This window comes from Apus apus, chromosome 1 (assembly GCF_020740795.1).
Source record: "Apus apus isolate bApuApu2 chromosome 1, bApuApu2.pri.cur, whole genome shotgun sequence".
NCBI classification, from domain to species: Eukaryota; Metazoa; Chordata; class Aves; order Apodiformes; family Apodidae; genus Apus; species Apus apus.
The window spans coordinates 12,708,346-12,780,434 of NC_067282.1; positions in this window are offsets into that span (position 1 = coordinate 12,708,346).

Here is a 72,089-nt window from a genome sequence, read left to right on the forward strand (position 1 = left end):
AATGCATGAATAAGATCTGGAAAAAACCCACAACAAACAAACCACAAAAATCCACTGATAAGTCATGATGCTATTATAAGAACTGGCAACTATGCAGAGAAGAAAACTTTCACACTTCAGTTAAGACTGCCAGCTGACAAATATATGAACCATTCTTTATGAATTTTCCCTGCAATGCCTAGAAATTGTCTTGCAGATGACTTCAAAATTCTGGTCTGTGGGTTGTTTTTTTTTAAAAAAAACACAACTTTTTCTTCTTTTTTTTTTTTTTTTTTTTTTTATACTACCTAAAAGTCTGCTGCTTTTCTGCCTTTCAAGACTGATAGATCTCTGGTATATAATATATTATTCTGGACTCACTGAATGTGAGAAAACAAATTGCTGAAGCCACAGACTCTGATTTGAAGACACATGGAAAGCTGATAATAAATAAGTGGAAAATTTGGATGTCCAGGGCTAAAGACAAGAAACCTTAAGAAACAGAAAAGGAACTGGATCAAGATAGAACAACTGGATCCCATTTTATTAAGAAAAATAGGTGGGACTATATCTAGGACTAAAGCTAAAGCAACCTGCACATGAAGGGAATGCTATGAAGCTGTGGATGTAATGCTGTGATAGCAGCCAGAATGCATCTTCTAGCTTATGGCACTTCAGCAAACCATAGGTGGAAAGTAACATAAGAACTGCCATAAAAAGTAGACTTTCCTTTTTCCCCAGACTGATAGCAGGATTATTTTATTTAATGACAATTAAACACATTTCCCAGGATCAGTAAAATTACAATTGCAATTGTCACAAGAGTTGGAAAAGGCTCATTTTGACTTGGCAGACTATTCTCCAATGAAGAAATGGCACTGTTTCCACTCCAGTTAAGTAAAGCTTTCCTCTTCCCATTTTCACACATTCTTATTTCTACTTTTAAGCTTACTTTGAGAAGAAATTCTTCATGTTTTCTTCATAGTGCTGTCCATCAAACATTGACATATTTTCTTTACATAATTTACTGCCTAAATTTATAGTTATCTATCTTAGACTAGGAAGTCAACAATGCAGACTTTTCCGGGATTTAATGGACTTAGGAATTACTAAAACAGAGACAGTAGAAAGGAAGGATTAAGACTGAATCAAAAAAACAATTCAAAATTACTTACCTAGAGCATGATATCTCAAAATAATGAAAGAGCTTCAAAGCACACTAAAAGAAACAAGCAGAGCTCAAGGGAAAACCTTACTCTCAAAAAATACTGTCTAAACCTTGTATTTTAAATTATTTGTCAGATAAATATTGTAAACTATAAAAGAAAAAAAACCTTTAATTTATAGTCTCTAAGATTCAATTAATGATATTAAGGCAAAATGAGACTAGTCTGCGACTTTAAGAGCCATATCTGTGTCACCAGACTTGATGCATCCCTGAACAGCAATATTACTCTCCAAAAATCAGACAACTCCTCAATATCAAATAGTCAGAATTTTATAGGATTAGATGAATGCTACAGATAATGAACTGTTACTAAAAAGACTGTTACAGTCAGGACTGTGAGAACACATAGAAAACTAATAGTACATGTCTGTGCATTATGAGGGTCTTATTTTAATAGAGAAATCTCAGGAAAAGCCTGGGTTGTTAATTTATTCATCCGTATCTCCAGATATAATACAGCTCTATAAACCAAAAAGGTTGGGATCAGTATATAATATCTTATTTAGTATCTGTTTTGAAAATTACATATTTTTCGTTTCACTTGTTTTTCTCTCTGTCTCTCTTGTTTTTGTCTTTTCTGTTCTCTATCAGCCAGAAAACTGTAATTTGAGTAATATTGGACAGGCAACTTAAGGCAGCTTCTCCTCAGAACATTAACACAGAACAAGCCATGTCCTCATCAGAAACATGAGCTAAATTCAGTTCTTGAGACTTAACAGAGTGTGTTATGAAAGAGAGGAAGAAAGAGCTGGGAATTTGGTTAAGGGGTTCTTGAGGGATCTGGGAAAGTCAATGGCAGTTTCAAAAGCTGGAAGGATGAGGGCCAGCTGGGAGAAAGTGGCTTGGGAGGAGTAAGGAAAAGCATGGGAGAAGGCTATTGGAAGCTGATGGTGGTGGATAAAGCTATGGATTTTCTGACTGATAAAAATATTTTAGTGCTTTGATTTTTTGTCCTTATTTTTCAATTATATGCGTTTTTAGAATAATTAATTAAGATACTTGGGCCATGATTCAGCAACATGCTTAGAGCCATGAATTAGCTAAAGTCTTAGTCATATGAAGAACCTTAAAAATAGAATCCTAGAATCATAGAATGTTTTTAGCTGGAAAGAAATATAAAGATCATCTAGTTTCAACAACCCTGCCATGGACAGGGACACCTCCCACTGTCAGGTTGCTCTGAGCCCCATCAAACCTGGTCCTGAACACTTCCAGAGAGGGGCTATCCATGACTTCTCTGGGCAACCTGTCCTAGTGTCCTGACACCATTTAAATAAAGATTTTTTCTTTATATCTAATCTAAATCTACTCTCTTCCAGTTTAAAACCTTTACTCTTTTTGCTATCACTACCTGCTCTTATAAAAAGTCTCTCTCCAGGTTTCTTGTATGCCTCCCTCAGGTACTGAAAGGCTGTTATAAGGTCTCCCTGGAGCCTTCTCTTCTTCAGGCAGCACAACCCCAACTCTTTCAACTTGTCTTCATAGGACAGGTGGTCCAGACCTCTAAACACCTTTGTGGCCTTCCTCTTGACTTGCTCCAACACCTCCATGTCCTTCTTTTGATGGAAGCCCCAGAAGTGGACACAGTACTCCAGGTGTGTTCCCACAAGAGAGGGGTAGATGGAGAGATCTGTGTCTCACCTTCCCTCACTAATGGTCCCAAGACCTTGAAGGCTCTTGATGGCTTTTGAGCTACGCATTGGAGCTTCATCACATCCCACATGGAATATCAGTAATGGGTAGTAGTCTGAATGCCATACCAGGCTAGGATGCTACCTACTGATCACCTTAACCAGGGCCCCAAGGAGGCAACAGACTTCCAAAAGAAGATCTGTCCAGCATATTGGACTCTCTGTTCCCCTCAGAAGAGAATCATCTTCAAGCATGTGGGAATATTTGCAAGCTTATATTCTTTCATTCTCACATCTAGTGATAGATCATAATTTACGTGCTGTAAACAGAACTATTAATGTATATTTTCATCCTAGAGAGAAACCTACATTCTTTAGCTAGACATGCAGGCCAATTTTATTAGTTCTATTAGGAAGTGTGGTTAAGTCTGATTGAGACAACTGTCTCTAAATATTTCTAGTGCCTTGCAGCATTAGAGGTGAAAAGAATATGCATTCTCCTGTCTCTTTTGTTCTCAGAAAAAAGGACCGTCTTCTTGTGTTTTTTGGGAGTGTGAAAAGCTAGAGGCCGTATCTCAAAATATTGGCCTTGTCCTGCCAAATGTGGAATGGCTCCCTGCTTATTTTCAGGTCACATTATTTAGGGGAGAGAATGCTCCACATTGAACAGAATCTGTTCAGAATTGTAAAACTACTGGCCTGTATAATCACATTATTGTTATCACTATTACGTTTTAACAGGTTCTAAAACCTTCATTATTTTACCATACATCTACATGAAGCCACTTATCTGATTCAGCTGCTTTCTTGGTACTAAATCAGCAACTGAAAAATCACTCTTGTGTCTCTGCTTCCAAAGGTGCTGCTTTAATACAGCACAGAGGCAGGTGCTCGGCTCAGCAAAGACAGGAAGAATCAAAACTGGCATCTGCACCCAAATAAGTGTGTTACATTAACATACACATATGTGGCAAATGAAGATGGGAGAAAGAGCATTCAGATATTGAAGAAAGATGGTTAAATAGGTCATAGTTTAAATATACTCATCTAAGTGAATCTAAGTGAGGGAATAACTCTGAAAGTTTCAGCTAACAATAAGAGGATGCACAGATGCAGTAGACAACTGTTCCACAGAAATAACTTGCCATCTTGATAAAAACAAAAAAAAAGAGCCCATAAATAAAACATTTACATATCTTTATTGGAAAAATGCTAGATTTGAATTAAAAATTTCTAGGGAAGAAAATAATGAATACACTGCATATAAAAAAGAATTCTGAAAAAAAAAAATGTTGCTGTTTTTATAGTTGTTGTGGTGTGGTGTATTTTTTTCCAAAAAACTAGACTTCGTTAAACATATAGAAAATATCAGACCCCAAAACCTATGTCTCTAATTCCCAAAGAAAAATGTTCTATAGTTCTAGCTATATTTTAACAGTTTTCAGAAGTGAGTAATATGTATGATTTTGCCATTTACAAAAACACTGCAGGAACACATTGGTAGCATATAAACAACTTAATTATGTTACAGTGAAAGTCTTAAGGCCTATTATAAGTGATTGGCCAGGGAAATGTCTAGAATAAACACACTTTGATTAGGCTCTTAAATTCCAGTTCTGAAGAAAATTGTAGTCTCCTAATCTTATTTGAAATCTGTGAATTTATCATTGGATGAGATTACCAACAGGGAACATTGTTTGGAAAATGGAAGAGCTAGAGGAAGGCTTCACGTAACTTTTCTTTCCACACTACTTCATGTTTAATCTTGTATTACTTGCAATTGACTGCTAAAATTTAAAAATGAAAACAGTCCAAAGAGATTATATATATGGTTCAAGAATAAGCACATATTTGCATATACAAGGAGAGGGAGCAAGAAAACAGTTAAGATTTATACTCAGACTGCAAAATTAACTATAACTGTTAAGATTTATATTCACAGACCTGTACAGTAAGCCTGTATAGTCAATGATACTGTTCAAATTCTGTAAAGTTGAAGACTGTTCATAAGTCTTCTCAGGATCATGAAAAACTCTTGCACTTATGTACAAGTTTCTGAACAAAAATGTGATTGTGGTTTTGATCATCCCAGTTCTATACATCTTCAGATATTGGAGAATCATAACACATGTACATTGAAAGGTTCCTCCAGAGGTCATGTAGTCCAACCACTGGCTCAAAGCAAGTCTGCCTGAAGAAGGCTGCTCCTAGCCTGCCTAACTGCTAGGGAGGAGGTTCTTGTGAAATCTCTGTCAGTGATAGAATCATAGGATCATACAATTGTAGATAGACTATACTCAAAACAAAAATATTTTTTCCATATAACAAATTGGAGTTTCAAGGTTTGCAACTTGGGTCCATTGCCTCCCTTTCTGTCACTGAATCTGGCTCTCTTTTCTTTGTACCTTTTCATTAGGGACTTGAAGATAGGAGCAACCTCCCTCCTTTCCTTTTCTTCCTAAGTCTGAAGAAAATAAATTATCTTAGCTTCTTCTTATGTTTCATATGCTTCTGATCATCTTGGTAGCCCTTTGTACTGGACTTGCTGGTCATTATCTTGATGAGAAAAGTGAAGTTTTGTTTTTTTTACTTTGATATTAATGAGGCCAGATCAGTGAGATACAAACCGGGTAAGTGTATAAGGCAGGTGTGAAATTGGCTATACCTTAAGGTTCAAAATGCAGCCAGTAGCAGTACCAAGTCCTACTTGCAAATGGTGAGTCATGGAATTCCTCAGGGATTGTAGAAAGAGCAAACATATGCCAGCAATACATAAACTAGGAATACATCTCTGTTTAATTCTAGAACCTTGCTACATCAAAAGTAGACACAGAGTTGCAGATGGGGATACAGACTTCTGCTGGTCAGAGGTGGAAATTGTAGTCTTAAGTAGGCCAGAACTGGTAGAAAAATTTTGTGTCTCAGAAGCACAGATGAAGATCCAACTTTCACAGAAGTTGAGACGTACCCCTAAATATCCCTGACCAAGTGATGGCATTTTCTCTTTGTAAGAAATAGAGGTTAGTGTGCATCAGACATAAGACCAGTTTCAACAATTTCACCTTTTCAACAGAAGCCTGTTACAGTAAATATGGAGACAGACCTCAAAGATCATGTTTGTCTCAAAGGTAGAGGAGGAAAATCCCTGTGCAGAATAGGAAAATGGATGACATGAAAAATAATGATTTTTTTCTTGTAGTTATCACTTATTTACATTCTCATGTAAATAATAGACAAAGAGTCTTGTACAAATCAGAAGCTGAGTTGCCACCATTGTGCTTTACCCATATAAAATACATCAAGGGAATGGATAGAAAACTAAACACTTCAGGTCCATGATGGAATCTCAGGAATCAAACAAGTGCAGTGCACTCTGTCAGTGACACAGATGTATCTTTTTGCATGCATAGGATTTCATGTGGTGATGCATTTATTCAAAGGTTGCAGCAAGCCTGCATATCACAGAATTGATTATGTACCTTTCCATATGTTAGAAAGGAAGAATTGAGTTGGGGATAAACCTTAAAGTCAGATGGGAATACAGTTACCATCCATAGGGACTATGGATCCATTTGATCTAAGTGAAGAGGAAAATATTCTGGATACATCAGATATAAAAAAATAACATAAAAAAATAGATAAAGCTATTGCTACAGGCTATGGTCTTGTTTAAGACTAGCTGTTAGTATATTTGTTGCTATCTGTGAGCAGGTGGACTAGTATGTACCTGCATAGGTACCATGTTATGCAGGCCAAGGTATCACAAATGCATATTCAATATACAAATATCTTCTATGTTTTTAAAAGCCCCAAGTACATAGAGAGGTCCATAGTTCCCAAGAGTTTTCAAAAACTGAGATCAAGCTTCATTAAGTATAAGATTTTTAGGTAGCTCTGTAAACTTAGAAAATGTGCTTAGATAGCTACTTCCCTCAGTGTGGATTTGGAGTACTTCTCATGACAGTAATTTCCATGAAACCTGTGCCAGCAACAGAAAGTTACACTTGTGTGTCTCTCAGCATACCACAGTATTACAATAAGTAAATTAATTACAATAAGTAAGAAATGGCCAGGACTTAAAAATGGTCTTTGCCTGTGTCAGGGATAGACACTGAGACTATGTGTGCAGTAACAGAAACATAGTACTTTGCATAAGACTGCCTTGGTCAGAGCTGCTTTCCTCTGTACATCAGAGATGGCCATTAGCTCCTGATATTTGTAGAGCTGGTGCCGTGGTTTTCTGCAGCTGATTGTGGGTGTATCTGTGCATGCACTAACAAGAAACAATGGACTATCAATTTGTATGTTGAAGAACAATGTTTACTTCAAGATGGGGATGACTCCAGGTCTCCATCAAATTTAGAAATTTGTTTCCAGAACACAGGAACAGATTCCTCAGAGAATTTGTGGAGTCTCCGTCTCCTCTGAATCCAGGATACCCTGAGCAAACTTCTCTAGCTGACTCTATTTTGCATAAGAGTGATGCAATAATCAGTCTCCAGAGATCTCTTTTAACATAATTCATTCTGCAATTCTGTGATTCTGTATGGCTGCTTTGGATATATATCTCTCTGATATAGATTTGATTATCCTCCATCCACAGGGGATCGTTGTCTGATACTTCAGTCATTAGTGTTATTGAAAGGCATGGAGCTCTTATACCTATTTGTCATGGATCTACACAGAAATGGATTTCACAGAGTAATGCAGAAATTAGGGGCTGAGGAAGAAAACAGTATCAGTGTATGGTTGTCCCAAATGGGGTGAGATAGCAGACAAGATGTATATGCACAGAATAAGATTTATTGTGAACAGCACCATGGTCTTAACTGTTTTTAAACTAAAAAGGCACAAGCACGGATTCTGGGGAAATAGGGATACTAGAACAGAATTTTGAAGCAATAATGCAAAAGGTATTTTAATAATAAAATGTACCACTAAAAGTCTAATCAATTGATAAGGGTTGACCGTTTAAATGCTAGAAACTTATTAACAAGTCTTACACTAGGTCTAGACCATTGATTACTTATTTTAAAGGATCCTAAAATCTTACAATATAAATCTTAACTATGAAAGATTCATAATGTCAAGCTAATTAACAAAGACAATAAGAGAGTTGATATCTCTCACCTCCACAAGGCCACAGCTGGGTGGCACGTTGTCCTGGTCCCCAATTCTCGAGAAAAATACTCTCCTTGACAGGCATCCCTGCTGCAGAGGAGAAGGTGTCACGGTCCACTCCTTGGTGGATGTGTGATGGTTCATTTCAGCTGTGATCCCAAAGTGCAAAAATGAAAGGGCAACAAGCCCTGGGAGTTAAGTTGTCAACACACGGTGACTTTATTGGTCTTGCCCATAAAGCAGCATGAGATAGAAAGGAAGCAAAATAGAAAAGATGAGGTAAAAAGAGGCAGGGGGGAAGAGGATAATAGCTACCACCACGGGTCCAAAGGCACCCCTGTGATCCCGAATCCAGAAGGTCTTCTGCTGCTTGTTCTTTAATCGTCGTGATCTCTCGGTGGGGAAAATCTTCCAAGTTTAGTTACTAAGGAATCATCTTTTATTCTGGGTAGCACAACTTGCTCCTCCTTGGACCCACCTCCACTCCACCTCTGTCTCGTCGAAATGTGCCAATCTCCATCTGTCTGGAATGAAGTTTCCCCACATGCCCAGAGAGGAGCATCTGAGGCATGGCCAGCATTGGTTGTGGGTAGCTTCTTATCAGGAGGTCTGGTTTTGTATTATAATAACATTATAATGAGGAAAGTTCAACTGAGGCTTCAATGGTTTTGGCACAGCAAGCACAATCCATCTTCCTCGACAGCAGTTCTTGCCTTGCTGCTCCAGTAGAATAGACCCACAGCAGGTACCGGCACTGTTCGTACCTCAGTCCATTCTCCATGGCCAGTTCAGCAAGCCACTGCAAACTCATGTTGAGATGCTAATCCAGATTTTGGGGTCTAGTCACTGATGACAATGTTGAGACAATACCAATCTTCTGATGGACTCCTACAGAAGGTCCAGCACACCTCCTGAAAAAGTGTTCAGGAGTCTCCCTCATCAAAGATGGGACCAAGCTTTTACAGAATAAAGTAAATGACTGTTGTCATTTAACTGTTTAGCCCTACCTCCAAAATCTCTCATCGGAGAATAAAAAGAAAACAATGGAAAAACCTGAGAAGGCACTTTTCTCACCAAGCAAACTCTTCTATTTATCAGTTTTTTCTTACTTTATCTCTGTTCTGGGCCTAGTTGTGGTTTAGGTAGGTTCCACGTTCTTCAGCACAGGAGAGCAGCTGGTGTTATTAACATCAACTTGGCCCTCTGTTTGTCCTTGTTGTTACCAGCTCAAAGCTTGCTAGGCCCTTTCCTGTCCCATGGGAATCTTTCCACTCCAGGCCTGGGCCTGTAAAATTGAGATACAAAAAATACTTGAATCATAGAAGGAAACTGAGGCAGGCATATTGAGAGATGGAGTGTCCTGCTACAATGGTGGTGCCACAGAATTTATTAAGCCAACAACAGTGCTCTTCCTGTTTAGAGATTTATATAAAAATATGCTTGTACAAGGGCCACTGCACCACTGGCTTTGCCCAAAGTAACACTGATATTGCAGGTATTTGATGCTATGCTAAAATGCTGCACAGGTAAGGACCTAGTACGGCAATCTAAATGCTTTAATTATAGGGAAAAAGCCCTGATAATTTTACTAGTCATCATAAAAAATTATTGTATAAAATGCAATATGAGCACTTGACAGGTGATTTCCTGTGTACTTTGATGCAGGAGGAGTTCTGACTACAGAAAAATAGGACAAGTTCTGATTAAAAACCTCAGTTGTTATATTCTTGTGTGGACAGTTGTCATGGAGTTGTGCTTGTCAGAGCGAAAGGTGGAGTGCTAATCAGACCAAAGGAAAAACATTGATGTGAAATTATTATGATTGCTTGATACAAAAATAGAACCTACATAAGACCACAAAACTGAAGATAATGGAAAATTAATAGTTTAAGAATACATTGTTCCCTCCAGATCTACAAATGACTGCTGAACAAGCAGAACTTCTTTAATTTTCTACCTTCCTGGAATAAGCTATATCAGTGCCATACAGACCCTGGGTCTAATTTATTATAGCTGTACAACTGAAGACACTAGGTGTTACCTAATAGTACTAAAAAATAAGACATATGTATTCAGAAATACATAGAATTAACTGAACAAAAGGCATTGCTAATAACTTAAGCCTGATTACATTATTAGGATACTCATTGAGGAACTAGCAAATTAAAATAACCAGGCAGAAAAATTCATTATATAGTATATAGGGAGAAGATTCAATATATAAAAATAGTAATTTATAATTTTTCTAATTGCAGGTTTTGTCGTTTTGTTTTGTTTTAATTTTAGCTCTTGGACTGTTAGAGATCAGGGGATGCAGTTTACCATCTATAGGGAATGTGGAAACATCTGATATTATCAAAGCAGGAAAAAAACTCCAAATGAAAATATCAAATACAGATACCTAAGAAACTGCATGGAAAATTCAGTCCTAAATCAAGGTCCATGTCTATACCAGGACTTTCAGAGAGTGACTTTTAATCAGCCAATATTGATATAAACTGGGAAACAATGAGCAAGAGTAGACAACTCTGTGGAACTCATTGATGACTATAGGAAACAGAAGCCTTGAGAAGGAAAATATATTATCAACAATTACTGACCAACATTGATAGATCATTCTTGAGCTGCTATTACTAAATATCTAGTGGTATTCTATCAATTTCTTCTGCTTTGAACTGTTATCACCTTACTCCATGCCTTAACTATCTGTTCTAGTTTTCTTTTTTGTTAACTAGGGATTCAAAAGAATGGCTCTTAACATTCCAGTTATGAAGGGCTTGCCAGCAGTTGTTTCTGTAAAAAGCCACATTGAAATTACAAGGATAACTTTAAAAGTCATTATGTTACCAGTGCGTGCAACCGGAAAGCATTCTAATATAATAAGAGCATTTATTTAAAACAGCAAGACAAAGCATGATGCTGATAATTAATAAACATTTTTGATGTCTAACAAAGATGTGTATGAAAGGCATCCGTGTGACATCAAGAACTGCTCAAAATATTTAATAGGGATATAGGAATCTTATGTTGCAATATTTTTCAAATCAAACACAACCAGAGTGTGTGAATGGCCACAGAGGCTTACTAACATCTTGATTAGAAGCATTGTACAAACCCAAGTAATCCATCCTCATCAGCAAAGAAAAGGATCACAAACAGTTGCTTGAGCAGAAGGATTAAAGCTGTAAAAAGATGTTTCATCGTGTTGGGATGAAGGACAATTTGAAGTGCTGGAAAAAAAACATTAATCAAGTCTGTTTACTATGGTAGCAATTAATTCAGTATTTTCCCAAAATCAAGACAAATCACTAGTAACTTGCTGTAGAAACCAGGAATTACAAATTTTTATCTTGTCATTAAGAAGAAGAGTCAGTAAATAAGAAGTCCAAGTAAGGGATGAACAAGGTTTATTCACCTTTATGGCCACCTTAGAGCCATTTGCCCTGGACCATGTCCAGACAGCTTTTAAATACCTCCAAGTACGGAGAACCCACAGCCTCCCTAGTACACCTGTTCCAGTGCTCAGACACCCTCACAATAAAAAAAAAGTGTTTCCTGATGTTGAGAGGGAGCTTCCTGTGTTTCTGTTTGTGCCCATTGCCTCTGGTCCTGTCAATGGGCAACACTGAAACAAGCCTGGCTCTTACTTCTTTCCGTTCTCCCTTCAGGTATTTATAAACATTTTATAAGATCTCTCCGAGCCTTCTCTTTTCTAGTGCTAAGCAGCACCAGTTGTCAGCCTTTCCTTACAGGCCAAAAGTCTTTGTGGCCACTGGTTAAACTCCAGTATGTCCATTTCCATTGATCCTTACAGATCCCTTCCAACTTGAGACATTCTATGATTTTCTCTTTGTCTTGCAGTTGTCTGGGGAACCCAGAAGTAGACATAGTGCTCCAAGGATGGCCTCACCAGGGCTGAGTAGAGGGGAAGGATCACCTCCCTCAACTTCCTGGCAATACTTTGGCTAGCCCAGCCCAGGATACCATTGGTTTACTTTGTGGCACATGCTGGCTCATGTTCAACTTGGTGTCCACGAGGACCCCTAGATCCCTTTCTGCCAAGCTGCTTTCCAGCAATGTGGCCCCCAGCAATTCCCCTTGTGTAACTTCACAATGTTCCTGGCAGGCTATTTCTCTTGTCTTTTGAGGTCCATCTGGATGGCAGCATAAACCCCTGCTTTTTCACCACCCCTCTTGATCTCCTTCCACCAAGTGTACAGGTTTCCCCTTTTATTTCTAGGACCTGGGATTCCTCCAAGACCAGTCTTGCTAGTAAAGACTGAGAAAAATAATGTACTTATTACTTCAGCTTTTTCATGTCCTGTGTAACCAAGTCCTCCAACTTGTTGAGCAATGAGACCACATTTTCCTGGGCTTCTTTTGTCACCTCTATACTTATTGAAGCCTTCTTTGTTGTCTTTGACATTTCTGACCAGATTCAGTTCCATTTGGACTTTAACATTTCTAACTTCATCCTGGGATCGATCGCTTCTATTGTTACTCCCTTCTGAGAGGTGAATATTTGAATAGAGGTAATATTAGGAATCTAATGTGAAGAAGTGACTGGGTACTTTTTACAAAATTTCCTGTTACATATCACTAGATAATATATTTTGTTACAAGTTGTAATTTAAATTAAATATTTCAGCAGTATATGTGGATCTTGCATTTTAATATCTTTAATAAATCCATTCTCTGATATTGTTTCAGACGTTGTTTTCTGTAGGTATACTTCAGGTCTACAAGTTGTCTTTGGGTGACAAAAGTGGAATCAAAACTAGCAAAGAAGAATAATTCACCTGGGTCTTTTGCCTCAGTTGATGTCCAAACATTTCAGGATCCTGCCGACACACAGGCTGAGGGTCAGCACAGCTCATGCCATTTCAGTCATTGGTTTAGCTTTTCACTGGTCTTCAAAGTACTAATGAAATATAAATGTCTATCCTCTTTCTAACCTACTACACTTTTAGGGACAACTTGAAAAACAAAACAAAACAAACCTCAAACTTATTTGGATCCCTCTTTGGCTGCCACTCCCTAATATTTCCTAAGAACCTTTAAAATTCTGTTAAATTCAAGACACATATAGAAACTTACAAAACTCAATTGTCTGTCTGTCCTCTTTAAAAATATGACAGAACAATGGTTTACAGCAGTCTACTGGGATGTGCAAAGGTTGGAGCTGTTCCATTTCCAGTAACCTCTGCAGGTCCCCAAACTCCCTCTGATGAATTACTGAATTAATGACTAAAAGTTTCCCCCACTAAATAAATCCAAAGTGTATTCACCTCAACAGAACCAAAATATCACTTGGCAGCAAAAAAACATTGAAAAGATCAGCAAAGAGTCACACTTCAGAGGAGAAAAAATTCTTGACAAGCAAATTAGTTTGGCTATCTTTACATTCTCTATTTATGACCTTTGCCCTTTTGCACAGATTGAGAACTATTTGCTAGCTGAATTGCTTGTAAATGTATGCTCCTATATAGCTTTGTACACAGCTAGTGATCAAACCTTGCAACAGTCTTCCTTTCACTGGCTTCTCATTGAACATGTCCAAACTCTCTAAGTGAACTAAATTGAACAGCATTTCAGCCAAAACTGTGCCTCAAACTAAGCATTTCAACAAAAGCCTACATTGATTGTCCCCTGCTGTACGGAAAATGTTATGGTACACAGTATGGAGATCAAACATGCATGCAGCAGCAGAGCATGAATCATCCAAGCCATACCAGTTCTGACTTTCAGTTAACACCAGTACAACTTCAGGAGATGCTGCAAGGGTCGAGCATTTAGTCATCCAGAAAGCTGTTTTCCAAAAATTCATATGCAATTCTGAAGTGGTGCTGAAGGCCATTGCCAGGGATACATAAACACTCAATTTGAGGACAACTGCTGTAGCAAAGATAGAATCGCTGTAAATGTCCTAGGCCATGGGAAAGAGCTATCTTGCAACCAGTGTGACAATGGTCTCTCCTTCAACCTGACACCCCACCATCCCATACTAACGTACAACTAGCAATTAAAAAAATATATTATGTCCTATTTCTTCTGTTCTACCCACAGACATGAATCTCAGACATGACCAGACAGAATCGCTATGCAAAGATACATAGTTGATTGCCTAGGCTGCAAAAATAGTGGATAAAATGTTTATCACTTTATTAGGAAATACATTAAGACATAAAACCTCTTTGAGTACACAGGTTTGTTTTTGCATTCTTCTCATTCTAGAACTGGCTGCCGATATTTTCTGTTACAATTAGAGGGCCTCAAATTAAAAATATTCTACATTTTAATTTATTGAATTGTCTATCCTGTAATATTGATGCATTCATTACAGGAGAGTTACTCAGCTGTAGAAGTTGGAAACTTGGTCTATGCAGTATTTAACCTCTTTTATTCAGCTGGAATAGCTTTAAATTTATAGTGTCTGAAAAATGTTCTTTAAAAAATAGTACACTTTAAGTCCTTTGCTAATACATGTTCATTACAATAGCTTTAAAAAGAACAGGTTTTGGTTTTTTTTTTAATTGAACACAAGTGACCTTACCATAAGAACTGGTATTACATGCACTTTGAGACATTCATATTTCAATAGCTAAAGGAACCAGATCTGAAATGCAATGGAAATTAAAAATAGCTCATGATATATGTGTACTGCTTCACTGCTGGTCACCTTTTGTACAAATATAATCTCCATACAATTAAATCAAATCCACATTGGTCTAAAGTCTATATAAAGAGCTAGAAAAGACAATAACTGGAAAAGGCTATTTCCTTTGAAATAATCCTCTATTTCAGACTTGTTAAAGGAATTGTAAAAAGCAGTACTTAGATAATTTTCATTTATAAGTAATTTATATATGCAACCTGTTAGAAATAAAACTTTCTGATAGTTCCCATAAAAATTGAATTAGTAACAGACAGCACTACACTAATGACTGCAATTTAATATAGTTCCTTAATTGAGTGCTACTACAGCAGTGGACATTTTGAAAAACACAGAACTCAAATGAAGTTGGTAAACTTCCAACTCCGTACACTCACTATATATGCCAAGCAATCAGTACACCTATAGAAGCCCAAAAGTCAAAGAACTTCTACTCTTAGAAGTACCTTTAAATAAACATGCTTTACCACAACCTTCTGTTATTATTAAGCATGTTATCTTGTTCCTTTGGAAATTTATATTGTTGACATTAATGTGATAAAAATTGTGATCAAATTAATTCTAATTCATGGATTATATTTCAAACTAAGAATACAATGGTGGCCAAGGCAGTTGCATTGTTTTGTATCTCAGTCTCCCTAAATAAGGTATAAAAAATTGCATTTCTTCGTTTTCGATAGTTTGTGGTGAATTACTTCCTTTCAAAGATAGGTACAAACGGGAAAAAAAAATTCTTATTGCAATTTTTAAGACATTTTCATTCTCTATTATTAATGCAGTTAATTTCTCGTAATATCAGCGAATACATGAGACATCAATGACTATATGAAAGGTCTCAAGGAGACATTCTGGACATAAAGTGATGTTTTGGTAAAACATATCGCTGTTTTAATCAGCTATAACCAAAAAAAAGAAGACAGAAACTGTAGAACACTGAAGATTAGGACAATAAATATTCCATAGAATCATAAAAGGACTAGGGTTGGAAGGGACCTTAAAGGTCATCTAATTCCAACCCCCTGACAAGGGAAAGGGTACTTTCTACTACATCAGGTTGCTCAAAGCCCCATCCAGCCTGGCCTTGAACATTTCCACTGACTTTCATTACACTTCAAAACAAGTTTCAGTTTCAGCTGTACAATTCTATCATCTGCTTTGTTTTTATGTAAAAATAATAATCTGTGCAAAAGTTGTATTTTGCTGAATAATCCTGACTTCGAATTTCTCAATTCCCTTCATGTTGCAGCAATTTGAAGACAGTTGCCTAAAGAAGACTCATTCCTGTGAATGGAATGTACCTAATATTTTTTGGTTTAATTTGCCTTTTATTTGGTTGGTTGGTTTTGTTAATCCTTACACATTTCCATTTCTTTATCATCCACAGCAATTACAATTGTCTATGTCTCTGCCCATTTCATTTAAAGTGAAAAACACACACACACACAGAGAAAGTTATATTTGAAAAGATTTTTGAGTCTGTCCTTCGGCTTTAGTGGTCCACTCACTGAAAAAGGGTCTGCCAGATAAAGGTCAGGATTCCATTGACACATGGATACTGAAACCACCATGGGTTCATACAAACCTATCTTGCTAGTACAACACAGGAAGGCTTGTGACTGTTGATGGGATTTTAGAACAAACTGTAAAAATGACAGTCAAGGAAAAGTAAATGAATTGGATAAAATATATAATAACAGCTTGCCTTATTGAAATTAGATAGCTGATTTTGCTCTGATATTCAGCTATTTGAATTTCATTTTTACATATTTTATCTTTTTGAGAAGAACAGAGATGTAATTTTTGGTTCCCAGGATTTTCATTGAATTATTTTAAATATGTCATGTTTATTACAGAATATTACTTAACTTCTTTTAAAACTGTCACACTGGAAGAATTAATACATTTTCCTTGCCCATTTAGGAAGTTTATGGGATAAATAAATAGAACTTTTATGTTGAGGCACATCATCACAGATATACAATAAACTCATAGCAAAATACTGTTCTTTGTGTTGTGGGATTTACTGAGGAATGATTTATTTTAGTAGTCTAAATGCAGTATACATACTTCTATGCATATAGATAGCATTTTAAATGTCTAGGGCCAAGTCCAGTGCACCCTGAAACCTATAGAAGCAATGGATTTCAGTGGTAAACTGAAACTCAAGTAAGAGGTCAAGTAACTCTTGAGTCAAGTAGTCTTATAATCTAATTACTAACTCTTAAGGAATGTGAAGACTCACTTCAATTTCCTTGAAAATGACCAGTATTGATCTGCCTGAGGGCAGAGAGACTCTGCAGAGGGACCTGGATAGGCTGGATTGATGGGCCAAGGACAATTATATGAGGTTCAATAAAGCCAGTTTTTGGGTCCTGCATTTCAGTCACAGCAACCCCAGGCAATGCTACAGGCTTGGAGAAGAGTGACTGGAGAGCTGCCCAGCAGAAAAGGACCTGGAGGTGCTGTCTGACAGTGGATGAACATGAGCCAGTAGTGTGCCCAGATGGCCAAGAAACCATTTCTTGAAATCATCAGGAAAAAAATTCAGCATCTGAGTCTACAGAAGAAGAACTGTGCTTTCAGTCTGTATGTTCTGTTTTAATAATTTCTTGATAACAATAGTACATTATGTCATTTCCCAGTGAACTTTGGGGACTCACCATATCTCAGAAAATGCTGTAAAAAAATACTGAAAAGCTGTACTTCAGAAGGCAGAAAGAAAAAACTAATATGCTTAATATTTTTCCTAAGAGTGGATTTAACAGGGATCCCAGGGGAAGGATTTTAGGATCTGTGAAAAATGATGGTCATGCTTTGAATGCCTGTGACAGTTGAGGCCTGTTTTCATTTATGAAATAGTTTTTTTAATTATTATATTAAAATAGAGATGTGGGGGTGGGGTGTGGGAAAGAGAAAGATGAAGAGCAGAAGGGACTTCAGAACAGAAGTGCATATAAAAAGCATATAAAAGTGTATAAACTGGGTAGCACTCAGGTCCTTATGCCAGTCCCAAAGCAAGAAACATGAAACTTCCCTTTGCTACAGAAATCTGGGATAAAACAAGAAATAACAACAAGAACAAAAATTAAAAATAAACAAATAAATAAATAATTGTTCCTAGAAAAAAGATTCCACTGAGGATTTACACCTTCTCCAATATTCAGGGAAGTTTTTGGTACATAAAAGACGTAATTGTTTGCTACAGTTTTCGTTAAAGTCAATGCAGGGGAAGTCCTAATATGCAACATATACACCTGTCCTGTAACCATCATAGTTTAACAACATGCCCTGTATTTGTTGTGCCACTACAGCTGCCTGTGTCTGGTCATTTGACTCATGACAAATACAAGGAAACATAATTCCTCCCAGTCCATAATGAAAGAAGTCTTGGAACCTTACCTTTTGCAGTAGGCCTGAAGCATACATTAAGAGACTTATCCCAGTAATTGGAAGTTCCACTACAACACTACTGTGGTAATTTTATAAAAATAATTACCAAAAAAGGCTGAAGAGGAATATATCAAAAGCAAATGCAGCAGAAGTGGGATTTACATCCAAATATTCACTAGAAATTGGTGAGAAAAGGGAGTGAAAACTTCTGATAGACTTTGGTAGTGTGAGAGTATGAACACAGTTTAATTCCAAGATGTACTGTTTTTTAAAAATAATTATTCTTTTTAATTCCTCTTTATGCCTGAAAAAGTTGAAAAAATAGGCAAATACTTGGCAACAGCAAAGAAAGATGGAGGAGAGATTTATGTATTTGAAAGCATGTCTGTTTTACCTATATCAATACTCTTATAAAAGATACTTATTTTATTACAAAACTAGCATGTTTATATTACTAAACCATTGTGGTTACAGCAGCTCTAAAACTTTGAAGAAATAGTTGCTCTTAATAGTCAGTTTTCAAAATTCCTTATTTTGTGTAATTATGTCATGTGCTAGACAAATTTCACAAGATGCTCAACACTTTGGAAAAGTTAACAATTTAGATTTCTCCCACCTAAACTACTTAGAGAGATGTATCAGACATGGTACTATTATGTAGTACATATAGTACTACCTAAGCACCTACACTGCTACATTCTCCCACCCATGTCAACCCTCATACCTTTCTCCTTTGTACTTGCATTGCCTTTACCTTGCATATTTTTTCTCTAGGAAAAAAAAATAAAATACTTGAGTCATTATATTGGATCTGAACAATGCTGGAACAGTTTTGAGGCATTATTTTCTCATTTTGCCCCTACAGCAAGCAGGTTGTTGATGAACAGCAAGTTGGGAGGCGGCACAGTCAGGGTAGCTCACCTGAACTCATCGAAGGGATGTTGTCAAACCCCATGATATCCTAGTCACCATTAAAAGCCCAGGGAAAAGAGGAGGAAGCAGGAATGTTTTTGGTTGTGGGGTTTATCTTGGCCCTTTTTTTCCAGGAAGTGGCTGGACATCTCCCTGTCAAAAAAAATTCCTCTTTGTTCTTTGCTTATGTGCAGTTTTGCTTCACTTATAAAACTATCTTTATCTTGACCTGCAAGTTCTCAGTTTTTGCTCTTCCAATTCTGTTCATCATCATCAACAGCTAACTTTTCCTGCAGGAAATAAAAAGCTTGCTAGTGAATGACATATCACATACAAATTCTACATGACTTTGATATGTCATGAACAAGGAAGGAGGTGCTCTAAAAACAATGTGGAAATCAACTTGTTTATCATTTGTGGGCTTCATTGATTAAGGCACAAAGACAAGTTGGACACTTCTGGGGGAAAGTGACCAATTAATTTGTACAGGTCTGTCAGATGCTGTGCTCTTTACTTTGTCTCCTGCTATTACAGACTCATAAATGATTGCCACCTGCGTATTGCCAAAAACCACTAGTCATGTACTTGTTAAACAAATATAATCTAAAAGGCATTTTTCATGTATGTGATGACTACATCAATAAATTCAAAATGCACAAGGACTCTCCCAAGCTATTTAAAACATGTTATTTGTCCTTTGTATAGATGTCTATCTCCAGAGGATGATTAATTTCATCTTAAAATGAATATATAGGATAGGTGGGTTAAATAGCCCTCTAAAAATGTGGATGTACCTATTTCTCTCCAGTAACTATAGGGGAGACACTCAAATGAGGAAACTTCCTCTAGCAAGTAGACAGACTACTGCTTGGAAACCAGTCTCTCTGCTTTCATTGTTTGAATAACTTAGTGTTATAACACAGGTTTCTAAATAAGTTTATTTGAACAGATTATTTGAATAATATTTTCAGTGTGGCTCTTCTAACTTGCTACTTAACAGGTATAGAAAAGCTTTCCTTAGCAATCAGTCAGTTTTCTGGACAAAGCTGCTTTTGTGAGATCACTGAAAACAAACCTTATTTTCCACTTTGGGAATGCAGCTGTTCTCTGGGTCTCTCATTACTGTAAATGAAGCAGGAAATAGGGGAAATTGGGACATCTCAAACTCTTGCTTTGCCTGCCTCTGGCCATATGAAGAAAAAAAGTTCCAGTCACTGGAGTGTGACTTTCCTTCTCATGTTTTCCTACAGATTTCATAAAGAACTAACAGATGTGGTCTGGAAAAAAACAGACTGTTCCTTAAGCTATCAGTTCTGAGTCTTGTTGCCAAAAGTAACACCTCTAACATGCAGCCAAGTTATGCAAAGTAAAGTTAATTTTTCAGTGCATTAATCTCCTCTATCAGACTTCTGTGTGTCTTTGAGATTAGTAGATCTCTCATGCAATGATCATTTCCAATCTATGTTACTAAAACACTCAGCAAGCTAAGGTCCTATTTTCTGATGTAAATAATTCCTGCTGGGACCATTTGAAAATTTCCTAAAGGACCATCCTCAATACAAGATTGCCGCTCCACGAGCATCAAAATTTCCTCTGGGAATTTTATTATTGTGGTGATATATGTGTTGAAATTAAAAGTCAATAGATGTTTCAAAAACAGCAACAAATTATTTTATTGAAACTGAGCATTTTGATTTTTCATTTCTTCTTATCAAAACTGTGGGCTTTTCTTCCACATTACAAATTAGAGAATCATAGGATCACAGGATAATACAGGTTGGAAGGGGTCTCAGGAGTCTTCTAAAATAACTTTTTGCTCCAACCAAGGTCCCCAAGAGGTCTGAACAGGCTTCTCAAGGCTTCATATAATCAAGACCTAAAAACCTTCAGGAGTGGAGACGGCACAACCTCTCTGGGCAACCAATGCCAGTGGTCAGCTCTCTGGGGGCAAAAAAAGTTTCTCCAATCCAAACCTCTATTACTTCTATTTCTACCCATTGTCTGTTGTCCCTCAAGATACTGCTGTGAACTGCCTTCACTGATGCAGAGACTTTTTCTTTCCTGTTGAGAAGCTTTGAATTTGTCCTTATTGAATTTCTTCAGGTTTCTGCTGGCTCACTCTTCCACCTTTTCTTGGATGACTTTGCATGGCAGTGGAGCTGTAGAGCTTATTTACTACTCCCCCAGAGTGGTGTCTTCTGCAAACTTGCAGAGAATGCACTCTGTCACCTTCTTCAGGTCCCTGACAAATGGGACAGGGCCAAGATAGAGCCCTGTGGTGCCAAACTTATTACAGGGATCCATGTAGAGAACTTCACATTAATCACCACCATCTGAGCATGATTATGCAATTATTTTTTTAACACATTTAGTTGTCCACCCATTCGGACTGTAAAAGCCCAACTTGGAAACAAGAATATTGCAGGCTACAGTATCATATCATCTTCTTCTCCTTCATTTTCCCAGGAATCATAATGCATGTTTTGCAAGACAAAAGCAGAATAGATTTTTACTTTGTCTAACAGCATTTTGAATAATTCAATGTTTCTGTCTTTAAATTGCATGGAAAACTGACAATTTTGTATGCTGAATGGCAACCAAAGCAATTCACCTCTGGAAGAAAAATTCTTTGTTTCAATCAGACATGTTTTATACTGCATGGAGAAGGTGTCTCTGCTGGTCCATGGGACAGTTCTTACTGTCTGGGCAAGGTATTCTGGGAAATGTTTGTGTCTTTCTAACGATGCCTCATCAACACAGTCCAAACTGTAGCGCTGTTACATGTAGTGGAGTTTTACTCATAACAATGAATGGCTTGGTCCTTTTTATTTTTCTAACTTCTCCTTTCTGAATTGCTGACATTCTCAGTAACATTTGGTACATCCTGGCTCTGACCACTACTTTCCCTTGCATTTTAGATGAGGCAATAAATGGCAGGAATATGAAGTATTTAGGATGTTACTCCCTAAGCCTTTCCATGTAATTTATTTACCATTTTAAAGCAGGGTGGCAGATGCTCACATGCTCATGCTGGGTGCCTTACGTGATTGTGTGATAAAGCATAATTGCTATTTAGCAACTGCTGAGACCTGGCATCTTCTTTGCCTTGCCAAGGCCTTTGCTTTGAAAAGTCTAACAGAAGCACACAAATCCTTAAAAGGAACATAGTTAAGACTGGGGCTTTAAAAAGAATACTAACCTTTAGCTAGATATACAGTGGTTAATGACATGGACTATTGATTATTAACATTATTAATTTTTTTTGCCAATATCTTAGGAATTTTAAAGATACCTAAAATACTAGAGACTTGAGGGGAAGGTGACAAATGTTTTAAGTATCTGTGAATTAGGTACTTAAGGAGGAAAAGTTAAAGTAATTGTAAGCAGTTGAAGGTGAGGCAATGTCCACCCATAATCAAATGTGTAAAATTGTAGAACCAAAGACTGGTGGGAAAACCAAGGCAAACATACTCCAAGGTTTTACAGAGCTGCCCTGGGGCAGGCACTAGGCCAATAATTTCTCCAGTTTCCATTTTCACTTAAACCTGGCTATTTTTTATTTATTTCAGCAGCCATTAAAAATTTAAATAATCTTTGGGCAAAAGTACAGCAGGCAATGGAGCACAGCTTGGAGAAAACTGATTTCAGAACCAGAAGCAGTAAAAGCACAACTGTGTTGCACTGATGTTGTTTAGCCTTGCTGAGGGCCAGAGCTGGATCACAGCTCAAAGTTAAGTTAGCTGGATTTCTCTGAGAATACAGGCTTTCACCCCTGTCCTTCCAGCATTGTCCTCTTGTGCAGGAACCCTCCTTCCCGTGTGAGTTCAGGGATATATAGCAGTGTCCGTGGTACAGTTTAGTCTTGCGAAGAAAAAGTTGAGAAGGGATCTTATTAATGTCTATAAATATCTGAGGAGTTGGTGTCAAGAGGAAGGGACTAGTCTCTCTTTAGTGGTGCCCAGGAACAGGACAAGAAACAATGGTAATAAGCTAGAACATAGGAAGTTCCACCTCAACATGAGGAGAAACTTTACTGTTAGGTTGACAGAGCACTGGAACAGGCTGCCCAGGGAGGTTGTGGAATCTCCTTCTCTGGAGACTTTAAAAAACTCCCTGGATACATTCTGTGTGGCCTGCTCTATGTGGTCCTGCTCTGGCATGGGGGATGGACTAGATGATCTCTAGAGGTCACTTTGAACCTCTAACATTCTATGATTCTATGATTGTGGGAACTATTTTTTATCTCTGATTACTGCTGACCTCTTGTTTGTAATTCATGGGTGACTGAGCTGATTTAGATGCATTAACTTATTCCTCTCACTGATCTTAGTTTTACAAAGGTCAAGGCATTGCATTTTTTTAAGCTGATATGACTCTACCTACACTAGATAAAACCAGATTGTATTATGTATAATGAAATGCTGATTTGTCATAAAGCCATTTAGCTTTGAAGGTACTGGCTGTTATTTAGTTCCTTCAAGTAAACAGGTCCTATTAGGGAATACAAATATTCCCACCCTTCAGGAATTCTTATCAAGAGAAAAAAAAATATGTCCGACTGTAGGAGACAGTGCCTCTCTCCTAAAACCTACATGGCTCACACGGTAGTGAGTAAGCACAAAACGGCTGCCCATGAAGTACATGGGGACTTTGTCTCTCCTTTCCTTCCTGCCACAAACTGCAGACTGGACTCCATGTTGGAGACAGAGTATCCTGTGGCAGGAATCCACTGGAGACATTGTTGTGAAGTGCTGCCCACCCTGCGGTGATTGGATTGTAGCCCCAGGAAGAGGGCGAAGACCAATCCAGCATGGGGAAATATGTTGTACCAACTTATAGAAAGGACTGCAGCAGCCAGGCTCGTGCTGGCTCTCCTGGAGTGCAGAGGAGGTGCTGCTGGTCAGTGCACAGAGAGATCTGCTGCTGCTCTAAAGAAACTGAAGGAGATACAGTCAATCAGCCCAGAGGAGGAAGGTACCTTTTTTCGTTAAGAGCAATGGAGAAAGCTAACAGTTCCTGTGAGCTCCTGGGGAATGCTGCCTGCCTGTAAGAATGACATCGGGTGTCCACCTGGATTGCGGACCAGCACAAAGACTCTACGGTCGCTGTTTCTTCCTGTACTCACAGCGTGAATAAATCTGTCCGCCAGTGAGGCAGTTAACGGTTTAGTCAACATAGGAGCATCCTGACCTCCAGAAATGCCTGCAGTCTTGTTACCGGCGATCTAATCATCTTGGAAAATGAAAGATGTGGGTTTGACTCCTTTTGAGCCTACAGAGTGGCTGAGTTTGGTTCTCTGACCTCTTGTAGAAGAGACACATATAGGTGTCTTGTGAATGTGACAGACCTTCTTTCAAAAGAAATCAACATGGTACTTATATAAAGATCTTAACCAAGTGGCCTGTTTGGGACACCTAGGCTTCTTATCATCACCTGAATTACAGCTAAGCCTAAAGTCTTTATAAAATCAAGTATAAAGGAATGGAGTTTCAGACCCAACTTTGTCTTCAGCTTTCCCTGTTGGAAACATGGGTTCATTAACTTTAGCTCTGCCTGATGGACTAGAGCCCCATCACAGAAGGCTGTTTTACTTTTTCAGGGAGATAAGAGATGTGTGTTACAAAGTTTTCCATCAGCATTACAGGAAGACTGCTCACCAGTTAATACATTTGTGGCTTTTTGTACTACCTTCAGAGCTGTTTTGTGCTACAGTGTGAGGCAAGAGCATCAGAACCTAGACCTGTTCTGATAATGACTATTCATTTAACATTAGGAAGGTCCTGCTCATATTTCATGGTGATTATTTCATGGTCACTATTTTTATGACCCCTTGCTTTTAAATTTTTTCTAGGATATAGGCCTGACTAAGCAATTTGATATTTTTTTCCCCCAGAATTCAGGGGTTGTGCTTGAGTTGTTTCAGGTTTTGAATATTCATTCTGCCCAATTTCTAGTATCTAACTTAGGGGTCCAAGCTAGCAAACTGTGTTCTCTGAGCACCCTTTATCACTAACGGGAAAAAAATAGATGGCTCATCCTGGATTAATGCCATGTAACTATGGCAGCTTAATTGCTGGGTTCTCCATCTTTTAAATAGAGATAGTGAGAGCTAGGCTGTGCCTTCAGAGCAGGCTCTCTCGCTCTGGAGGTGTTGACCTATTGAAGTACAAAGCAGCTGGAGGGGACTAGCCTCTCAAGACAGGCAGCTCAATTTGATTTTTCTTAAATTAATCTGTGTGATTATATCTGTTAATATGGGAGTTTTTATTTGGACTTTTTAGATGACTTTCTTTTATTTATTCTGGAGTCATTAATTTGTAAAACATTCTGATTACGTGCTGTTTCAAATACTCTGTTTTCCTAAAGCCTGACCATCAAGGACCCCCACTTTTACCTATGACAATAAAATAGCTAGATATACAGAGAGATGGGTCAGAGTGTCTCTGACTGAGAAGTCCTGAGAGGTACACTCTGAACATTAATCCTGAGCACAATCAAGATAACCAGTTAAAATTTAGAACAGAGCTAAATAAGGACGACTATGACTTACTCTGTCACTGTTAGAAATTGCTTCTTCACATAAATTTTCTGTCACAGAGTATTTCTGCAGTGTAGTTGGAATGCACTTACAATTGGATGTAATTACCTCAAAAGTCAGATACCTAACAAATAATTCCCTTGGGAAGATAGTCTGACACATATCTGTTTACAATGAGAAACTAGACCCTAATTCTCTCTCCAGCCTTACACATATACTCACAAGCATCTAGGTTAACACTCCTATCTATTCAATGTCATTTTAACAGTTTTGACTCTTGCTGCAGCAGCCTTTATAGTCCCACTAAAATCCTAGAACTCCACAGCCAGTCTTGGTATGCTGGAATTCCCTAACAGCCTGAGTTTTTGCATAAAGCCTTCATTTCTGCTTGCAACTGATGCAAGTCAGACGAATTATTCACTGCCATTATGGTGCATGGAAATGTACTCAGGAAGGATGTGAGGAGTTGTGCAGCTGTGTGGTTGGTTCCTTCATAAGATTCCTAGCAGTGGTTTCCATAGTAAGTCATGCGCATGGGCAGCCACCAACCTGTCTGCTGCATCCACCAACCACACTTATCCTGGCTCTGTTTCATTTTCATGGGCAGAGATGAAATGAATGTTAAGTGGATTTTATAAGTGATTTTGTCTTCCTGTACAGTTTTGGGAGCATTTCTGCTCAACAATTCAATTCAGATATGTTGCCTCAAAGACCAATGACTACCCTTACATTTGGGGTGTGGAGGTGATGATTACTTAAAGAGCTATCCAGAGGGGAAAAGATTTTAACTACTTCAGAAAAATTTTCAGTATGCAACATTTTTCCTTTAAATTCTATCTCTTGATCTCAATATATATTTCTAACACTCTCTCTCTCTAACTCTACCTCTAGTTCTGCCTCTCTGCCTCTGTCTCAATGTATTTGTCTATTAATGTCTCTCAATAGAATAAATAGAAATACATATATACTTACCAGCTGGTAATTAAAAGATTCTACTTCAGGTGTTGCCGTAAGACCAAAATGTGAACTTTTTTTTTAAATACTGTAGTATGTTTGTATTTTTTTTTAAATGGGTATTTTGCACCCGGGACTTTTTCTAATTTTTTTATATATATATATATTTTTTTTTAAGTTTTGAATATATTAAACAAGACATTTGAACATTTTCTTTTAGCTGAAGATATTTATCAAGACCAAATATTTACCTCAAAAGAAACTGCATTCAGTGAAATGACATTTTTCAGCCAGAAAAGCTTTTCTTCAAAATATCACCTGTAGTTCTAGAGGTTTTTGCAAGAAAATGTTGCAGTAGGCCCTGATAGAGATGTAGTGGTGCACACAAGTAAGCCTTCCAGAATTTCTGCATGACTAAAAATGTGACAAAACTACCAACTCCTAGTGTGCCACTCCTACAGGAGATGAGATTGCAACACAGCTACTGGAACCGGGGATCACACTTTTTGATCTAGCTCTTCTTTCTTGTATAAATAATGAGGTAGGGTTTTTTTTTGTTGTTATGTTTGTTTACTGAGATGAGAGGCTGCTGCATCAGTCTGTTGTCTGCAGAGAAGAAAGCTGTTTCTTCATATACATACTGTAAACATGTTGTAGTTATTTTTAAGATGAAGAACACCATGTGGCCACTTTCTCATTGCTGTAATCACTTTAAAAATATTATAATAAAGAATGCTTTTAGATCAAATGAAGAAAATACCTCTCTTTCCTGTAGTTTCTGCTACAAATTGGAAGCAAGGAAGGGAAAAGCACATTACCTGGCAACTCTGGTCATAACGATGACTGGACTTGAATTATATATCCTCATCACTGGTGTCTTGACTTAAATTTATTTTACAGCTTTCATAACACTTCCCTTTACCCATATGTTCCCTCTTTTCCCTCTTCTCTCCTTTTCTTCTTTTTTCTTCTCTTGGAAATCACAGTTCTATATAACAGTCTTGGACCCTGTCAGGCTCTTCCTAAGGCTTATTATTTCAGACCTGTTTCTTTCCTTCCTTTAAACTTTATCTCTCTTATTACTCAGGCACTTTCATCTTGTTTGATAATATATTATGTAGACCGTAAAGACATTGCATCCAAGTGCCAAAGAGATTGAGTTTCCTGTTGGACAGGACAATATTTCTGAAAGAGGATACATAGCTACTTGCAAACTTGCAATGTACTGTAGAAGAAATGTTAAGGGGGACAGCCAGAGGGAAAGAGGTGTGCAGCGTTTCAGAACTGTCCAGAACAGTAGCTCTTCAGTGTATGCTGAACTCATGCTCCACATGTGAGCTTTTGGGAAAGGTAATAAAAATGGCTAAATTGTGTTTGAAGGTTTGGACTCCAAGTGTTTTCTGCTCAGAAGAGAAAAAGGAAACACACTGAGTTCTTTTTTTATAGAAAGTTAACTTCTTCACAGAAGTAGTCAAGCTGAGAGCTGTGTGCTTCAAAAGCAATTTGAGTCACTCATAAGGGGTATCCTCCGTAGTGACTGAGGGATAGAGAAGAATAAACCTCTTAATGTATGGTCATGGGGAGCAAAGTAGAGATTGGATAAAAAGTTTAATGGTATCCAACTGAACAAAGAATCTCTATTTAATTTTTTAAAAATAAAATCCTACACTTCTAAGGACTGAGGTACACTGAGAGCAAAAGGCATGTAGAATCCTAAGTAACTTCTGGCTATTTGGACACTTTATCATGCTAAAATATATTTTATTCAGGGTAAAGACCAGTTGAGTAGCTTTCACCTATCTTCTCCCATCATGAATCTTAGGACAATAGAGTTACACTGTTATAAACAGTTATTAAGAGCAGCTTTCTCCCCTGCATTTTCTTTTAACATATATTTAATAAAATATCTTTTTTTCTGTTTTGTTTTAAGTTTTAGAAACAAGGTATTTTGTGACAGTTGAATCTGGCCTAAAGCACATTGTTGCCTGTATAAGTCCTAAGATCTTTACTGTGTACCTGGCTTTCTTTAACACCTGATGGTGAACAGAGAAAAAATTAAAACCCACCTAAATAAGTCTGGATAGAGAAGACCAGTGATCATGAAATGTATTATTTCACAAAAGGAAATAACCCAATGAGTGTTGTAGGACAATTTAGAGTACCTGAGCTCAAATTGAAAATTAAGGTCTCTTTGCTTATACAATTGATTAGGTGAGGAGAAAAACCTGTGTTATTGATTGAGTCCAACCCACAGATAAACAAAGTTCTTGGACTTAAGTATGTTGCATTTTTTTAAATATATGTATTATGTTGTGGTCTAGAAGAATATTGATGGTCAACAGCAGTCTTGTTTTCCAAAGAAGATGGGGACTGTTCTCAGAAATTTTAACCCAGACATTATGGTTGGCAATTGCTCCTGCCAGAAGACCTGTGTCAGAAGACCTATCCTCATTTTATTGAACTAAGACAGGTAAGGGGTGAATTGGCTGTATTCATTTATTTTACTGTTTAGACACAGACATTTCTGACTTTTATTTGGATTTTGAACTGTTCTGATTAGTTTTTAAATTACTTCATGCCTTCAATATGGTGCTCAATCTTTGTGTTTCAAAGAGGAAATCAAAGAAAATCCTGCAAATCAATCTCTCTATCATTAGAAACACAAAAGCATGATGTTAAGATGGGTTTAAAGTAGAAGTGAAATCACTGCACATTTTTAGAAAACAAATCATTTTGTGATGCAAATACAATTCATATTCCTAAGTAAACTATTAATAAAGAGAGACTTCCCTTTTCTATTACCAGTGCAGCTTGATCCTGTAGATTGTAGGCACTGGTTTAAATGGGAAGTAAGAGCTGTAAATAACATCATGCTGATGAAGTACACACTCTAGGCTACAGAGCCCAAAAAGCCTAAAAGATAAAGCAACAGTAGAGAAATTATTCCATTTTGGGGACCTCAACACATTGTCAAGTTACTACAGCTTAGCAATTTATCATACACAGGTTGCAAGTACCTGTCCATATATGCACTATGACAAGTGCATAGTGATGTTGTTTGTCTTCACCCTTGTTTAATTGTTAGTTTACCTAACCTGAATGATCTCTCATTAGCCATGAACTGAGAGTGTGCACAGAGAGTGTTGGAGCAGCTCAGTAATGTAACAAGCTGTGATGGATGTAATTACAAATTTGATCTTTAGTAAATAAGGTAGAAAACTGCAAAGCTACCTACATTAGCTGTCAAGAACATCCTTATGCATGAAGATGCATTTGTAAAGAAACTGCTGTAGACCTTTAAATTGTACTCAGTTTCTTAATATAACAACATCCTTTCAGGTTTTGTCAAGGACATAAACAGAGGTCCCAAAATATCCGAAGTAACTTTATAATTAATTCCAGATCTGATTGACAGATATGCTGCTTAAAAATTGGCTAATAATTATCCCTGTGCTACAAAGGGTCCTCCCTTTTCTGTGGGATAATCAGTAAAGTTCTACAGCTGCCTTTTCCTGATGATAATGGATGATAATAAGGATGTTATTGGAAGAGTCCCTGAGGTCATAAAGAGCAAAAAGCACAGGAGCTCAAAAAGATGACAAAGTAAGCAATTTAAAACAGTATGTGGTATGAACAGCCCACAAATGTCAGGCTGTGCAACTTCAAGATGTGCTGAAAATCAAAACTCAAACCACAGGAAAGCACTCAGTTTGCAAATACCATATTTGGAAGGGTTCTCCAAGAATAGAAAACAAAAAATCACACTGAGTTAAGAAAAACAAATACTATTCTTGTCTGTGTTCTGCAAGCACATTAATTTAGGTATATACATTTTATTGTGGTTGTGCTGCCTTCTATGACAGGCATTAAGCTATGGTGGGCAGGTGGGTATCCAACAACAAAAAAAAAAGATGAAGAGTTATTTCCTGCAAAGTAACAGCACCAGCATTCAGGAAGCAGCAGTCATTGTGGTTGGCAATGCAAAGTCCAAGGGCACCGTCAAGTGTAACATAACACTAGATGTCTCAAATAAATAATAATTAAAAAACCCAAACAAAACAAACTGGGAAAAAAAAAAAAAAAAAAAAAAAAAAAAAAAAAAAGCTGTATCTGGTCATAGGAGATGTTTCCCCCTCTCTGTTCTTCCTGTCTGTTCACCAGCTAATGTTGAGACAGCAGTACAAGTAGCTCATATACTACAAGAACTGTGGAGGTATTTTCTGATGAAATAGTGTTTCATTAGAAAATATGAGTTGGTTGAATCCAAAATATTTCAAAGAAAAACTCCTGAGCTTTAAGTGAACAAACTTTCACTGAAGAACAGTAAAGCCCCACAAAATTTTGTCCATATTTCTGGCATATTAGTACTAGTGAAGCAGCTTTGGGACACCTAATGAACTAATGCCGACCATCCTGCTTGCATTCTCATGTTGCTGTCTCTACCTGGCATTGCAGGTGTTACGTTTGACAGAAGAAATCTGAGTATGTCAAGAAACCCATTTCCTATTATGGAATCTGTAAATGTTTGATTCCCAGCTTAGAGTGAGCCTTTCTGTAGGCTTTCCCTCAAAATGTGGACCACAAGAGGACCTGTGTGATGCACACTCCCTGACACTGCAGACTCAAGGGGATGATTTTCAAGGTAAGCAGCTGCTGCAGAACACAAAAAAATGAGGACCCAGGATTTGCAGCTTTACCCAGATCTCATCTCTGGCCCTGTGGAAGTGAAGCTCTGGAAAGACCAAAGAAGCAACAGTAGTTTGAGACAGTCCCCAAAGATTCAGCATTGAGGGCAAAGCCATTCAACTTTGGAGATATGACTATATCCCATGTAACAGTTCCAAGAGATAGAGGGCTGGCTTCTATGGAGAACATGCAGTTATTCCACTCACACTTCTTTAACATCAAATGTAGCTGTTACTTCTACCTATATTCTGCAGCAGAACAAGAAAATTTCTGAATTCCCTAGAAAGAAAAATAAAGCAAGTGGTTTTCCAGTCAGCTGCACTTGTCACAAGTTTTCTGTAAGGTAATAAGTGTTCTTACAATTCAGGCTCCATCTAGCACTCATAGAAATGTACTTCATGGAGGCAAATTCTCCTGGCAAACTTAAGTTACAGCTGTCTTTGTCTGGCTTTGTCTACTTGAGTTCTGTGCTAAGATTGATTGCTTTAGAAACAGATCAGGTTAAACACATTCAATCCTATTATACTGAATATAAAGGAATTTTATTTTCCAGAATCAATCTACTCCCTACACTTATAATGAGTTTAATACAACCAACTTCAGCTATTTCAATAATGAGGTTGACATGTAGTATAAACAGATGGGAAGAGGTGGACAGTACCACTTCTGCTTTTCTTGGGAACCATTTTTTTTGAGGATTAATCCATTTTCATGGCCTTCACCTGTGTATTATGGACAGCTTTGACTAGGTTACATGAAAAACTTAGACTAGTCAATTATTCTTTTAAACATCTTAGGCTTACCCTTAAGAATACTGTTGCTATCTGTGTTTTAAAATTTAATCTCTCATGGAATATTAATGAGTTTATTGGACATTGAAGAAGTAAAGCAGTGTGCAGTTCTAAACAGAGGACCGTGTTGAGGAACCTGTTCCCACTAAGCACTGTCTAAGCCCTGCTGTGCAAACTGCTGGGGAGCTTCCTCAGTGTGTCGTCTTTGCATTATCACTCTACCCAGGGCTGAGAACAATTCCTGGATAAATTTCTGCAGAACACACACAGCTGGAAAGACAATCTTCATGCTGTACCAGTTAGCTTTTCCAAGATATTTCATTTGTTTCTTTCTGTTGTTTTCTGCACTATCGCCTCTCTGCAGCTTGTATCAATTAATGTCAATTCACAAGCAAAGCTCTGTGCAGCTCCAAGAAGGACACGCTTTTACAAGAGATTTAGAGGAGGGTTTCTCTGGTAGACTGCAATCCCCTGTTGACTTCACTGAGATTTAAAGTTAGATAGATATATAGCCAGTGAATTATAAAAAAGGAATAAATTTATTATAATTTCAATTTCATACTGAGGTATTACACTACAATTACTTTTTGCATGAAATTCTGTTGGAGCATGATTCTCCTGCAAAAGTATATTCTTCAGCAAGTTTTGTGGCCTGGGAATCTTTGAATCTCAAGAAGAGCTAAACAGTGTATGATAAGGGCCCTTTTTGCCTTTTTTGGTGTTGTGAAAACAAAAGTAAATATAATTCGTAATAGCCAGTGCCTAAGAATTGCTTAGAACCTGAGATAATTATGCATGATAAAGTGAAACACTTCTTATAAGGTATTTATACATGTCCTTTATGTAATGTGTCCTGGTTTGAGCCAGGATGAAGCCAATTTTCCTTTTACTGATTATTTTTTTTTTCCTTCAGTAAGCTTTCTTTTAACTAGTAGCAGAGTGTTCCAGCTAGGAATGATAACAAACAGTGGAATGTTGTTCTAACTGCTGGGTCTTCAAGGTCATGTCTTTGCCCTGCCAGCTCAGACACCTTGGAGAGATCTATGACCCCCCCATAGGAGGCTGAATTAGACAGCAAAATTGGCCAGAGATATTCCATTCCATATATTTATGTAAGCTCAGAGGAAGGTCAGAGATCACAGAAGACAACTTCCTCCCTGTTTCTTCTTCCCTTCTCCCCCGTCTATGACTGGTGTCTGGGGAGGGCTCCGTCCATCCATCACCGTCGACCCTTAGGCTCGAGCTCTCCTGACCCTCATCACTCTCTACTTTCTCCAGCAGCTCTGGGATTTTTCAGGACTGTTCACAGCTAAGAAGATGCTGTGGGAGTTGCTGGGGGTGGGGGTAGGCAATAGGGGTTCTGTACATTTCCTGAACACATTTGTATATAATTGTATATATTTTCTTTTATCATTAGTGTTTAATTAAAGCTGTGTAGCTTAGTTTTCAATGCAGCCAAGTCTCTCTCTTTTTCTCTCTCTCCTTCCCTGCCTGGGTGGGAGGGCGAGGGGATGGAGAGCATTGTTGTCAAACCTGAGTCAAACGGTGACAGTAATGGAAAGGGGACTTAAAAATGTTTGAAAGCTTTCAAAAAATAGACAATTTTTTAAATTATTTTTTTTCTGAGATTAGTTAAAGTATCAAGAAACCTATCAGTTGTTAAGTCCATTTACAATTTCTCAGAATTAATCTTTTTCTTAAAGACTTTTTCCCCCTTGCACTGATAGTCCAGATAGGGCTGAAAGACTGGAAAGCAAAAGAAATATATTGCTTCAACACTTTGAATGATAATGGTGAAAATAATTCAAACTGACTGAAGGCAGAGACCCTAATGCAAACTAGGGCAGTCAATGGCTATAATTATTCCTATATACTTGTTCTTTGGTGTCAGTGGAATAGGGGAGAGTATACCAGCAGTTAAATTTCAGTAGAGCACAGTGGTTTAGTGATCGTTTGCTAAGGCAGGAAAGGTGGATGAAACAAAGTTGTTGGCTCTGCATGAGATTCTTTAAAATTCTTATATCTATGTGCAAGGAAGATTATAATCATTAGCACAATTTTTGTAAGACAGAGTGGGAACTGAATGCTCTGCCACAATAGAGAACTCAAGAGAAAATATGTATATTAAGCCACATTAGTCTGTGTTTCCTTAAGGTCAGCTACTGGGTTCCCCATATAGGTGATCGTAGTCCTTTACATTACACGTCTGTGTATGAATGTGTGACCAGGGTGACAACTGATGTGTAAACACAGATTAAGGGGTTTGTTTGTTTGTTTGTTTGTTTGCTTGGGGTTCTTTCAGAATCCTTACAAAAGAGCAAAATATCATCTACTTAACACAATCTAGACCATTGTTACCAAGAGTACCAAAAGAATAATATGGAACACAGAATTAATCTGTCGGTTTTCTATCAAGGGAGTATAATCTGGGAAAGTTCAGTGGAACAGACAGCAAACAAAATTAAGAGAGACCTTTCAATTAACAAAACTTTACAAGACTAGATACTTAAAAAAAAAAAAAGAAAAAGAAAAAAAAAAGGTATCCTGCTTCTGTGGAAGCTTCTTGTACCGTATCCACAGAGGTAAATGTATTTTTTAATCAATAGTAATTTGATCCCAAAAAATGAATTTAGGGGGATATAAATGATTAGTATATTTATGAGAAAAAAGGTATTTCAAATTTTGCAAATATACTTCCTTTTAAAATTTTATTTTGTAAATTAGTGTTCCAGCATGTCATTTTGTAAGCTGTAATGTAATAGTTTTGGTTTGTTTTGGAATGTCATGTCTTTGTTTTGTAAAATGAAAGGAAACGTTTTTTTAATATTTCAGAGGCAAATGAATCAACCATTTCAGACTGATCCAGAAGCAACTTAGTTTCGTTTATTTTGTTTCAAAATTATGTAGATAAACTGCATTTTCAGAGACAAAATGATATATACACTGGATTTCATTTTGGGAGAAGTCACTGTATTGTTTTTTGCTATTTCAGCGACCACAGTTCTCAGAAACATCTGCCCTAAAATGAGGGTTCCCTCATAATTCAAGGTCACAGACCTGCTAAAAACCTAGCTATATTCCAGTGCAATACTGCCATCAGCTCAGCAGAAGTTAGTTGAACTCAAGTTGTTTTCAATCAAATGCATTTGGCAGGCAAAACTATAATCTCCTCACCTTTGGGACTGCTCTTTGAAACCAGTTATTACAAGAAAGGACTACTTCTAAATTTTTCTCACAGCAAGGAAGGCTAGCATGATATTATTTAGGACTGAGGGAATTTAAGTGTTGCTTAAAGTCACTCTAGTACCCTTTTTCTCTGCTCTTTTTAATAGATATGATGGAGCAACTTGATGAAGCAAGATTCTATGGCTGGAAAATCAGCAGCACAGGAATCATTAGTTAATTAAGCATCATGAACTCTCTAATTCTGGCAGAAAACATGGCTATTTTTCATTAAAAATGAAAAGTGGCCAATGTTCTTTGTGTGTTCTGGCATGGAGCCACTCCAAAAATGTGATTAAGTCTCAATAGTACTTTTGTCAAATTATCCCATTTATGACATTCTATGGACCTGGTTTTAGAAAACACAGTTCATCTCACCTGAATCAACAGACTTTTAGCCTTTTCAAACCCTAATGTAAGCTCCATTGTGAACCAATCTCATTTAAGTGATATGAATACTACAGAAATAGAAACATATAATAGTGTAGATGTTTATGAGTTAAAAATTCATCAGGTGCCAGATTTGAAATTTATTATACTAGCTACCTGCTGATAAATATATTTCTCTGTTAATTGTGAGAAATTACACAAAATTATTAATTTTTCAGTTGTTCATTTGACATCTTGTGCAGGCCAGTCTTACTGATGATACTCTCCATCTTTATTTTAGTTCTCTCACATCTCAGCCAAAAAAGAAGACATTACAAGTAAAATGAAAATGGACCATATAAACCATGACTTAAACAGAAGGACCCACATCTGCTAAATATGAGGCACCTGGGAGTCTTGCATTTAAGATAAAACTGGAACTCAAGAGATCCTTGCTTAGTTTCTATTTGCACCACAGACTTATTCCATATGTTCAGTATTCCCACTGCAGCCCTTCTGCCAGGTCTTGATTGGCAGCAAGAAGTTGATTCGAATTTGAGGAGATTACTACAGAAACTCTTGGGTGAGTTATACTAAACTTTCTGGATTTCTGGGAGCTAATTTTTCACACTCACAAATGTGAATCAAGTAGCTTAAAAAGTAGTATTTTAATCAAGGAAGTAAACATATCTCTTACAACACGGATGAATTCTTGAAGCATAAGGTGCTATTTTAAATTGTTGTCTCTGAGGAAAATCTTACACTTCTGTGCTACACCTAATGCCACTTTTTGGCTTGCTACTTGCTTCCATAAGCCATGCCTTACACTGTACTGGTACTTCACAAGCTGGTGAAGGTAACTGTGGTAGCTTTACTTGAAGTTTTCAATTCCCAGCAGAGCTAGTCCAGTGTTGTGAACTAACTGCAGCCTCTTTAGCTCATAACAAATCTCAAAGTTTCTTCTGTCTCTTACAGAAGTTGTATATAGTCCCCTGTCTTCTAACTATCTTTTCCCGTCTTTCGCCCTTGTGCTTCAATTCTAGAAGTAAAAGCCATCAGATGTGTGAAGACTCACTGCAGGCACATTCAGAGCTGCCTGGTACAGATCTCTGTTGCTAACCTTAAAGAATCTAGGGGAGCAGGATTGAAGAGGGAAACATATTCCATCCCTTTGGTTGAGCTCTTTCCACCATGCAGGACTCGGATCAGACAGCACACCTCAGGTAGTCTCATATCTCTCCTCAAGAAGAGCTGGGCACCTTCATGTCCTCCTCAACTTCCTTCTAACACAGAAAAATGATTGCACACTCAGGGGTTGATTCCTCTCCACTTTAATTCCACTTATTTGAATTGTTTGTGTTTTTTCCCCTTTAGCACTGCAATCCTTTTAGGCAGAGCATGATCCTTGTGAGATACACAGAAGCTAGCATAACATTTCCATACTAACCCAGACTTCCATTTTTCCATTCCTTGTTGTTACCAACCCACTTTAATGTTGGTTTGACCTGTTTGTATGTTATTTTATTCTACATTCTCTTCTTGAAATTAATTCTATTTCCAGACACATTCTGATTGAAGCCCTTACACCTTTTATTTGTCTTATTCTCACATTTTTCAGCTTCATGTGTTAAATATTTATGTCTTTTGTCCTTCTGTACAATTTTCAATTACCCATCAGTATTTCTCTGTTTCCTGAATGTAAAATTAACCTGTATGGGTAATGTATGGCAGTGGTAAAGTCTACAGCTGTGACTTGACAACTGGTAGGAGAATGGATAAATGACAAGTCATCATTCTAAACCTTCATTATCTCAGCTGGTACCTCCCAGAATAACCAAAAAGAGTTTGCACATATGCATTTCTAGCAGCTGATCTATGGCAGTAAGGGAACCCAGAAAATAAAATTAAAAAATTTCCATAAAACCTCAGGGTTTTGGAAGTTGTTTACATTTTTTTCTGAAGAGAAAATAAGAGGTTTTAGTTTTGTGGATTTGCAGGTTGCTTTTGTTTCGTATGTTTGTTTGTTTTGTTGGGTTTCTTAATCCTAAACAGAATATTCTGTCTCCTAGTTAACAGATATTGGCAGTGGTTGGGATTCCTATGGACCATGAAAGGTCCATCTTCAAGTTCCTAATCACAGGAACTCCCTGGATGCATTCAATTCACAAAAATAAGAAAATAATTTAAAATTTGGTTTGCTAGTAAGAAACTGGCTTTTCACACAGCAGGACTGAGTGCCACATAGCACATTAAATATCCTGGTTCAAATCCCACAGGCAAGGATTTAAATTTCATCCTCCTACATCCTAATAGAAATCCTCGACTATTCAGATAATTCTACTTTGGGAAAAAAAATACCTTTTCTTCACAAAATATACTTTGGACTGAAGTTACTTATTCAACACAAGTGTCTTCCAAGCAAACTTTTTATATTGCGTTATCTCTACAAGAAACATTAATAAATCTTGAAGTAATGTAAACCAAAAGAAAGGCCTGCTGATTTTCATCAGCTCTCAGATAGTTGCAGTGCATATCTGCAAACTAGTTGCTGGTTCACTACATGGAAATAAAAAATCAATGTCATACCAATTCAGGTTCCAGTCCTGGGAAAATAAAAACTACTCATAAGATTTTTCACATAATTTCTTGCATTTTTCTTCATAATTTTCTTCATCATTTACACTCCTAAACAGAAGTGAGGAGATCCTGAAGGTATATAATTATTTAAATGTTTGATCTATTTCAATACTATCAAGTATATTACTTTCAAAAGAGGTGAAACACGTGCTGGCAGTTGCCATTTGTGTGATGGTCAACACAGAATAACTTTTGAGAAGGAGAAATTTTTTTCCTTATTTGAAGGCAATTTTCTACCTAAAAATATATAAATGTATGACATTATATAAATAAGTACTTGATTCTTATCTAAGGTAAGCTGATTTATATTATCATGGTGATGTTCAGCAGCACAGAAGTGCATATATATAAATTACAGTTATATAATTTATTGTATATGCATTTTGATTAGTAGATGGTATAATGCAACATGGTTGTAAAATAAGAAAGGTATCTTGATACACCAACAGTAAACATACGGAAAAAGATGAGATTCTAATATATAAATTTGGCATTTTTAACAATTTTTTAAAAATCTCAACAGCATTCCAGATTATGTCAGTTGAAATTACTTTCTAGTATCTCAAAAAAATGCTAATAATAATCCCTACAGATCACAATTATATATAACATGATTAATAACAATTTTCTTTTAGTTTCAAGGTATAAACAGAAATTTTTTTTCTTCCCTGCAGAAAACAAATTACTTTATACCGAATAAAGCAGGAAAATCTAAGGAATCGAGTCCTTATAAATAGAGTTATACAAAACGTGGAATATTTTTAATTAGTACAATTTTATTTAATCCAAATCAGAATTTTGGAGGAATGTAACTATTAGAACAAAACTCTGAACCCTTTTGCTTTGAAATCTACTTATTCTGTATAAACTGGAGCTGGACTTAGTTTGTCTGAGCTTAGTGTTTTTTAAAGGTGAGTATCAGATCAGGTATAATATTTTAATTGAGCTTCAATGAAATAGTTCTGAAAAATTCCATTATTGGTATCTTTAAGTAAATAAATGTACAGGGTGAAACCTTTTTTTTCTGAAAAGCTGTTGTTTCTTAGTAAATGTAGATACTGACAGCTGGTTGTTCTGTGAATATTTGCACATGTTTTTAGTTACAACCCAGTAGTAAATTTTATAGGAAATATAAGTGTTTTAATCTTCTGTAAAGATGAATTCAGAAGATGAAAAGTACTCTGCCTCTAAAATGCAATTTATTTGGATATAGGCACATCTTCCAGTGCAGGATAAGAAAATAGTTAGCTGCCTCATAAGGACAATCTGATCCATCCCCATAATGAGCTCATTTTGGAGAGAAGAATTTGAAAACTCGAAGTGTGGGAAAGGGGAATGGTCTCTCTGTATCATTATTTATCCTCAAAGTGAACGAACTTGGAGAACTACAGAAATGCTTTTAAGCCCTCTCAAGAGTCCAAAGCCCAATTGCTTTCCAGAAAGCAAATGACTACTGTTATTCTTCCAAAGAACTGTATTTGAGAGGGTAAAACAAAATCACTATTTTAAATTGGAGACACATCTGACAGAAGAGTAACAGACTTTCTCTTTTTTCCTGATGATTTCCTGGTAACTGAAACACACATTACAGAAAAGCATAAGAATTTCAGGTTTTCCTTCACTGAAGGAAATAGGAAATATAAGTGCCTATCTCCTATGAAAAGATCCAGGTTACTGAACTGAAGACAAACTGTCCAATGCCCCAGTTCAGCTTCTCCTTTAGCAACTAATCTAGAAAAACAGGCCAAACAAACCAACCAACTAAACACTATCAACAACTTATCCGTGGATGATCCTATTGTTCTTTGCTGAAGGTGAAAAGACTTTTCAGGACCTGATGGTCTTGTGAAAAAACCAAGTTACACTAACAAAGTGAAGTACAGATTTGACTGGAAGAGTAAAAAGAATATTTCTGGGCTTTCACACTCTAACAAGATAAAATAAGCCATGGAATATATGGTATAGATAGTCAAACAATGTTACCTCGCCACAATGATGTGTTTCCTAATGATTACATTTCCAGTCTTGATGATCATTTGACATTTTACAATTTAATCTTCACAGTATGAGTTTTATTTGCTATTTTAATTATTCTCCATAAAACAAATCTTTACTTTCATAATGCAGTCTGCTCATTCTATGCATTTATGAGCAGACCCTATAAACGGCAAACATACTTTTAATCAGTATGAGTTGTATGTTGTCTGACAAGAGAATAAAATGCTACAGTTGAGAAGTTCTAGGCCAAGACACAGTTTGATTGAAAAATATTTCTGTTCAGAGAAAATGTAAAGGTTTATTTGTATGAATAATTCCTGTAACAGATCAGAAAGTCACTGCTCTACTGACACAAGATAAGAACATAAACTGTTCCAAAGAGTTTAATATCAAAGTAGTGGCTTAGTAACTAATTTAGACAATAACAGCTTATCAAGTTGCATATCTTGTTCTACACATTCCTTTTTGCTTCACTGAGACATGTAGGAGAGGCCTTGTTCTCACACTAATTCAAAGAATCTATTAGAATTCAAGAAGTTAAGCAGCAGCTGTGTAAGTATTTGCAGGGTCAAGGCCTTGTAGTTTAAATCTTTACTACATGTGTATGCAGAACCTAGCAATAGGGGGCCTTGAAGTTTCATTTGCATCTTCTTGGCAGAAACCTGAGAGTAATTCTTTTGCAATACTCCAAACTCTACCTTTTTTATTTTCCACATTTTTTCTTTGATTTATATGAACTAATTTAAGAAACGTATTTTTAACATCAATATTTAACTGTATATTATTAAGCCTAATTAATTTTGCTGGAAATAGTATGTTTATATTTAGTTAGTATTATTTATCATTGTATTTTACTAGAAACTCACATGCAGCCTTGTAGGTTATACAGAAACTAAGTAAACCCATGAAGATCTTACAGAGTCTGCATGGAGGAGATGTTTAAAAGAGACTGGTGATAAATACTGGTTACAGGGACTTCACTCTGAAAAAGGAGACAATTTGGGAATAGACCCAATTTCTGTCATTCAGAAAACTCAGTCAGACTCTTAACATTTCTGTAAAGGTGGTACTGTGTGATTTAGCTTCTGCTTTGATTTTTTTACCTCCTTTTCCATCTTTCCTGTATTGGCAATGATGACGTACATGGAAAATAAGGAGGTGATAGGCAACAGCCAACATGGCTTCACTAAGGGCAAGTCATACCTGTCCAGTTTGGTGGCTTTCTACAAGGCTACAGAGATGGTGGACGGTGGAAGAGCAGCTGACATTATCTACCTGGATTTGTGCAAGGCATTTGACACTGTCCCACGTGACATCCTGGGACTTGGATTTGACAGATAGATCACTCAGTGGATAAGTAATTTACTGGATGGCAGCACCCAGAGAGGTGTGGTCAGTGGTTCAGTGTCCAAGTGGAGGCAAGTGACGAGTGGTGTCCCTCAGGGGTCAGTACTGGGACCAGTGCTGTTCAACATCTTCATTGGAGACATGGATAGTGGGATTGAGTGTATACTCAGCAAGTTTGCTGACAATACCAAACAGTGTGGAGTAGCTGACACCCTAGAAGGAAGGGACGCCATCCAGAGGGATCTTGACAGGCTGGAGAGGTGGACCAATGTCATCTTCATGAAGTTCAACAAGGCCAAGTGCAAGGTCCTGCACCTGGGTTGGCACAACCCCAGGCACAAATACAGACAGGCTAGGGAAAGAATGGCTGGAGAGCAGTCTTGAGGAAAAGGACTTGGGGGGGCAGCAGATGAGAAGCTCAACATGAGCTGCCGGTGTGCACGGCAGCCCAGAGAGCAACTGCATCCTGGGCTGCATCAAAAGAAGTGTGGCCAGCAGGGCCAGGGAGGTGATTCTGTCCCTCTACTCTGCTCTGGTGAGACCTCACCTGAAGCACTATGTACAGCTCAGGAGCCCTCATCACAGGAAAGACATAGAGCTGTTGGAGAGGATCCAGAGAAAGGCCATGAAGATGATCAAAGGGCTGGAGCACCTCTGCTATGAGGGCAGGCTCAGAGAGTTGGGGCTGTTCAACCTGGAGAAGAGAAGGCTTTGTGGAGACCTTATAGTCTCCTTATACCTTCCAGTACCTGAAGGGACTACAGGAAAGCTGGGGAGGAGCTTTTCACCAGACAGGGTAGTGATAGGACAAGGGGTAATGATTTTAAATTGAAAGAGGGGAGATTTAGGTTAGACATCAGGAAGAAATTCTTCACCATGAGGGTAGGAAGGTGCAGGAATAGGTTGCCCAGAGGTTGTGAATGCCCCCTCCCTGAAGGTGTTTAAGACCAGGTTGGATGAAGCTTTGTGCAGCCTGGTCTAGTGTGAGGTGTCCCTGCTCATAGCAGGGAGGTTGGAACCTTTTGATCTTTCAGGTTCCTTCTGACGAACTATTCCATGATTCTATGATTAATATAAAGTAGTTCAGTGGCTCAGAAAAGCATTATAAAGAGAAATAATTGAAAAAAGTATCACATCTTACTACAGGATAAAAGCATTGTGTAAATAGTTTTATCTAAATAGTTCACCTCCAAGCATCCTTGTTGTTTCTAGGTTCTTTGCAATAAGAAGCTAATTCTTAGGATTCATGAAGAGAGAAATGTCATACATGCATCTTTATACTAATGTGATCAATAATGATATTTGTACAAAATTAGCTATAAGACGAACTGGGATAGAGAGAATCATGAGATAATCAGATGCAGTTAATATTCCTCATGGCTTACACCTAAGAAAGTCAGGTTACAATCAGCCTTAGGTTCTAATATGCAGAGCATTTAACACTTTGAAACTTGAATTTTTTTATTGAATTTACTTTGTTATCATTGATAGACATTTTCCTTTCTTCTTTGACTTTTTAAACCTTAGCTATATGTAGAACTGAGAAAAAACTGGTTTTCTCCTTGTAAGAGATCTGACAATTAAACTTCTTGTTTGAATGCCAAATCAAGAGGGAAATTTTAAATGGTGACTCTTTTCCATAAATTTAGAAGTTGACTGAGAAATACATTGTTTGTTTAGATATATTAGAGCTAAATAAATTCTGCCCAAATTTGAAACATTCATTTAGCTCTACTGAGACACAATTAGGGCATCATAAGGGCCAGAGCAGCACCATTTTGCAGACCCCAGCCACAGATATCAGGCACCTCCACAGGGTCAGAAGCAGGCTAAGGCTGGGTTAAGACATCAGCCCATGGGCATGCACCTGCAACAGGAAGGCCATCATCAGCCCCAGGTGTAGCTATATCATGATGGGAAATTTGTTCTGGTGTGGTCTCCCATGGGCCAGAGTCAACCTGGCCATGACCTCTCCACAAAATGTTGAGAGCCTCCTGCATGGTGACTGTGGGCTAGAGCAGACTTACGCAGCATCTCACCTAGTAAATTAACCTAGGAATATCATTGGAGTCAAGAAAATTATTGTCTATCCTCATGGTGTGATAGGACATGCTCCAGCATGCTTTTGGTCCCTTCAGTTTGTCACTTTTTCAAACAATTTCAAGGCATGCGGTGACAGTTAAAACACTTCATGGATCTCTTTCAGTGAAGAGCTTGCATGCAGCCTACTTTGGAAGTAAAAGAATTTGCTGCTACAGTATTGGTTGTTCTCAATGCCCAGGAACATTCTTGGACATAATTTATGTAACTGGCATGGATGTAGCCCCTGAAATTTATAACTGTTCTCAAAGACCCCACTGGAACAGTACAATTTGCAAATCTGCATTACATCATGGGATATTTAATCTCTGTGAAGCTGACTGCCCAGAAAATGTTGAAGGCAGTGGCTATCTATAATAAGGTAGGGCAGCAGTGGAGATATGTAATGTAAATTTTACTGAATTAATTCACTATGAACTATTTGCAATCATAAAAAAATAAGGTATTATACTATGTATTGATTTTTACCATATCTTGAATCCAATCTTGACTTGGAGTATGAACTGCAGAATTTACTGGTTACCTCTTACATTGGTTTTCAGGTAATTCTACCTTAAGACACATAGATCTTCCATTACAGCTATTTTATTCTGTTTTATTAACCTATTTGTTTTAATACAGACTCATAAAATTACTACTCAGAATTCTCTTTAGTAATCACCAAAGCATAATAGACCCAATGGGCTCTGTTAAATGACATTACTCTTTGCATTTTAGTAGTAGTAGTAGTCCTAACTTTCAGCAGGATACAGTGGGCTATGCTTACATTCCTCAACTTCTCATTTATATGTTAATAACTCTCAAATGACTGTATTTGATTAGCATTCAATATTTTCTAGTGAATCTAGGTAAAACAAGTTAATCAGATAATACCATTCTATTTTCAAACTGTTAGAGGAAAAAAAAAAAAAAGCAGAAAAAATTAACTTGCTGAAGAGATATTGTTCTAGAGGGAAATAATAAAAGTCTATCAGAAGAACTGGATTACTGAAACACTAAAAACTGTATGGACTGCTACGATACACAGTTTGAGATTATGCATTTGGGAACTGATAATTTCTGCTATGAATGATGACATATTAGTTGGAAATTAGAAAGGAAGAAAATTTCATGTTACAGTGAGTTAACTAGCCATCGTGTGCAAGAAAAAGCTTTGTTTTGTAAAGAAAATACAAGAAGACCTCAGCATTGCCACAGTAAAGGTTAAGAAATATTAAAATTGTTTCATGAAGCACCACCAAATTGTCATCTGCAGGATAGACACAGTTCTGATGCCCTTCACTAAGCAGCAGATGATTCTGAGTAGAACAGATAAGGTTATTAGAAGATAAATGGGGAGTCTCTGTTATGAGACCAAATGCAATTAATTAGGTTTGGCAAAATTGAATGAGAAATATGGCAAGGATATTGTCAGTGTCTATCTGATAAGGTGGCCATGTGCCAAGAGGAGTAAGTAAAAGATCAATATTTCCAGAACTTACTACAAGTTCTCTGCCTTATTACAGCATGGTTTGAGCAGTACCTGGTCTTTAAGCAGATAAATCTTTTGGGATAACTGTAAGGGAGAAAATTGAGTTTTGAGAATTGTTTTGACACCTTATACAACTCCTTGTACATTTACATGTAGAAGAGAAAATTAGGAAAGGGATGGTTATGAAAGTACAAGAATAACCTGTTGAGCAATGAGATGTGATCAGAGAGGTCCCAGGTCAGGTCATTTGCTAGGGGAAAGTGTACATGATTACACATGAAAATGTGTGTGATCATGGCACCTTTGTCATACTTCAGGTGTCTCTTTGTGGCTTCTCTTGACAAAAAAAGAAAGAAAAAAAAAGTTATTACTGATATAACGTAAAAGATGCAATTGTCAAAAGAACAAATATGCCCATAAATTTAAGCTAAAAATCTAAATAAAGTATCTGTCCTTAACAGAAGTGTAAAATCCTCCCAGAAATGTATGGGAGAAAAGCACTTTCATATATAGAGATACACTGTTTCGTCAGAAGGAGTATATAAAACATAAGTCATAAATAACAGATGATGGGACTGATGGGACTTCTGTTCTCTTGCATAAGTAACTATTCACATTGTCATTCATACATCTTTCTGTCCATACTGAAACATAATAGCTGAGTTGCATTTTAAAATTAACTTGTTCTTTTGAAACTTTAGACTTTTACATTACTGGGGGCAGACCACATGCTGAATCATCTAATTAGTGTAAGATGCTTGATGCAGGTGTCACCATTTCAGAGAGGAAGGAAGTAGAGTGACAAAGAATCATGAAATGTCTGGGAGGCATATAATGCAAAGCTAAAAACAAAAGAACAGCAATTTCTTTACCAAAAGTGATTTTGTTTAAGGTGAATACATTCCATTATTCAAATAAGATTGCTTAAAGATAACATATTCTGGTGGTTTCTGTGGAAACAGGGTCAGGAAGCTATAGGTAGTCAGCGTGCAGCTGTTATCTGTGAAAGAGAGCTCTCTCTTGCAGATTTCAGGAGCTGCCTGCCTGCTGGGAAACGTGCAAAGAGGCAGCTTCCAAAAGTAATCTTCAGGCTTTCAAACTGGTGGAAAGTTTGTAAAGGTTAAAAAAATTAAGAGGTAATAGCCTAAAACATATGAAAATTCATACATATATTTGGACAAAAGCTATATTAAAATTATCAAACAATATTTCAAAGCATAATAATTTTACTTTACAAATTATCAACATTTTTAGTTTGCTACATTACAAAATGGAGTTTTCTGATGATCTGGTATTTTGTGAGAATTTATTTACAGTCACAACAGCAACTGCTAATGAATCTACAGACGATGATTCAAGCTGTAAACTGATCAGCTGTGGCACTAGTATAGAATCATAGAATGGTTTGGATTGGAAGGCACCTAGAAGATCATCTAGTTCCAACTCCCCTGCCATAAGCAGAAACACCTCCCACTAGACCAGGTTGCTCAATGCTTTATCCAACCTCCCCTTGAACACTTCCAGGGAGAGGGCATTCACAACCTCCTTGGAAAACCTGTGCCAGTGTCTCACCACCCTCACCTCCCTTGAGCTGCTGGCCATGCTTCTTTTGGTGCAGCCCAGGACACAGTTGGCTTTCTGGGCTGCAAGTGCACATTGTTGGCTCTTGTTGAGATTCTCATCCACCATCACCCCAAAGTCAGTCTCTTCAGGATTGCTCTCAATCCATTCTCCACCCAACCTGTATTTGTGCTTGGGATTGCCCTGACCATGTGCAGCACCTATACACTTGATCTTGTTGAACTTCATGAGATTGTCATGGGCCCTTTCTTCAAGATTGTAAAGACCGTCTGGATGGCTTCACTTCCCTCTAGTGTGTCGATTGCAGCACACCACTTGGTGTTGTCAGTAAACTTGCTGGGGGTGCGTTTAATTCCACTGTCCATGTGGCCAACAAAGATGTTAAACAGCTGCTGTCCCAGTACTGACCCTTGAGGAATGCCACATGTCACTGGTCTCCATTTGGACATCAAGCTGTTTACCACAACTCTTTAAGTGTGACTCAGACTCAAAGTTGAGTATAGCACCTGTTGCAGGCAGGACAAACTGTGGTGGGTCTGGATATAAGGATTTATAAAAGAGCCAATGAGATGATAACTTTTGTCCTATTTGACTGCCTCATATATGCACTAGTCACACCCTCTCAGCACTGTGCTTACTACATCTCCCCTTCCCAGAATGGAAGTCACTGCTGGTCTGGGAAGTTCAGTCAGAAAGTCGTGTCTGTTCACATTCACAGCTATCCAGTCCCAGGCATCCTTGACATTGTGAGCATCCCCTGGTGTCTCCCCCACCTCCATGATCCAGCCTGGGAGAAATACAAAGAAGTTACTGGAAAAGCCAGGGATCAAGTTAGGAAAGCTGAAGCCCAGATAGAGTTAAACCTGCCCAGGGTCATCAAGGGTACTAAGAAGAGTTTCTACAGGTACATCAGTAATAAGAGGCAGAACAGGGAAAATTTAGGCCCTCTCCAGAAGGAAACAGGAGACCAGATCATGCAGAATATGGAGAAGGCTGAGGTATTGAATGACTTTTTTGCCTCAGTCTTCACCGGTAAGGGCTCTGGCCACAGCGTCCACATCACAAAGGGCTAAGGAAGAGAACTAAGAAAGCCAATCGTGTCCTGGGCTGCATCAAAAGATGCATGGCCAGCAGATTGAGGGAGGTGATTCTGCCCCTCTACTCTGCACTTGTGAGATCCCACCTGGAGTACTGTGTACAGCTCTGGAGCACAGGAAGAACATAGAGCTGTTGAAGTGAGTCCAGAGGAGGGCCATTAAATGATGCAAGGGCTGGAGCACTTCTGCTATGAAGGCAGGCTGAAGGAGTTGGGGTCCTCATCAGCCTGGAGAAGAGAAGGAAGGCTCCAAGGAGACCTTATAGCAGCCTTCCAGTAGCTGAAGGGGCCTTACAAGAAAGCTGGGGAGGGACTTTTTACAAGTGTGTGAAGTGATAGGATGAGGGGCAACTGTTTTAAACTAGAAGAGGGAATGTTTAGGTTAGACATGAAGAAATTATTTCCTGTGAGGGTGGTGAGACATTGGAACAGGATGCCCATGCAGGTTGTGGCTGCCCTGGAACTTCCTTAGAACTGTTCAAGGGCAGGGTGGACAGACCTTTGAGAAACCTTGTCTAGTGAGAGATGTCTCCATCCATGGCAGAGGTGTGGAATTAGATGATCTTTAAGGTTCCTTCCAACCTAAAACATTCTGTAGTTCTATGATCCCTAGACAACTTTTAAACACACTCAGGGATGGTGACTCAACCACCTCCCTGGGCACCATGCCCAAGTGCAGGACCCGGCAGTTGGCCTTGTACAACTTCATACAACTCAGCCCATTGATCTAGTCTGTCCAAGTCTCTCTGTAGAGCCTCCCTACGCTCAGGTAGATCAACACTCCCTCTCAACTTGATGTTGTCTGCAAACTTACTGAGGCTGCATTCTATCTCCTCATCAAGTTCACTGATCAAGATATTAAAAATAAGCAGCCCCAACACTGAGCCCTGAGGAACCCCACTTGTGTCTGGCCACCAGCTGGATTTAGCTCCATTCTCCACCACTCTCTGAGCACGGCCATCCAGCCAGTGTTTTACCCAGCAGAGCCGACACCCATCCAAGCCATGAGCAGCCAGTTTTGTCATCAGAATGCAGTGGGTGACAGTGCAAAGGCCTAACGGAAGTCCAGGTGGACAACATCCTCAGTCTTTCCCTCATCGACCAGGCAGGTCATCTTGTCATAGAAAGAAATAAGGTTTGTCAAGCAGGACCTTCCTTTCAGAAACCCATGGACTGACTGGACCTGATCACCTGCGTGTTCTGTAATGCCTATTCTCTTTGACAAAGATGCATTCAAGTGAGACCTAATTTTGAGAAGATTGTGACTTCTTGCTTTCTATAAAACAAGTTGGGGAGTCAAAAAGAAAAGCACCCAAAAAATCTGAGAATCTTGAAGAACTAGAAGGGGAAGAGAAAAATAAAAAGAATGTTTGAAAAGGAAAATTAAAGCAACCAGTCAGTGTCCCCTGATGCTCCTCTCAGTTCATCACATTTCCCATCTATTCTATGTGGAATAAAATTTTCTTTCTTTTTTTTTTGTTTGTTTTTTTTTGTTTTTTTTTTCCCCCTTTTGAATATTTACACCTCCTAACTATTGAAACTTTTTTTATGGATGTATAAAAAGAACTCTGAGTGTCACAGATGGAGCTAAGGGCAGAACAGCATTGAAATGTACAATATTTTTGCCTTTTTTCAACTTCCACATTTCAACATGGAGAAATTTCTCATGATGGCCCACTAATGCTGTTTTGCCGCAGAAGTAAAATGTAAAACACATGGCAGCAGACAAAAGAATAATTTTATGATGAGAAAGAACATAGGGGTTTTTTCCCAGATGATATCTTACAGAAAGAAGCTGTTGTGTTCCTGCTCTGCATCTTCTGTTTGAAGACATGGTGGAAGCTCTATAGCCATATGAAGTCTATAGTAGTCTCAAGTTAATATGCCTTGCCCTTTGGAAAAGCATAGAACAGCTTCCTCTGCAATTTTTTTTACACATATCATAAACAAATGCCTGTTTGGCTTTATTGCAAAACAACATTTTGGGTTGCCCAGGTTTACTAATGCAACACAGGAAAGCAATATCTTCATAAAGTGCTGGCTTTGTGTTCTTATTTTTATGGTTCCTTCCCTATCTTTTACTATTCAAAGATGACTGCTGCAGGAACTTGTCTGAACTGATTGCTCTGTGCTGCTATTTAATCTCTCCTCCTTATTCTGTGACCTTTATTCCCAAGGGATTTTTGAATATCGCTCTCCTCCAAGTCCCTGCCTCCTTGATATTCATCTTGAATTCTAGTATCACTGCAGCTTCTCTTTGGCCTTTTACATAGTGAAAGGGTGAATGAATCACAAGAAACCTGAAACCGATAGATGTTAAAAGGTGTTATAAGAGTGCAGAGAGCTCTCTTTTCCTTTTTCACCCTCACTTATGTATTTTCTCTGTTCCTTGCAGGTTTTATGCAGGTGTATTTTTCAGGGCAATGAAGCCTGCTGAGATATAAAATGAAGCAGTGATAAAAAGTAGATAGATGCATAAAAATGAGATGGTGACACAGCAGTTAAGGTGCTTCTGTCAGAAGCAAAAGCAAGAGGAAGAACTATGTGAAAATTACCCTTTTAGCACTTTGTGATCTCTAGCTGTTTTGTTTTTCCTTAAATCTCCTAGAATCCCATAATTAACAGAGAATCTGAGGAGTCATTAAAAAAAGATTAACAAGAAGCAATTTTCTCATCACCGTAACTGAAAGAAAGACCTTGTCAACTATAGCCTCCTCTACAAGCTTAAAAATTGATTGTATTTTGAAAACTCTCTGGATTTTATAGGTAGTATAAATTGTTGATCAGGAATACTTGAAATAGAAACTCTGCTGTTTTATGAGTAGATTGCAACGGGCATTTGTGTTGCATTAGAAGTTTAAACGTTGTTCAGGTTGTTTGGGTTTTTTTACAATATAATATTTTATCTATCTGAAAAACTGTTTGCCAAGCTTAAGTGTTTTTAAAAAGCATAACTAAAAATTTTATTATGAAAATTTCAGTTCCAGATATTATTCTCAATGAAAACCAAGACCCAATTATACAGGCTCCACAATGTTTGGGGGCCTGAAACAGAAAAGCTGAATGAGAAAGTTGTGCAAAAAGACATTGCTGCAGTACTGAAGAGGACATCAATGTTACCCTCAGAAAGTTGCTTATGCTCTGAACTTGCAATGTTGCACCTAGTGTAATAACCACTTTTATATGAAAAGTAAAACACAAAACAATTCCTCACTCAGCTCCACAATCTTCCTTTGCTTTCACAGCTTTAATTGGGGAAAAATGTTATTTTGCAATGTTACAAGGATAATTTACTGATTTCACAGATACTTTTAGAAAATATGATGTGAAATCCAAATGAGGGTCTAGATACCTATTGCAGCCTAAACTAATGCTAAATTTGCTCTTCTGTGTTGTGTAACTTCTTTCTCTGATTCAGAACTTCCATCATTTTACATTAAGCACAAATCACAGAGTAATTGTGATGCCTCAAAGATATGTGTATTCCACTATATTCTCAAAGTGCCAAAGGTATAAATATCTTGGTACTTAACAAAATCAAAGACTGGGAAATGCAAATCCAACTAAATTTGGTATTTGAATGAATGACTTTTAATAAATACATGTGATGTTTCAGTAAAATACATTGTTTTGAAGACATATGTCAGAGTTAGTAGGGGTTTAGTAAAAAGTTTTGTATGTGTCTATAGGCACACATATATGCACACACACATACACACATATAAAAATAAAGTTCAGAAATGGTTAGTAGTCTTAAAACTTCTGGCCACAGTAAGACTTCAGAATTTGATTTAGAATTATTCTGCTGGGTGAGTCTTTCGTATCAATTTTTTACCCATGTGCCATTACTAATCATAATAAACCTATAAGGCATTCTGGATGGCTTCCACTAAGGAGTAATTAAACAACCCTCTGTCCAGTAGTAATTAAAATAATGGAAGCCACTAGTCCACAATGAGGCTAAATGGAAATACCAGTGAATGGAGCTGAAGACATTACAGCATAAGTTTGTGCAGCCTTATGATTCCAAAACAGGCCTGGAGGCGAGTGAAAGACAAAAAAATTACAAGAGAAATATTTGTTGTGGTTCTAAAGTAGTTGTCAATGAAGAGAGCTAATTGGAAAGAGTTCTGACTTAAAAGACAATTTGGGGTATATGAACCAAAGTAGTATAACCCCAGTTCTGTACTGGCATCTCCTTTACAATTGCTGCTGAATTTCCCTATTCACACAGACTGGGGACTCATTCTCCACATCTAAGTTTTCTTTTGATGGACAAAGTGTGTGCAATAAGGCCACAAGAAGGTTTCAGACGTGGGAGCTAGGAAACACTTCTCAGTCTCACAACTGGCACACATTCACAGTACTAAGGCAAAGCAGCCTTCTTTGTATGTAGGTAATACTGCACCAACATACTTGCCTTTGGTGTAATTTCGTGTTGTCAAATTACTGAGGGGGAAAAAAAAAAAAAAGCACAATACCCTTAAAGCTACTGTGGAAAAACTGAACAGGTGAAGGAGAAGACATATAAATGTCAAAAAAGGGGTTTGTAGCATAATTGGTGCATTTTCTTATTTCTATTTAGGTAATCCCGCAACAAAACTCAGCTAAACTTAACTGCACATCAATTTGGCCATTCACTGCACAGAAGTCTTGCATATATCAGAACCAATTTCAAAACAAAAGACCATACATTCTACAATAATTTCTGAGAATAAGAAACTGTTTGTCTCCAGTTAATAATTCTTTAAACAAGTGAGATCTGCCCTGTAAGAACATGTGTTGGAAGAAATGAAAAAGCAAATGGGATGTAACATAAAGCTAAAGGTCTGTTACAATTTCCATCTGCAACAGGCCTGCCCTGTTCTGTTCTGTAACCTCTGAGGGAATTTGTAGAAGAAAATATACTCTGTTAAGAGTCAGAAGGTTCCCTATACTCCAGCTGCCTTAAACAGATAAGAGATACTTCAATACTTACCAGTTCCTAAATTTATTTTCAATAATTGATACTTTGCACTTACAGGGGATCTTTGATTACAGATGATCAAAGAACTTTAAAAATGTCACTGAGTTCATCCTTGAAATACTTTTTTAAGAAAAAACAACACACATTTTCCCACAGAAAAGGCCCCCCAAAAACTTCAACAAAAACAAAACAACAAAAAAACACCAACCAAACAAAACAAAATCAAAAACAATCAAACAAACAAAACCTCACAAAAACAAAACAACAAACATCTCCAAGCCTAAACAAAACAAAAAAACAACCAACGAAAAAAGCCAGAAAAGAATCTCCAAACTTTTGCATGTAAGAAGACACATAATGGGACCAAACTGAGATTGGAACAAAATTAGTTTCTTCACCTGTTAATTTTAGGCCAAATATGTGAAATAATTCTAAATTCTTCAGCACCATACAGGACTTCTTCAGTATACATACCCCTAAACTTGTCTCTGTTTTTCCAGTCATGTACTTTGGTCAAATGAAATACCTTAATGGCCCTTACCTGGGTCCCTTGACCACATCCTGCCCAGTGGGCCCAGGAGCTCCATCTTAGTGTAGGCTTTGGCAGACCGATCTTGAGCCATGCTCTGTTTATCCTCATCTCTGGTCCTGTCTCCCACTGCACTGAGTGGGCTTCCTGAGTAAACCCTGGCCCAGTTTGTTACCTCTCCTTGACAGATAATCATAGGACTGCCAATAAAACTTGTTGCCACCCCAGCCTTTTTTTGCTGCTGTGGGACTGTGCCTCATTTGTAAGGCTGCTGCTCATGTCAAGGTCACTCTTGGCTGCTAGCTCAATCTGACTCATGGGGAGCTCCTGCTTCTCTGCTCATGTACAGCTGGAGAGCCTCTATGACTTCTCTAATTTTCCTGCTACTGCTGACACTCCCTCGCTGTCTTGCGAGACAGAATTTTTTTCAAAACCGTTTTATATCTTTGGATTTTTAACTAGTTTCTCCTTTAAAGAACAGCTTGTTTCTAAGCTATTGCCATGTCTGATTGACACCCAAGCCTAGCCCTCATGAAATTTAGAGTACTATCTTGACTTCAGAGGAAAGTGTCTCTTAGGTGATCATCTTTAAAGAGCTTTTGATCTCTTACTACAGAGACCTAAAACCTTAATATTGACTTCTCCTTTTGCCCAGAATTTAAAATACAGCTGAAATGAGAATAGTAAAAGGGATAAGGATGTGGAATTCACACGAGATTGTATTTTTTGTATATATATACACTCACACACATATAGATACATATATATTTATACACACACATATGATGCATGTATGTAACCCAGTCTATTTCTTGACATGAAAGAAATCTAAGCTCCAAGTGCATGCTGATAAGAATGCAGACTCTGAGGCTGTAAAGAAAGTGCAATGTGAGAAACTAGCCTAAATAGGTTTTAACTTGTTTAGTATTCATTGAGAATAATAGTAACAAAGTGTACCTAAATGCAAAGTCACACCTTTTAATGGAATTTTTATCTTCCTTTTTTTTTTAGCTTCTGTTTTTTCTGAACGTATGTTCTAAGTCCAAGACTAAGTTTCATAACTAGTGAGCAAGACATGAAATTATGAAAAATCAATATTTCAATAAGATTTTAGCCCATAACTGTTACTGGACAGTATCAATATAGTGTACTATACCAAAACTGGAAATGTCTTAATATATAGTGGGAGCATAAGCCATCCCTGAATCATAATCTTCATACACAAGTCTGCAAATGAAAGTCCATTAGATATAATCGTAACCAAGAATGCTTATTATTCTGCTTGGAGCTACTGGTTTCCTGAATCCCTCACTGAGAACACTATTTTTATTTCTACCTGAGCTTGATTTCTTCAGCACCACTGCATCCCCTCAAGTTCTACCTAGAGACCAGTAGCTTTTCTAATGTTTCCTGTAATGCTTCTAACTTCATACTTAGATGAAAAGGCAGTAACAAAAATGTAAAGATGTCAATAATACAAGACACTTAATATCAGGTGGTTAGAGAACTGGATCTTGCCAAATATATAGAAACAGAGTGTTTAATATTTCCATAGCAGAAACTGTTGGACTGCCAGCTATTGATGGTGTTTTCACTGAGCAGAACAACAACTGCATTATCTTGTTCTTCAGCTGATCAATGGCTGCTTATAACAAAAGCATAAAATCTCATTTAGCAACTTCTCATAAAGTGCTTCTGGCCATACAAGATTCTGCTTATAGCAGTAACTGTGTTTTGCATATGTTAATAAATGATCTTAAAAGTACTAAATAACAGTTTATTCTCAATCATGGTCAATCACTACAGAGTTCCTTGTTTGCTACAACTTTCAGCAGAATGAGAGCACTCACTGGAGCAAAATTCAATTCCCCAGTATCATACGAAAAAGCAACTCTTTCCTGTACTTCTGGTTTCTGATTCAATAACTGCCTCTGCAAGGAACTACAGCCAACAATTACACCCATTAGATTACATGTGTCTTGGTAATGCAGGTGGTGACATTTTATTTCAGCTGCAGAACTCAGTGCACAGTGAACTTTAACTGTGCATCCTTTTATTTTTGGAAATCTAAGACTATCCTTGATCATCCAATAACATTAGGGTATTACACCTACTTTTGTACATACATGTCAAAGCAACAGGCTAAGCCTGTGCTGCCAGACTGTGTGAAAAAATGTGCAGAATTTAATACTTTCATAATTATCTCCTACTAGAGATAAGAGTTGTTTGTTTGGGTTTTTTTTACTTTTTAAAAGAAATCAGTATTTAAAATACAACTTAGAAAAAAAATTCACTAGGATAATAACCACAGAATTTTGGAAATCATACCCCTCATAGATAATGTAAGTGTAAGCTATTTATAAACAGAGAAACCTCTTGTTACTTTCTATCTCTTTTATCTTATATTATGGGACAAATATTTAAATGAATAGAAGTGTGAATGAGTAGAAGGTTATAATGTGATTGAGAGACATCTAAGAGCAGGACTTACATGAATTTAACATCTGTTAGTATGTGTTTTCATTAAAACTTCTTGTTTCCTGGGAAAACAGAAATAAAACTGTATTGCTATCTATACTGACTGTTATATTGGATGGATTATTATTTTATTGTTATTACTGTTCTTTCAAACAACCAGTATTTCGTATGCACTGAAGAACATTGGATTTAATGTGGGGAAATTAAGTGGTAGCATATCTGGATTACAATCATCTTCACAAAACTCAAAATCTCTTTAGGATTGTCATGGAGGGTAGGTGTATATTCAGCTGGTAGCTTTTTGTTGATTGTTAGCATATTTAATGGTTTGAACACAATTTTGCACCAAATGTAATCCCATATAAGTTTTGTTTTAATATTTGTAACAAAGCTAGTTTGCCCTGCCTCTTCTGTCAAGATGGAACTGAGAACCTTCTCACAGGATGTGTCTTAGCACATGAGAAAACACACACTCTGAAATCTGCTCAGCCTCTCATCAGCTCATCTAAAATTCTAGTGTCAGAAACTCAACAAGCATAGATCAATCTAATTCACTTGCATCAGTAGAGGACTGAATTTGCAGTTTGTTTTCACTAGGATTGGATTAACTGGATCAAACCAATTTAACATTATATATAAATACACCTGCTTTATTAAAATTTTATGTATATATTTTTTATTTAGTTAGGTAGTTTTGCAATTGAATTTTGTTACTATGTCTTTATCATGCACTTTCCTAGCAAGTTATTCTGTTTACTCTGTTTGGTCTTTGCTTGATTTGCTTGCACTTTTGAGGTTAAATGACACAGGCGATTATGGAGCATGAGACACAAGCCTCGTTACAACACAAATGGATAAACACAGTGAATAAACAGAAATCTCACAGGATTTACTATGATGATGTAATCCCCATGACCTCCCTTATGGAAAAGAAAATGTTCCCTAATGTAAATTAAACTTAAAGAAGGTTATATGCACATCATGGTAATCCTGTTCTGGCCAAATAAGTTCTTCACATAATTCACTTCTGCAGTAATTGTGCAAATAGGAATGAAATGCAGGTTTTGAGAGCTCTAAAGCAAAATGAAGCTCTGACAGTATGTATCTTAGCCTCAGGGAGTGTCAGTATCTTAGAGTTAGGATCAGTGTTATCATTTCCCTTTTCTTTACACTTTTTTTCTTCCTCAAAGTCTTAACGAAATTACTCTTATACTAACAAGGCATCCAAGAAGATAATTTGGTTTGGATCTAATTTATAGGGGAAGAATAACATTGATAGGCTGTTATTTCTCTGTAGTGTAGGAGTTAATTTGTTATTAGTACAATGCAGTGACAGATCCTGTTTAACTGGCACATAAATGCAGGAATTTGAAGAACTAAAGCATCACTAAGTGCCATCCTTATTCAAAAACATTAATTTGCTAGGGCAATTGTTACAGTATATAAGCAATCATTCATTGAATGAAATGTTTTGGCCTAAGAACAATGTGATTTACAAATGTGCTTATAATACAGTATTTAAATGGGCAAAGAAAAATTAAGCCAATAGGAGACTAATTAAGTTGAGACTATTAGAAAGTGGTTTCAAAATGTGCTCAGTAAGTATCTGAAAGAGAATATGAGGAGATTATATTAAAGAGTATTTTTGTACTTCTGCAACATCATCAAGTATCAGGTTGTTAGCTAAAAGGACAACACAGCCACACTGTTTAGGACTTCCTACAACAAGCAGAACAGCTGCTTGAAGAAATGGAAAGACGTATGTTAAAACAATATCATAACCTGTTTAGAAGTATCATGGAAACTCTTTACCATTCAGCTCAGCCCTAGCTAGAATGAGGACAGATTTTTTTACAGACACCTCTTTACTCAGAAATTACTTGTGAAGGCCAAGACAAACCAGAAATAATGTACCAGCAGACTTCAATCCCAAAGCTTTGCTCAAGAGCATCTGAAAGTAACAAGTACAAATGACAACAGAATTTGTTCTCTCTGTAACTTTCTTATCTTTAACTTTTTAATAACCACAAGCAGCACTAAAGTGATTGTCCATGAACCACAGACTAGTGAACATAGCCTAAACATCTTCCTGAAAGCGAAATTAGAGAGTTCACTAGTTTGTATTTTTCTCCATCATTTTTCTTTTCTTTTCTTGAAATAATTAATTAGCAAACTCTACTTTCATAGAAGTCAACTCCCCAGTGATGGCTCAGTGTTTTGAGTCTTGCACAATTAAGTTCACTGTGAGGACTGACTGTGAGGCTTCCAGGTGTAGTTTCGCTCTTTGGTTTAGGTGACCTGGAAAATTTTGGTGTTGTATATGAAGGATAAAAAGAGCAAGGTGGATGGATGTTCTGTGTTCTTTTAATGCAGAGGTACCAGACCTACCTCTTGTTCCAGTGAGTTAGATGACAATCACTGAGAATATACTCTTACAGAAGTCTGAACTCAGTATGTAGCAAAATAGGAAATGTTTAATTTATCAAATTAATGTAAATAAATTTTAAAAAGTATTTTACTTGCTGTTATGATAAATGTCATTAAATCCAAAAGTACTGACATCTACAAAGTAAAACATTATCTTTGTCTAAGACTCACACTGAGACTCACACTTGAGGTTAAAAATATTTCACAACGGTTCTTTTCCTGTTCAAGGGAGAAAAATAAATAAATAAATAAATAAATAAAAAAAAATCCTGGAACTTACAGTTCCCACATAGCTAAGATTAAATAACACAGAATCAACACTGAGTTACATAAAGAATACATAAATAAATAAGCCAGCGGGCCTTCTTTACAAAACATACAGAATCAGTAAAGGGCTCAAGCAAAGGAATTTTTCCCCTTTGAAGTTCACATTTAATGTGTCCACTTTTCCAAACTTGTTTATCCCTACTATATTTAACTATTTGATCCTGAATAAACATTTTCTATTCATCACATAGATATCAGTCATGCCACAGAATGCTTGAATAGAAGTTGCTTGGGTACTACATGAAGCAGCCCAGTATCCTAAGCTCCATAAACTAAAATGAATTTTGCTCTTCCTAAAATGTCAACAAGAGTGCAGATTTCTCCAGAATAGTCATTGCATAGTGACTTCAATGAAACAATATTTATTAACAGTATTTAGCCAGTACATGGCTTTGTGACTTACTGCTTGCTAATTTCAATTTGGTTTTGTTTGTTGTTTGGGTTTTTTTACAATGCAGTTACTTAGTAGTAGATATATTAGAACGTATTTTAAGACTTCAAGTCGCAGTGCAGCAGAAGTTATAGATGACCAAGTTGCATACTTGGAAAGGGTAAATTAGCCAGTCATTGGGTCAGGCTAGCTTAACTCCACTAATTTCTGTACAGATTAATCCACAGCTATTGTGATCTTTGTAAATAGTGTTGAAGATGTAGGAAAAAAAAAAAAAAATATATATATATCCCTTACTATTGAGTATGTTTCCTAAAACTATTACAGGGCATTTTGGTACTAATAATCCATTTGGAACTCCAAAGTTTATTCTGCTCTTGTAATTCATATCACCATGATGTCAAACCTTAGCTGATTGAGGACAATTATTTTTTGTGATTCCTGGAAAGTTAATTTTGTTCTTTTACTTGAATTAACAGTGTTATTTTTCTCCATTTTATAGAAACAAAAACTGGTGTGGTATCAATGGCTTCTCTAGCAATAGGGAATTTTCACTCAATTCTAGCAGATAAGAATTTGCCTGATCGTAATTGCTAATAAGACTTCTGGCTTATGTTTGTACATGTAAACAGTTTTTATTTTATTGGTGACATAGGAGTACACATTATTAGACAAATGGTTATTTTTGCCAACGAATCAAGGGAAGTTCTAAAAATAATACAAATCTGAGAGAATATAGTGTGCAAATACACATGAAAGTGTGATAGACAACTTGAATTTAGACTACGCAAGAAAATCTCAAATGGAGTAGTGAACAGATGACACATTATGTAACTGAGATCCAGCACAATAATTTTTTAATCAAAACTATGGCCAATATGCTTGTAATCAAAACCCTATTCATCACTGAATAGTTTTAATAGAGCTAAAACAAATACCGTTATTAAGGGACATCTCAAATCTTCTTAAAATTGTTTGACTCAAAGGTTGCTAATTGAAATAATTCATGGAGTTATTTTCAGATTTAATCTTTGCTTTTAATCATTAACTATGAATTTTTTGTTATTTTAATTTTTTTCTTCAAGTCCAGTATCAGTCCTGTGTAACTCATATAACCTTTTAATCATAGAATCATAGAATCATAGAATCCTAGGGGTTGGAAGGGACCTCGAAAGATCATCTAGTCCAACCCCCCTGCCAGAGCAGGGTCACCTAGAGTACATCACACAGGAAGGCGTCCAGGCGGGTTTTGAATGTCTCCAGCGAAGGAGACTCCACAACCTCTCTGGGCAGCCTGTTCCAGTGCTCTGTCACTCTTACAGTAAAAAAATTTTTCCTGATATTCATCTTAAACCTCCTATGCTCCAACTTGTATCCATTACTCCTTGTCCTATCACTGGTCTTCACTGAAAAAAGCTTAACTCCATCGTCTTGACACTCACCCTTTACGTATTTGTAAACATTGATGAGGTCCCCCCTCAGTCTCCTTTTCTCCAAACTAAAGAGACCCAGCTCCCTCAGCCTTTCCTCATAAGGGAGATGTTCCACTCCCTTAATCATCCTTGTGGCTCTGCGCTGGACTCTTTCAAGCACTTCCCTGTCCTTCTTGAACTGAGGGGCCCAGAACTGGACACAATATTCCAGATGTGGCCTCACCAATGCAGAATAGAGGGGGAGGAGAACCTCTCTTGACCGACTAACCACACCCTTTCTAATACACCCCAGGATGCCATTGGCCTTCTTAGCCACAAGGGCACACTGCTGACTCATGGTCATCCTCCTGTCTACCAGGACCCCCAGGTCCCTTTCACCTACACTGCTCTCCAGCAGGTCAGCCCCCAACCTGTACTGGTGCATGGTGTTTTTCTTCCCCAAATGCAAAACTCTACACTTGCTCTTGTTAAACTTCATCAGGTTTTTCCCCGCCCAAGTCTCCAGCCTGTCTAAGTCTCTCTGAATGGCAGCACAGCCTTCTGGTGTGTCAGCCAGTCCTCCCAGCTTGGTGTCATCAGCAAACTTGCTGAGGGTACATTCTGTGCCCTCATCCAGGTCGTTGATGAAGATATTGAACAACACCGGTCCCAGTACCGACCCCTGAGGGACTCCACTAGTCACAGGCCTCCAACTAGATTCTGCTCCAATAATGTCTTTGAAAACTTCCTCACCATCTTCTGTATAAGACTAGATTATTGTGACTGTATAATCCTGTTAAATTACATTATCATCTTTGTAACCTAAAACTTCTTTTAACATTACAATGGTTTTTTTCTGTATTAAAAGTCAATTTCATCAGAAATTTCAGTCAAATGGCACAGAGCAAGAGTGTAAGAAACCCTGCTTTTCGCTTTCGCAGCAGGACTTGGGTTGGTAAATATTACATCATGAATATCATTGCGGATTTTGAACCCGCACAACTAGTGCTAGAAAGAAACTACATTTAAAACCTCAAGACCAGAAACATTCACTTCCTATTTAATGATTACGAGAACCTGTTAAGATATTGCTGTAGAGTTTGAATCTAACCTGAATTTTCTGGCAGTCAGGATTTTCTATACTCTGATGAGGCCAACACATAAATTTTTTTGACTGCAAGAGGCCACATCTGGAGTATTTCTTTCAGTTCCGGGCTCCCCAGTTCAAGAGAGACAGGGAACTACTAGAGTCCAGCAGAGGGCAACAAAGATGATTGAGGGATTGGAAAATCTCCCTTATGAGGAAAGGCTGAGAGAGCTGGGACTCTTCAGCCTTGAGAACAGAAGGCTGAGAGGACACCTTATCAATGCCTACAAGTAACTGAATGGTGGGTGCAAGGAGGATGGAGCCAGACTCTTTGCAGAAGCTCCCAGTGACAGGACAAGGGGCAACAGGCACAAGCTGGAACACAGGAAGTTCCACTTAAATATGAAGAAAAACTTCTTTACTATGAGGGTGACAGAGCACTGGAACAAGCTGCCCACGGAGGTCATAGAGTCCCCTTCTCTGGAGATATTCAACACCCACCTGGATGCACTCCTGAGTAATGTGCTCTAGGTGATCCTGCTTTAGCAAGGGAGTTGGACTCGATGATCTCTAGAGGTGCCACCCAACTCTGAAAATTTCTGTGATTTCTGTGATTCTGTGTGATTATTGCACCAGTCTAACTGATGCAATTGTAGTTAATGCTTACATACATGAACGGCCTCAGTGGAGAAGCTGAGAATTCAAAGTATCCCCAGGAAATAAACACAACCTTTCCCAAGGAAAACAGAGCAGAACTTAGCCATAGGGGTAGGCGTGTTCTGGGGGTCATGCTCTTAATTCTGCTGCTGCCCGATTGGTAGGTAAACAAAGAAGTTTATTCTCCAGGTCAGCCAAATGACACCATTCATACATATATACACACACATATATATATATGTATTATATATATACATATATATATATATTGTTGTTGTTGTGATTACCACAAAGCAAAGTTTTCAATTCATTTATCGAATATAAGCAGTGTCAGCTTATTTTTCAGTTATTAACTAAGAAATGAACATATTATAAATACTCAGTTCACTTAACTGTAGACCATAACTTATTTGTAAACACAGTAATGCAAGCAATTTTTCCAGACTTTTCTTTGCTGGAAAAGGAAGGAAAAGCAAAACATCTTCACGCATCTATTTTATTGCTCTCAGACACAACAGAGTAAAACCCTAGTTTATCAATACTGTGTTGACATTTACTTGAGCAAAATTTCAACTGACTGTATTTTTGCTTTACATTTTACACATTCTTTGCTACAGATTTTTCTTAAAAGAAGGATTTAAAGTTGTTTTTTGTTTGTTTGCTTGTTTGGTTTTTTTGTTTGTTTGTTTTTATCTTGTTGCACTCCTTGCTGACAACTTAAACTGAAATGAGGGACTTTTGTTTCGGTAGCAAATTTGTATCATGGAAGTAAAGAGTAACATATTTATTTACAAAAATATATATGGTTCTCTGACCATTATTAAAAATCTATTGTATACTGATTTCAGCAGAAATCATGCCCAATAAAAATGTAAGCAAAGGTTGTAACTGTTGGTAGAAAAACCTAGTCGCCAATTAGTGTAAAAGAAAAGGTCACATTTCATCATCTTCCTGAAGCCATTGTATGTTTACCCTCTCAAAACCCAGTGACACTCCTTATATCAATAAATACTATCTCAGACCTTTTTAAACATGAGGATGCAAGAGAAAAGTGTTGCCATTTCTGCGTTTTTTCAGAATTACCTAACAAATTTTATTGTCTACAAAGGAAAGGGCATTGACTGGGCAGGTAAGAGGCCAGGGGTCTATGGTTACCCTGTCAGTTACTTGCTGTAATGGTCTGAGGTGACATTCGTCACCCTCTTCCCTCTCACATACTGATTTATATTGTCGATGAAAAGGCATGGCATATGTTGCTAGGAATCCTGAAAAAAGAGATTAATGTGTTAATATCAGAGTTATTATATTAATGCATGGGAGTGTGAGAAGCTACACCATTATTATAAACCAAGAATATTATGCAGTGTTGCTGCCCATGCATTTGGCAAATACGAAGTCCATTCAATACATATATATTCTGTTGTCTATACAGAGTATCTATCAAACTATCTAGTTATCAGACTCTGAATTATCATTGGCTGAACATTTGTCAAAAATTACCCTTAAAATAAAGGTAGGCACATTAAGAATGACATATCACATCTGGTTAAGAAGATGAAGAAGCCTTCCAAGTACACAGTTGCTGCTTTCAAACTGCAGCTCAAGCTGCAGCAGGGCTTGTTTAGTATGCTATAAATTTTTCTGTCTCTGTTTTAGATAAAATTCCCTTTTTTTCCCAGCACTACTAGAATCGATATCTAAACTTCCTCCAACACCCTCCACCATAAGGAATGAGATGAAGAGGCAGCTGCCTAAACCAGACTGCCCCTGTTTACCCTCCTGCTTTCTGAATGCCTGAGTGTCTCAAGACCATTCTCCTACCTGATGTATTTTTTCGCCCACGTTGAACTGCTGGTCATTCCATATGAAAAACAATGCTTACACTGGGAGAGTACAGGGAAATAAACCCCAAAACATTCACCTTTGTTTGGGTTTTTCTTCTTGGGGTGCAATGTCATTGTACAGACACATTTCAGTATATAAACTCTGATTTGTATTTGGTATCTAATGTGTTTGAAAGCTTTTCAAACACCAGCTGTACCTAACCTGCACCTAGAAACACTATGTAAAAATGCTGTGCTGCACATGCCAATTATGATCAAGTTACATTTACATAAAATACATCATTATTAATTTCTTGTCATTAAGATATAGTAAGCCAGGCAACTTGAATAAGAAAAAAAATGTTCCGGTGGGCAGGTGTGATCACTAGCAGCCAAGAAAAATAACCACCACAAGGACTTATTTTTTGGTTGTTTTGGTTGTTTTGGTTGTTTGTTTGTTTCATTTGTTAGGGGTGTTTTGGTTTGGTTTGTTTGTTTTGTAGCTGCCCTTGCTAGCACCTGCTAATTGAGACTTCAGAGAATAAATTATTTCCTCATCCCTGGAGCTGAACCCTGCCAGTCATTATAGGCTCACTGGTTTAGACAGGAAGAAACGATTTTGTTATCCCTTCTGATGTTGCAAGAGATGCTAATGAATTTTTTAATGAAAGAAAAAAGCCCAAAGTCTAATACATGAGACTTTTCTGATAAAGATTTAAACTCAAGTATCTTGGCATTGATAGGTTAATGATAAAACTCAGATTCCTGGGAGCATGGTATTCCTTTTATCTTTTGCATGGATGCTTATGTGTGCATTTGTGAATAAAGAGTTAAAAGTTTCTCTGTAGCCAAAAAACAGTGTATTTTTTTAGTGTCTCCACACATCTGTTATTCCTCTGGGGAAGATAAACCTAAATAAATGAATCTATTGCTGTATGAGCATTAAAATCAATAGGTTTCTGTAGTTATGAGAAAAAATAGGGTTTTGTTAAACATTATTATGTGAATTTCTCAAGTAAAATGTATATAAATTGCATTTTTATGTATTAATTATAGAGAAAAAAACCACTTCTTTCAAATTTCCTAATAAATGTAACAGGCACTCACTCCATTTCAGATTGCACTTTGTGCAGAAGTTAGCCATCTGAGTGATGTTTTGAAAGCTCTAAAATTTGTTGCACTGCAATGATAATAAAAAAGCTGTAAAAGCTGGAGTATGGTATGCTGAAATCTTCAGTGTAACAAAGCTCCTTCTTCCTCATCCTCTCAAAAAACTCATTTTATTTTTTCAGTTTTTTTTTTATTTTAACTCTGAAATAATACTGAGTGGTCTAAAAGTGCCATTTGATGTATACTAACAAAAAACAAGCATGCAATTTGTGTCACTGTTTAAAAATGCTTTCTTAAAAATGAATGTATGTACTTATGTTTCTTAACAGACACAAAACTAATTAAATGAAATTATATGGAATTATATGAAGGACAAGCACTGACCAAAAAATAAATGTCCTTCTATTCCTGCCTGAGAGGTAAGATAATGGACTTTAGGGGAGCAGGACAGCAGAAAAATCAGGTGATTGCTGTGACTCTCTTATCTTTGTCTGCATTATATTTAGTAAAGCAATATAAAAACCTACACTGGAAAGAAAACTTCAGCCTAATGTGTGTCATGATTGCATTTTCTGTTTCACAGTCAGATTTTCTACCAGGCTGATTTTGTATACTGGTGGTAGATGCTCACCATTTCTTTCTCCTCTTCCATCCTTCATTGCTTAAAAGGGGACTTGGAATAGATGACATTGGAGCATAATTAGTGAGCTTCAATCCAAAAGTTACATGTGCTTCTGAACTTTTTTACTATTTTGTCTGTGCTAATGGTGAAGATTGTTTTGGTTCCTAAATCAAAATTAATAAATGTGTCTATATAGAAGCTATGAATTCCAGTTTCAGGCTAGTCTGATTTTTCTTTGGAATTCAGTTCAAAACTAAATTGTCATATTTAAAGAGTCTATTTGTAGATGCCACATGTGAGCTGGTTTTCTAAGCTCCCAATGTAGTAAATTATGATTAGCCACTACAGGTAGTAGTTGGGAGATGAGTTCACTAGGCACCAAGTGTGGGAATCACCTGCTTCAGAACTGCCCACCTGAAACATGCAAAGATGTCAAAGATAAGTGTCTAGTACTAGAGGGTGTGATCTAGGAGAGACAAACCCTACTGGAAAGCGTCTGGAGGCTGCTGGTTATAGCATTTAAATTGGCAATAAATATCTACATTTTGGAATATTGTTGTGGTCCGAGTTCAAGTCAGGCTAGAAAACTCAAGTTGAATCACAGATCGCTCCTTCTCTTCTCCTCAATTAGAGGAGGAATAGCCCCAAATTGGCTGGTTTTACCTTCCCAGTGGGTTCGTCCCTAGCTTGCGACTGGCTGGCTACCCCGGGTGTGTCACAGCACAAAGCTCTGCCCAGGTGTGCGCGCACCAGCACAAACACAGAGATTATGTGTTTAAAATACCACTTTACTGAAACAGTTTTCAAAGAGTGTGTGTGGGGAAACTGGATATGCAAATGTACCCGGCTGGTACAGAGAAAGAAAGACTATTACAGTTGGGGGTAGAGAGAGCCTGACACCCTTCCCGTATAGGTTCAACGAGGTGCGTGTGTGTCCGATTACTTTTTCCCGGGGAAGAGAACGCAGGAAAAGAGAGGGGTTTTGATTAGTCTTTCAGTTCCTGGCTCAGAAACACTGACAGGAGAAACGACGATGGCTGCCTGGGGAGTGTGGCTGCAGCTGCTGGGGCTTTGGGGTTGTTGCGGCAGCTTGGTGGCCCAGGGGATGGCAGGAACACGGCTGGAGCTGTAGCTGGGCCTCGGGAGCGCGGCTGCAGGGGCTGGAGCTTTGGCTGGACCTCGGGAGCGCGGCTGCAGGGACTGGAGCTTTGGCTGGACCTCGGGAGCGCGGCTGCAGGGGCTGCTTTAGGAGCGCTTGATGACGGAGGCTTTGCGGAGCGAGCAGTGATCCCAGCTTTTTTAGTGTGCTCCAGCTCCCTTCTTCCGTTTCTTAGACTCCGTTTGTGTAGCTCCTCAGCGAGCAGGCTCCAGGAGAGAAAGCAGGAACAAGCTCCCTTTTTTTCCAGCCACAGAAGGCTCCCTTTTATCTGGTTTCCTATTCCTCTTTCTTCTATCTTGTTTTACTTCTCTCTCTTTTGTACCAGCAGCAGCGGACAATAGGCGGCAACGACCCAAGATGGCCCTTAACTACGGATCTTTTTGTCCGGCTCAGCTCGCAGCCCCAAGGTGCCGTTCCTGCAAGGACTGGGTCCTGGCTGCAAACACAGCAATGTGGGGCTGGCTGTCCCTCTCCTTGATTGTGTAAGCCCCGCCCGCAGCCCCCTGCCTGCAGTGTTGCTGCTCTTTCTCCCTCTTTTTTTTTTTCCTTTTTTTTCCCCGCTGTTTAAGAAGTCTCTCTATCGCAGTCAGTTTGGTTGACTGCGAGAGGCGGTTGACATTTGAGAGACAAATGTTATGTGTAGAGCCGTTCTCCACGCATATTAATCCCATCCTCGGTGCATCATTTAAAGTGGAGTGGAGTGCTCTCTAGGCTACATTGGCACCACATTCACAAATTAAAATTGGTTGTCTTTACACAGTTGTTACCAAGTAAGAGAGATTTGCTTGGCTTGCAGCTACAGCTTTAGACGGGCACTGGTTTTCCCAAGGTGTCATGCCATATCTGCTTGCCCCATGAGGAAATCTTGGATAAATTAGAGCTTTTTTTTACTGTATTTCATTGCCTCCTGCATGCTTTTTCTATTAGGAAAAAAGGGAAAACCCTTTATAAAACTACATTAGTGAAAGGTATTTGTGAAGGTGTATGTGCTAGTGAATAAACTTGGAACAGAAAGGCTTGGAGAACACTTGTGGAATGAGTGAAGTTGGGAGAGGCTGGATATCGGCTTCATTTCTTTGATTTGTAAATTCTTTGTAGAAGACTAGAGCAAGTGACTGAAATGTTCTCAGAAGGGGAGAGCAAAGCAGTGTTACTGCTGAACTTAAAACCACAAACATCTAGAGAAAGCACACAGGTGTTTTTTAAAGCACCCAGGGAGGAGTAAGGGAAAATGCATATTTGGTATCATAGAGGTCTTTATGACCATTGCTGAGGGAATGAGAAAACAGTAACATATGAATGAGACATGACAGAAAACTCCAGCTCCATAAACTACTTGCAGGAGAAAAGACATTCCAAGAAGCTTCAAGTTACAGTGCTTACAACACTTATTTGATGTAACTGATGAACTACATGAAGTTCAACAAGGTCAAGTGTAAGGTCCTGCACCTAGGTCAAGGCAATTGCAAGCAAAATAACAGGCTAGGTGAAAAATGGATTGAAAGCAGCCCTGAGGGGAAGTACTTGTGGGTGTTGGTTTATAAGAAACTCAACACGAGACAGCAATTTGTACTTCCAGCCCAGAAAGCCAATTGTGTCCGGGGCTGCATCAGAAGTGTGGCCAGCAGGTCAAGAGAGGTGATTCTCTTCCACTACTCCACTTTTGTAAGACCCCCACCTGGAGTACTGTGTCTAGCTCTGGAGCCCCCAACACAAGAAGGACATGGAGCTGTTGGAGCAAGTCCAGAGGAGGTCCATGAAGACGTTCAGAGAGCTGGAGCACCTCTTCTATAAAGACAGGTTGAGAGAGTTGGGGTTGTTCAGCCTGGAGAGTGCTCTTGGGGGACCTTGTGGTAGCCTTCCAGTATCTGAAGGGTGCCTACAAGAAAGCTGAGGAGGGACTTTTTACAAGGGCATGTAGTGAGAGGGCAAGGGGTAATAGATTAAAACTGTAAGAGGGGATATTTAGATTAGACATTAGGAATAACTTATTTAGTGTGAGGGTGGTGAGATGCTGGCACAGATTGCCCAGGGAAGTTGTGGATGGCCCTTCCTTGGAAGTGCTCATGGTGAGGTTGGATGTGGCTCTGAGCAACCTGATCTCTGGTAGGAGTCCCTGCCCATAGCAGGAGACTTGGAACTGGATGATCTTTAAGGTCCCTTCCAACCCAAACTATTCTATGATAGTATAGCATTTCGGTGAAGTCACTGAGGCGAGGAACACCAGAGTGAGGGATCGTGCTGGTGGACTCCTTCTGCAGCAGCTGAACCGCAAGGAAACCCTCGGCAAAACCGAGGAAGAGAAGGCGAGAGAAAGAAATGGAGAGAGTGGGAGGGAGTCAGACCTAGCCCCTGTCCCTGGGTGGGCAATGAGAGCTTCTGGGGAGCGGCAGCTCTGACTCGCCGTGGGCGGAGGCAAAGGGACGGCGGCCTGACCCCCCTCAGGTAGAAGAGCAGCCCGTAGGGAGCGCGGTGACCAGTAGCAGCAAATACCAGTAGGCAAACAGGAGTAGGCAAACAAGGTGTGGCACGGTAGAAGGGTGTGGTGCGGTAGTTCGCGCAGGCAGGGTGCACAGAGCAGGGCACGGGCCCCTCTTGGCTAAGGTAAGAACTTGGCTACTGATCATCTCCCCCCGAAAGAAGACCTAGTGGTGGTATCCACTCAGGCAAAAACCGTTGCCAGGAGGACAGTGGCAACCCAGACTGAGGTCCCTCTCAAGAATGCAGCTGTCCAGGTCTCTGGCTGCACAGAATGTCTCAGCCTGTCAGTCATATCAGAGGATAGCAGAGAGAACACCTGCGTACACTGTGACCAGGTGAATGATTCCTGAAAGAGGAGGTGGAAAGATTACAGAGTATCTGGGATTGTGAAAGAGAAATAGATTGGTGGGGTAATACCCTACCATCCTTGAGACAAAACCTTAAGGTGGAGGCCGCACGAGAAGTAGAGGATCCTCTGCCTTCCTGTCACCTGGCAGAGGTAGGGGACCTGAGAGAAGAGGGGAACTGGAAGCGGGTCCCTGCTCGAGGCAACTGGCACACCTGCTCCCGGCTTCCCTCACCTTCACATGTGCCCTTACAGAGCAGGTATATGGCCCTGGATCAGGAAAGTCAGGTAACTGAGGTTACTGACAAAGCCCCGTCCAGGGAGTTGGCAAGGCAGTCTGCCCCATGCATTAGGGCTGCCTCTGCTAAGAACAAAAGGAAGGTAATTGTTGTAGGAGATTCTCTTTTGAGGGGAACTGAGGGCCCTATATGCCAGCCAGACCCAACCCTCAGGGAGATCTGCTGCATCCCTGAGGCCCGGGTTAATGATGTTATTGAGAAACTCCCAGGCCTGGTGCAGCCCTCTGATTACTACCCACTAGTGGTCATGCAGGTGGGCACTGATGAGGTTGCCAAGGCAAGTCCCAGGGCGATGAAAAGGGATTTCAGAGAACTAGGACGAGTGCTTGCGGGATCAGGAGCACAGGTGGTCTTTCCCTCAGTTCCTTCAGTGGCAGGAAAAGCTGAAAGGACTAGGAAAACACAACTGATTAATGTATGGCTTACAGGCTGGTGCCGTTGGATTGAACTTTGGGTTTTTCGATCATGGAGATGTTTACAGGGCACCAGGTATGATAGTAAGCAATGACATAGAGCTATCAACAAGGGGGAGAAGGATTCTTGGCCAGGAGTTAGCGGGGCTCATTGAGAGAGCTTTAAACTAGACTTGATGGGGGCAGGGGACAAAACTCCTGGGTGGCTTGATTTCCACGACACCGGGCCTGCTGGCATTGGATGGGAAAATAAAGGGTCCTAGGGCAGGAGTTAGCAGGGCTCATTCACAGAGCTTTAAACTACATCCGAAGTGGGAGGGGTTTGTATCTGGGTTTGAACTAGTGGGGCATTGTTCTAGTATTAATGAAGACCAGAAGGCCTCCTGCCTCCCAAGGGTGCAACCAGCGTGCTCAGCTCATTCCCTGAAATGCCTGTACACCAATGCACGCAGCGTGGGGAATATACAGGGCTTAGAAGTCTGTGTGTGGTCTAAGGGTTATGATCTGGTGGCAATTACAGAGACATGGTGGGACAGCTCACATGACTGGAATGTGATGGAATGGATGGCTATGTCCTTTTTAGGAAAGACAGGTCAGCGAGGCAAGGTGGTGGAGTTGCTCTTTATGTGAGAGAGCAACTAGAATGTGTTGAGTTCTGTCCAGGGGCCGATGAGGAGCAAGTGGAAAGTTTGTGGGTACAAGTTAAGGGGCAGGCTGGCATGGGAGATACAGCTGTGGGAGTCTATTCCTGATCAGGATGAGAGAGTTGATGAGGATTTCTACAGGCAGCTGAAAGCAGCCTCGCAACTACAGACACTGTCTCTAGGCATTTCAAGAATGAGGGTGTCATTAACAGCTAGTCAACATGGTTTTACCAAGGGGAAGTCATGTTTGACCAACCTTATAGCTTTTTATGAGGAAGTAACTAGGTGGATAGATGATGGTAGAGCAGTAGATGTGATTTATCTTGATTTCAGTAAAGCATTTGACACTGTCTCCCACAGCATCGTCGTAGATAAACTGAGGAAGTGTGCTCTTGATGATCAGTAGTGAGATGGACTGTGAACTGGTTGAAAGGAAGAAGTCAGAGAGTTGTGGTCAAAGGAACAGAATCTAGTTGGAGGTCTGTGACTAGTGGAGTCCCTCAGGGGTTGGTACTGGGACTGGTGCTGTTCAATATTTTCATCAACGACCTGGATGAGGGAACAAAGTGTGCCCTCAGCAAGTTTGCTGATGACACTGAACTGGGAGGTGTGGCTGACACACCAGAAGGCTGTGCTGCCATTCAGCGAGACCTGGACAGGCTGGAGAGTTGGGCAGGGAGAAACTTCATGAAATTCAACAAGGGCAAATGTAGACTCTTGCATCTGGGGAAGAAAAACCCCATGTACCAGTACAGGTTGGGGGCTGACCTGCTGGAGAGCAGTGTAGGTGAAAGGGACCTGGGGGTCCTGGTGGACAGGAGGATGACCATGAGCCAGCAATGTGCCCTTGTAGCCAAAAAGACCAATGGCATCCTGAGGTGTATTAGAAAGGGTGTGGTTAGTAGGTCAAGAGAGGTTCTCCTCCCCCTCTATTCTGCCTTGGTGAGGCCGCATCTGGAGTATTGTGTCCAGTTCTGGGCCCCTCAGTTCAAGAAGGACAGGGAAGTGCTTGAAAGAGTCCAGCGCAGAGCCACAAAGATGCTGAAGGGAGTGGAACACCTCCCTTACGAGGAAAGGCTGAGGGAGCTGGGTCTCTTTAGCCTGGGGAAGAGACTGAGGGGTGACCTCATCAATGTTTACAAATATGTTAAGGGAGAGTGTCTGGAGGATGGAGCCAGGCTTTTTTCAGTGATG